Raw genomic sequence first — 72,089 nt, forward strand, 5'->3', positions numbered from 1 at the left:
GGTTGCAGAGAGCCAGCCAGTTCATATGGAATTGAGTCTTACCCAAGCTCCATGTTCTCACCCACAAAGTGGGTATATTACTAATGGGAACTTCGAGGGTTGCTGGTGGTGTTCACCAAGATAATGCGTCCTTAGCAGTTCTTAGCAATGTCCTCTGTACTCAGCAAGTCCTCAATAAATGCCAGCAGTTGCTATGATCTCTGTTTTGAAGGAACTAAGTAAAGAAAGAAAAACACAAGTAAGGATTTTCCCAGAATCTGACTGTTAAAATAATTCATTTATTCATTTAGGCATCAAATATTTATGAGCAAGAGCTGTATACCAGGTTCTATCCTAAGATGCAAGTGCAGAAATAAACAAGGCATGCAAATGTCTTCATGAAATTGAGGAATGAATTGTCCAGTAATAGCAAACTAGGATACAAAGAGGTAGAAAAGTGAAGGAGGTCATTTGTGTGTGTGTGTGTGTGGTGTGTGTGTGTCCCAGGCGAAAGGAAGAGCAGGAGTAAAGGTCCTGAGGTAGGGAGGAATTTGTTACGCCCCAGTAATTCAAAGAAGGCCAGCATGATCAAGCTAACAGATCAAAGGGATGTGGCTTTTGAAAGGTGGGCAGAGGTTAAGCCCTGGGGTGCCTCATTCCAAACCTCTCCTGGCATCCACAGAGTGGAGTGTACTCTTAGTTCCCTGAGCCAGTGCAGCACTCCACCTCTATGGTCATGGAGCCCTCAGGCGAGTGTCAGCTCACAGGTCAGAAGGGGACCAACAATGTTCAGAGATGGGAGTCACTCCATGAATTAAACACCAGAGGTGGGTCTGTAACATCACAGCTAATTAATACTGCATGCTTTGGGGCCAGGGGTGCAGCTCAGTGGTGAAACACAGCCCTGGCCTGAGGCCCTGGGTTCCATCCTCAGCACCAACACCAAACCATCCTGTGTGAATTTTGGATGAGTGGTTGAGTGAATGGATGGAGGACTGGACATGCCCTTGCAGAAGCCTGAAGGGAGCACCATTTGTACATCTGCATGTTCTATTTAAAGAGCAGTAACTGGGCACCATGGGGCTTAGGAAATAGCGATAAATAAGACATACATCATAGTCCCACTTCCCAGAGGTACAGCTATTTTCTGTCATCTGCCTACATTTTTTTTTTACCAGCATAGAATTGAGCCACCCATCAGGCTTTCTACCCTGCATTTTCAGCCTCCCATGCCCACAGTTCTGAGTCTTTTTCTAACACCCGTTCCCCTTCTTGGCCTCCCACCTCCCTCCAGGTCAGTTCTGCAGAATGTCCACCCAGCTCTGTCTGGCTTCTTCCCTGTGGCATCGCTGCATGATTCCGCTCTCCCCTGAGCGATGGACATCAGTCTAGAGGCTGCGTGGAGCCATGGTGAGTCTGGTGGTTGAGAAGGCTGGGGGACTTTAGCTTCTTCCTGCTATTTACTGTTATATCCACTTGTGATTTCAGAAGGGGGAGCCACTCCATGAATTACTGGTGTCTGGTGAGCCCTGTTCAGCTCAAGGGGCCTGCTGTGACTTTGCTGTGACTTCGATGCTGTCCCCACCAAAACTAATGTGAAGACTTCATCTCCGATTCACATGCTGGTGCTGAGGTGGGCACTTTGGGATGTGATTGGTGTTAGCGGAGGTCATGGGTGGGGTCCCTTGATGCCACGTGTGGCTTTCTAAGAGGAGGAACAGAAACCAGAGCTGCCCTCTCTCCTCAATAGGATACAGCACAAGCCCCCTGCCGGATGCTGGCTTTATGCTCTTGATCTTCCAGCCTCCCTAAGTAAATCTCTACTCATTACAAACCACCCGGCCTCAGGTATTTTGTTATAGCAACAGAAGTCAGACTAAGAGAACATCGGTTACCTACTTACATGCTTCCCCTTGAGACAACCAAGTGACACTCACAGAAGTCTATTTTCCTTTCAACCAGACACTTAATAGTTTGAACACCAAATAGTAATCTGGCTTCAGCCAATTATTTACCTGCTGGGCAGTTGAATGCTGGTTTCTTAATCCGACTCCTTCTGCATCATTAGCTGGCATTCTCCAGGGAAGGAGGGCTGTGCCTCCTGTGTGGGACCAGCTGCTGCTGTGAAATGCAGTCAGAATAGCTCCTTAACTTCCTCACCAGTATGACGACCAGAAGGTGATCACACTGCTACCACCAGGGATAGAGTGTTTGCCCCAGATGTCTGCAGGTTCCTGGGTAGACTCTCTATTGGCCTTCCCATGTTGACTTTTTAGGCAAGTGCTCTGTGGAGGAGTTAAATAAGAAGAAAGAGAGGAGTTAAAGGGGCACAGAGTTCATAACATATAATGGTCCTTTAAAATCCTTGCTTCTGGCTGATGAGAAAATGTCCCAGAGACCATCACTTCCCAACTGGAAATCCATGCATAGAGCTTTCTGAGGCCTTGCAGATTCTGTATACTGTGAGTGGCAGGGTTCCTGGGGTGCTTCACCTGCAGATCTATAGCATAATTCAACATTCTAACCAAGCTTCCTCTAAACCCCTGCATGGCCTTCCCAGATCCCCAGTGTCTGGCACCATGCACCATTCCACTGTGGAACTGGCATTTTATATTGCACCTTAAAGAATAAAAACCAAAACTAAGCCATTTGGACAGGGGCAGAGCTCAGTGGTAAAGCACTTGCCTAGCATGTGCAGGTCCTGGGTCTGATCTCACAGAACTGAAAATAAAACAGGCTCTTAAACGCAGATATGCATTTTATAAGGACCCGTTAATTTTTGCTCATATGCGCACATCTAATGCTGCAGAAAGAAGTGAGAACTTGAGTGCCTGCATGTGAATTTCAGGCACCCTTCAGATGAAGATGGTTTCTCTGTGTTCTTATAGACATACATGATTCGCCTACATAGCAGCTTCTGCTTTCCACTTCCCTTCTGAAGCAAGCTCTGGCGTCTTCTCCCTGGAGATACTCAAACTGAGCCTGAGTCTTACATCCATAAACACTTCACCTTACAAAAGAAAATAACAAGTCTACTTCTACTGAGCGTTTGCTACCTGAATCACTTCACAAGCATTTTTGCAGAGTAGATTTTCAAGGAATCCCAAAGGGACCCCAAAGTCATCCTTTGAAAAACTGAGAAGGCAGAGGCGGGGGGCGTCAGGTACTGGCGTGGGCACTGGGGTGTTGGTCCTGGTTGGCCATTTTCTGTGGGTGACTTCCCAGTCTCTCCTTCCTCCTGAGCCCTTCCTTCCTTTAGTCACTCATCAACTACTGTGCACCTACCATGTGCCAGGCCCCCATGGAAGGGGTTCCAGGGAAGAACAAAGCAGAAGTGGGGGTCACACTCTGGAGGGGCCACAGCAGCCAGCTGTCGCTCATTGATCTTCTGGACGGTGGGACTGGATTTTGATCCCTCGGATCAAGGGCCACGGTGGGCAATGAGGGTGGTGCAGACAGAGGAAATGCAGGTGTCAAACCAGTGAGGCTGATGAGTCACAGGCAGGAGGGGGAGTTGAAAGCCTCACAAGGCAGGCACGACCCCCATGCCAGCATCTTCCAGGACCCCTGGGGAGCACCCTCCACCCCACTCTTCCAGGCTCTGTGCCCAGGACGTGGCTCCAGCCACCAGGGAGCCAGCAGACAGAGGGGACTGAGGTTGGTCCCCTAGATTCTTTTCTGCAGGGACATTGCTGTCCCAGGACTCACCAGGGACCTTCCCACACAGCCTATTCCCCAGGCTCTGGCGACTGCTTCCTCCCTTGTCCTTCCAAGCCTGGGATAGAGGTTCTCCAAGCCTCTGTCTTTACAGTTCTGGTCCACCTTTGGCAATGGTTCCTTTATCAAAGTCTCCTAAATGGGCCCATCTGGGTCTGCCCCTTAGAGCATCCAGGCCACAGAGCAGGTGGCCACTTATCTTAAGCATAGCAGGCTTCCTCTGAGATCTCCAGGAACAATGGCAGCATCTGATTTGCATTTTTATAACTTTTTGTGCTGATATAATTTCACCCCAGCAGTGAAGTTGCAATAGGACTGTTAAAGGTTGAGTTATGCCCCTCCCCAAATAGGTATTCAATCCAGTACTTTGAAAGGTGGAAGTACTTTGACCTTTCAAATTGTCCCCTACATATGATGGTTCAGCTTAAGACTTGGATTTTACAATGGTGTGAAAATGATATGCATTTTGCAGAGACCATGCCTTCATTTTTGAACTCAGATGTTTTCCCCAACCAGCAACGTGTTACGATTTGCCCCCTTGATGCTGGGCAGCGGCACTGACCTCCAGCACCTAGTCATGGAGGGAAGTAGCAAATGCTCTCTGGTGGTTTATGTAACAAAGTTAGGGGTGCTTAGTAGATTGGGCATATTCAATGTACTCTCAGTTTAGGTTATTTTCACTATATGCTGGCTTCTTGAGACATAACCCCACCGTGAGGGTTAATCTTGATAATCAGTGTGGTTGGCTTGAGAGAAACCTAGGAGATTAGTAAAGTACACTTCTTGGTATGTCTGGGTTGGTCATGGGGCGTAACACTGGGGACTGTATCTGGTCCCTGGCCTCTTCCTCTTTGGCTCTTCCCCTGCTCTCTGCTTCCCATATGCCACAAGTTGAGCAGCTTTTCTCCACTGTGACCTTCCACCATGATGCTCCTGCCTTGGAGACAGCCAGCCATGGACTGAACTCTCTGAGACTGTGAGCCAAAGATAAACCATTTTGTCCTTTAAGTTCTGGGTATCAGGTATTTTGTCTCAGAAATAGAAAGGTAAGTAATGCACCCATCATAAGTTGAGGAACATCAGTATTTGAAAATAGGTTCTTAACAAAGATAATCAAATTAAATGAAGTCATTTGAATGAACCCTGATCCAACGTGACTGGGGTCCTGATAGAAAGGGGAAATGGGTTGGACTTGGTGGTGCAGGCCTGTAACCCCAGCAAGCTGGGGGGCTGAGGCAGGAGGACCACAAGTTTGAGCCCAGCTTGGAAAACTTAATGGCTTAGTGAGATCGTGTCTCAAAATAAAAATAAAAATAAAATAAAGCCTGGGGATATAGCTCAGAGGGAAGGTCCTGGGTTCAATGTCTATTACTGCAGAGAGAGAGAGACAGAGATGGAGAGAGGCAGAGAGACAGAGAAGGGGATATGGACAGAGAGAGAGAGACGGGCAGTGAGGGAAGGAATGTGAAGTCACACTGGGAGGTCTGTGGCTCCTGGAGTGACACTGACACAGCCCAGGAGCATCTGGGGCCTTCAGATGCTGGAGGGGTGAGGGAAGACCTTCCTTGCAGGTAAGGGCCTTGCACCCCTGCTGGCCCTATGATTTTTGACTCCCAGCCCCCAGAACTGTGATGTAATACATTTCTGTAGTTCTTCATCACTCAGTTTTGGGTTCTCTGAGCAGCTTTTGGGACTGTGAATTTCCAAGATTCACCAATGATAACCATTTTGTCACATTTTTTGATCATTTCCTGCTCAAACTGATCATTAATTAGATGCTATATATCTATTAAGTCCGACTAGGATTTTTCTGGAGCTACTGGATTAGGGTGCAGTGCCGATGCTTCTTCTCTACAGTGGCTGACCGACTGCTCTGGTTTGCCTGGCAGGGCCCTGGCTCTGACACCAAAGCCCCACCCAACTAGGGTGGCTGCTCACCTTGCATTAAATACTTCAGTGTGTCTCACTGAAGTACAAGAGGGGGCTTGGGCACATAACCATTGTTCCGTGGTCCAGAGGGGGAAGCTTGCCCTTCGTGCCATGCACTGGCCCAACCCGACCCACATACCCTGTCCACTTCTACCTGTTGCCCCAATATCATCCCTTGCACCTATTTCCTCACCCATGTCTCCAGCCTAAGCCAAGTCCAAGATCACACATTGCATCTGCTGTCACGTTTCTTGAGTTTCTTCTGAAAATCCAACTGGGTCATCCAGAACAGTTTCTCGGTCTCTGACTCTCTGTCTTTTCTAAGGACCTCAGGAATGGATTACAGGGCACTGCCTAAAACAAGAGCCTGTCTTGATAACAAGTAAACAGATGCAAAATGGAGAAAGTGCAGCTTTGCTCTGGAGCAGACAGCCAACTGATAGCTGTGGACAAAGAGCAGAGTCAGAAAATTAACATTTTGCTGCCACAATGGCGTTAGCAGCTGTCAGCAATGAACGCTAAAACGAGGGAATCAAAGTGCGAGGAAGATGAGGGTAGACAGCTTTAAAATGTTCCTGGTGGGGAGTTGAGGCAGGGCTCAGGCCACAGTGGAGCTTTGACTCCCTTTTGCTGATCTGTGTCAGTAGAAACCAACTCTATGAGGCAGGGGGCTGTTTGCTCACTGCTTTGACCTCAGCACATAGACATGGACATGAGACATAATAGTTGCTCAGTAAACACTTGAGAGTCAAACAAGTGAATAGATGAGAGAGGTGGATTGGAGGCATGAGGACGGCAAAAGGAAAAAGCTCCCCTGGCCCGGATCTCCTTTCCACATGGGTGCATTTTCTTCTGAGCCAGGATCCCCAGCTGACATGACGGTGGGCCTTGGCTCCTTTAAATGTTAACAGTGTAATAAACATGAATCACCAAAAAGTGCTTTTAAAATAAGGTTAATGGAGCTGAGTTTACTTCATTTTGTTGCATAGTTAACTAGATCCAAATAATTGCCAGCTCCACATTTATGGATGCCTGTTTTAAGGCTATCTTTATGTAGCTCTCTGAGATGAGGGCTTTGTTTCTCCTCTCACTTTTACAGACTGACACAGAGCAGGATTGCAATAAGGGCTGGCTGCAGAGGGGTGCCGTCCTGGGGGTGTCCCTGCACCCAGGCCACTGTGCAAGGCACCCCCAGTGGCCACCCCATCCCCAGCTGCACAATCCCTTCCAAATCCCACAAGTGAATTCTATGGCTAAGCCGTGAGCCTGGTCCCAGGATGCTTCAGGGTGAGCAGAAGAATCAGAGGACGCTGACCTGCCAGCATGGCCTCCTCAATCTTATTGTTATCCATTATGAATCAGGGACCAGGCCAGCCCACACCCCCTCCTCGTTCTCGGCAGCAAGCAGAGCTGAGCGCTTATTTGACATTTGCATAAAAAGCCATAAATCACAGAATCTTAAGGCTGCAAGAAAGCTCTCAGGTCAGCTCCAAGCAGGGAACAAGGAGGCCTGAACAGAAACGGAAGCAAGAGACTTAAGGACAGAGACAAGTGGTTGACTGTGTGTCAAGGGCTGCAGAGCCCCCTCTACAGGTTGGGCGTTGTTAATGCCCTGTGAGCTGGCAGAGCCAGGGCTGGGTGCCCAGGCGACATAGGAGGAAGCAGGCATAGGGTCAGGCTGATCCAGGCCCCGCTGGGATTCGCAGCTGGATCCCATGCACCGGGGTGTGACCTGGCAGGGTAGGTCTTTCTCCCCAGCGCCTCCCTTCTCTCTCTGCTTCCTGGCCCCCATGACGTGAGCAATTTCCGATGAGCCAAAATACCCCCCCTCCTTCTTTAAGTTGTGGGCGTTGGGTGTTGTGTCCCAGAGACAGGAAAGTGACCGAGATACTCTCCTTAGCCAGGAGGCTCTGGGCAATGAGAAAATAGGAGGGTGGATATGAAAAGGGCCTGGAGATAAAGAGAAATGAATTACATCCAAGGATACTTAGCACCTGCCGGGGGCCCAGGCGCGCAGAGTCCTGGCTCTGATCTTGGAAATGATTAGAGACAAAGCAAAGCTATCTCGACATGGAGTCGGGCAGAGCTGGTTCAAAGCTTGCCTTCACTGATCAGTGGGGGCCGTGGGCAGGTAGCTCCCCATGTCTTCCACCTTCTTGCTGCAAATGCTCACAGAAGTAAGTCCAGTGTGATATTCAGGACTCAGGCTGTCTGGGTTGGAATCGCTGTGCTGTGGGTGACATGTAGGATTCTGTGCCTGTGATTTGGTGCTGTGGTCACCATCACCTTTGTTGAGGTAGAGTGTGTGTAATCCAGGCTCAGGTCCAGTGCAGAGTGCATAAGGTCTGCTGAGGTGTAATACTCTGGACTGAACAGCCCTCAGTACTTCAGAACATGCCAGGGCATGGGAGCAGGGCCTGAAAGAGCTCATTAAGAGAGGCGTTGGAAGCCAGGGATTCAGCTCAGTGGTTCCAGTGCCTGCCTTGCAAGCATAAGGTCCCAAGTTCGATCCCCAGCACCAAAATATACCAAAAAAAGAGAGAGAGAGAGAGAGAGAGAGGCCTGGGGATGGGCTCCACTCCAGTCTGACTGTTGTCCTTACAGGAAGAGGAAATCAGCACTTGGGAGGCTCCAGGATGCAGGAACACATGGGAAAGGCCCGTGAGGACACAGCAAGATGATCACCAGCCACCAGTAAAGAAGGAGAGGCCTCAGGAGAAACCACAGCTCCTGACACCCTGATGGTGGGCTTCCAGCCTCCAGAACTGTAGAAAACAAACTTCTGTTGTTCAAGCAGTCTAACTGTGATGTTTTGTTATGACAGCCCGAGCAGACTAACACTATATATTACCTTGTGTCATCCCACCCAGACCAGGGTATGCAGTACTTCCAGCCACCCAGAAGTCCCTGCCTGAACGATCTCCATCAGTCTCACCCTTGACATGGAGAGGAAGTCAGTGCTCTGGCCCCTGTCATCTAGTAGCTCTGCCTGGCTTTGAACCTCATGTGCTTAGAATGGGACATCTTGTTCCATCTGCGTCTGACTTTGTTTCCTCAGGCTTATGTTTGACCAATGGATCTTTGCTGTTGTAGGCAATACTCTTTCATTCATTTTTGCTGTATAATATTCCACAGCATTACTTTATGCACTTTCCTGTCGTTACACATTTGAGTTATTTCTAAGTTTCAGTTCTTTGTACTAAAGCTCCTATGAGCCTTCTTGTACACATCTTTAGTGGCCCTGAATGTTCATTTCTCTCAGGTGTGCAATAACCCTTAGTATCCAGGGTGGATTGATTCCTCAGACATCCAGATCAGAGGATGCTAAAGTCCTTTTCACATAAAATATCATGCTGTTTATATAAAACCTACTATACTTCCAGTATACTTTAAATCATCTCTAGATGACCTCTAAGACCTAATACAATACAAATGCTATGGAAATAGTTGTATTGTTTAGGGAATAATGACAATAGAATAGTGTGTAATGCTCAGTACAGACACAACTTTTTAAACTTCATTCAGTGGTGGACGTTTGAATATGTGGGCACAGAACCCGAGACTACAGAGAGCAGAGCAAGTGCTGAGACCGAATTGCTGTGTCCTGGCTGAGATGTGTATTTGCTTCCGCAAATGTGAGGGCCCATGTTTTAGACTCTGCCCAGCTTTCTCCTTTCTGAAACGGCGCCTGCCACTACAACTGCTCATGAGGTTTGGATGTGATTGTCCCTGTGAAGTGGGAAGGAAAAAGCAAGATCCAGCATAATATCTACAGCTGAGTACCATTCATATCAAGTTTTAAAACCTGCGTGAGCAACACGGCATAATGTTTATGGATGCATAACCACATAATAAACATTTAAAACCATCGATTGGCATAATACGCTCTGCACCGAGCCCACGGTGGGAGGCTGGGGAACTGAGTTAGGGCTGGCGAGGGGCTCAGCTCTGTCTGTCCTGTTGGGGAAGAAAAAGCTGGAGGAAATAGACCTTAAGGTTAAGATTCTTCAGGGGCCGGGGATTTAGCTCAGTCGTTCCGCTGCCTGCCTCACAAAATCAAGGACCTGGTACCAAAAAAAAAAAAAGAATAAGTCTTACAAGGTTAAGATTCTTCAAAGCTGGCCTTTCTGATGTTTTCCCCATTCTCATCTATATGTTTGAAACATTTTTCATTAAAACAGATGAAGTATTACTAAATATATAATATCACAAAATATTAATCCTATGTAATGATTTGCATACTGCTAGGATACAGTATGCAAATGAGCACTAGCTCTATTGTTATTTTGAATACCGATTGCCTATTGTAAGCTGGTTGCTTTATTCCTGGGTTCTGGGGTGCTGGGTGATCTCACCTGGGAAACCAGACCCCATACAGCCAGGGTAGACTCAGGCTTCCCCTAGGTCCTGGCTCCCAGCAGGTGGTTGGGAGATGCTGGCTCTTGTCATTTTCTTAGAATGACTGGAAGTCACTAAACATGGTGGCTTTGGCTAAACACATCGATTGTCCGACTGTAACCACACCAGGAAACAAAGAGACCCAGGAAACGCTGGTGTCGCAGGGAGAGCGGAACACTGCTCGCGGCTCCACTGAGAACCCGGCCGGGTGAATTATTCTGTTTCTCCCGACGCCCTCGCGCGCGGGGAACCCACCAGCCAGGCTGCTCCTGACAACGCGCTAGGCTTTAACAAATGGGGCTCCAGCGCTATTTATTTTCCAAACGGGGTTGAATTTCGACTCATTGTGGGAATACAGTTAGGAAAAATAATGACCAGGAAACACATACACACACGACTGCGCACAGCACACACACATTAGCACACACAGAATAAGAAAACAGCAACCAACCCGGGGGCGGGGGGCACTGAAAAGATAAACAAAAGGAGCTCTTTTGTGTCGGGCCACAGGCTGTGTGTGTGTGCACGGGTGCGCGCGTATGTGCGCGTGTGTGTGTGTGTGTGTGTGTGTGTGTGCGCGCGCGCTCGCTCGCTGAAAGGGGAGACTGAGTGGCAAGCCGACAGGAATGCCTTGCTTAGGAGACGAGAGGAGTTCCCTGACTCCAGCCTGAATTCAGTCACCAAGAAGATGCTTCTTTATCTGCGTTGCATGAACTGACTGGGCAGAATCAACGTGGGTTTTATTTTAATGACGTCTTGGGCAAGAGCCAGGGCCCTGAGCCACCGGAACGCGGCGGTAGTACAGTGTCCCTGGCCCGGCGTGGATGCAGGTGGGAGGCCGTCTTCTGGCCCTGGCGACGGGGCGGGGACAGAGTGATTGTGCTGCTGACTGCTCCATCATGGGCTAGGTCTACAGTGATATTAGTGCCCAGGTCTCCAGCAGCTCGGCATCATGCAGAGAGGAATAGCTGCCCATTAGGGCTGGAAGGGGGATGCAGAGGAGCAGGTGGAGGGAGCCCATGCTGTGGCCTCTTTCCTTCCACAGCAAAGGGCATTCGGAGCCTCTTGATTGGAGATGAGATGGTGCTACTTCTAACTGTGTGCTGGTCCCTGCAGAAGCTCACTTTGTACATCTGGGAAATGGGGCCAGGCCGTCTGCCCTGGGCTTAGGGTGACAATGAATCCGGAGCATCAGGCTCGGTGTCTGGCACAAAGCTGCGCATCCGGGCTGGGCCTGAGTTTTAAAGGGGAAAAGGAAGCAGATCCTTTGAAGTTAGGAGTGTGGTAGGGAAGACAAAGCTTGAACTGGCGCCCCCGGAAGGGGCTCCGGATGCGGAGGCTCTGTGAGGAAGGCAGTGGCGGATGTGGGGGAAGGCGCTGTGCTAATCTCCAGACAGGCATCTACCTCATTACGCGAGCTTTAGGTGCGGCACCCTGGGTCATATTTTGTTCTTATAATGATGCTGTTTTCCTCTCTGCTGTCATGTGTTGATTCTGCCAGCCCAGCTTCCAATCTTCCTTCTTTCTGCTAAAGACACACTGATTTTCACACAGGAAAAATGTCCTCGTGTACTCCTAACCAGGTTGTAATTTGACTGCCTGATCAATCCCTGGAACCCAACCTCTGGCTCAGTGATCGACAGAGACAGTGTGTGACGTATGCTGGAAATGACATGCTTGCAGCTTGCAGGACTTCAGCTGTGACTACTCAGTGACAGACGATGGCTAAACAATAAGAAGCTATAGGCATCCTCTTCTGGATACTCTTTGTTACTGTGAGGCAAGGTTCTATGTAAAAATGAAACCAGCATGAATAAATCAGAGTAGAGAAAAGATACAGCCCCAGGAACACTACTTTGAGCACCTAGATCCAGCCACGCCCGAAACTGGTCACTGGCTTTTACGGTACTGTGAACTAATACACCCCCTGTCTCTTGAGCGACATGAATTGTGCTGCCATCACTCGAATCTGAACCGACTCTGATGCATCCCAGTGTGATATCAATGATATATCGCTCAGAGAAGCCAGGAAGCCAGGCTTGTGAGGGGCCACAGAGCTGCGTAGGCAGAGGAGCCAGCATCCACTCAGATGTCCCTGATCTCAGCCACCTGGCCATTCTGCTGCGACACTGGCTTCACAGGGACGCTGGGTTGTTTTCCTGTGTCTGTGTGATTTAGGGTGATAGCAGCAATTAGCCCTGTGGAAGAGAATAGCTGGCGACCTCGCCACCACAGCCATTGCATCCTACAACTCTTCCAGCCCCGCTGGCTCCAAAGGTGGTGGCTGCTGACCATGGCCAGGACCCTAGGCCTGGGGTGATGAATCCTATCTTGTGCTTTCTTGGAATCCTCTTCATCTGCCTCTGCACCCTGGTCTGCCACCTCTAAAGGCCATCTGTCCTGATGCTTAAATGTTTTTCTTTTCATGTTTTTAATGTCATGTTCTTTATAAATAGCCTCCAATTCATAAGCAACTGCAATAATAGTGAGCAGAGTCTCACCCAACTTGGCCTAATGACAATAGCTTATGTAACCATAGTCAAATGGTCAACCCCAGGAGACTGGCTCAATACTAGTAGCTTAAACACAACCTAATTTGGTTTTCACTTGTTTTACATGACTTGTCCTTTTCTTCTTCCTCCCCCCCCCGCCCCGATTTTTGTATGGAGATTGAACCCAGGGCCTTTGCACTGAGCTACATCTTCAGCCCTTTTAGTAAATGTATTTACTACAGTTTGAGAAAGGGTGTCTCTAAATCACAGAATGACCCAGGCTAAGCTCAAAGTTGTAAATCCCTGGCCTCAGCCTCTCTCATTGGTTCTCTGTCCCTGTAACTGCCTCACTTCAGGACTGTTATACAAATGAAGTGCGCACACAAAATCTTTTGAGACTGACTCCTTTTCTCCCAGTGTAATGTCTCTGAGGTCCACCTAAAGTGTTGTGCATATCAACGGTTTGTCCATCTGTGGCTGAGTGATGTCCATTGCAAGACCCTTTGACAGTTTGTTTAGCCATTTCCCTACAAAGGGCACTTGGTTACTTCCCTTTTGGGAGAGTCATGGGTAAAGCTGCGGTGGGCATTCGTGTACAGGTTTTCCTGTGATGATGTAAGAAACTGTCAACCTGTTTCCAAAAGCAGTTTTCTGGAACATCCTCCAGCAGCGGACCGTGGGGCACATGACTTTGTTGGCCACCTTCTCTGCTTGAGGGACACCATGTATGCAGAGTGTTTGGAACTGAAGAAAATACAGTCACACTCCAGTAAGAGTTCTTAAAAACGCGCATGAAATAAGCCCAGAATCTGCATGCAGAGAACACAATGATCTCTAGTTGCAGCTATCTTGTCACAGTGATGAGATTCCTCCCTTTTTATGGCTAAGTAGTATCCCATTATGTACGAGGACCACCTTCTCTTTACCCACATTCATCAGCCTACGGCCATGGCTGACTTCACGTCTCAGCATTGTGACTAAAGCCACAACGAATATGTGGGTGCAGACATCTCTGCTATATACTGATGTCATTTCCTTTGTATACGTACCTCAGGGTGGGATTGTATCAGTCTAAAAAATTTAAAAAAACAAAACAAAACCAAAAAATGCTGCAAGCAAAAAGTCTTGTATTCACAGGCAGCCTTACCGAGCACCGAGCACCATAAGCCCGTGTGGAAAATTTTAGCAAAGTGTAGAGATGGAGCAAGCCCCTCCTGCAGCCTGGGCCTGCTGAGGCCGGAGTTTACTCTCACAGTCTCCTTCCACACCAGCCGCTGCCATTCCCCCTTCCAGACCACTGCCACACTCTGTCCTTCAGCAAGAAGGGGACATGAAGCAGAACCAAACCAAACAAAAGCCCCAATCTACCCAAGGCCTGTCCTACACTTCTGTCTCCAACACGGGGCTCGCAGCCCTCCCAGAGAGACCTGCTTCCCTCTGCTCAGGCCCTGGTCCCAACTGCAGGTTCAGGATCTGTTATCAGCTCCAGGCACCTGGTGCACTGTGGGGCAGGGCGGGGCCTGGCTCACCCCCTACCCTTTCCCTCTCAGCTCCTGCAGGAGGCAGGGCTGGCCCGGGAGGGTTCAGGAGTCTGAGCCTGGCCTCAGAGCCACAGGGGACTGGAGAGAAAGCTCAGACCGGAAGCCTGGAGGCACATGTGCATATCCCATGTCCTCAGAGCCTGTGCAGATGGCGCGGGCTTCCTGGGGTCCCGGCACTCCGGTGATTACCATTTGTATTTTACACCCCCCCCCCACACACATATTATATATAGTACTTATTATATGTATGTGCACTTATTGTATATATTATATATACACTGTGTATAACATATATACTATACAATATGTACATGATATAATTTATCTTAATTATTAATGTAGTTTATATATAATAGATTATCAAATATTTACATATTTATGTGTTCTGTGTTTGCACATGTGTACATTATTGTATGCAATACATACAATATACAATATATTAGATATATAATATATTAAATATGAAAATATTGAATGTATATTAAATAATATATATTAGATATTGTTATTTCATATATTATGAAATATTTACATATTTGATCTATTATATCTTGTCAAATATATGAGCATATCTAGCTATATACATACATGTATGTGATGGATGGATGTACATAGAGTTGGTACCCATGGGAGATTGCCTCAGGACTTCTCGTAGATGACAAAATCTGTGGGTGCTCAAGTGTGTTGTAAAAGTGGCCCAGTATTGGTGTATACCCCATGGGCTGCCTCCTATGCACGTGGAATCATCTCAGAGTTACTTATTTGTACTGAATATAATGCCTACCTGTCATTTCATTTATATGGATTTGGCATAGTTCCCATGATGCAGCCAACTCAAGTTTGAGTTTTTGGGACTTGCTGAAACTTTTTAAAAAATATGTTTGGTCCAGAATTGGCTGAATCCATGAATGTAGAACCCATAGATACAGAAGATCAACTGTGTATCATTCTATCCATCTGTCTGTCTATCATCTATCTCATGATTGGGCTAATTAGTAAAGTTCTAACCTTCAGTGTTTTTCAGTTTTCAAAAGCTCGGCCCAGTCACTGTCCCATGCTGTTCTTACAATGACTCGTAGCCAAGGTTGCTGTCATTTTTCCAGTTTTACAGATGAGAGAAAGGAGGCAAGGACAGAGAGGTGGGCAGACTGGCTGAAATTCATACAGCCAGGAAGGGGCAGAGCCATGGTTCTGACCCAGCATGTCTGGTTCTGGGTTTGTGCAGCTTCCAGTGTCTACTGCACCTCAGTTTCCCCATCTTCACAAAAAGGGACTTGCTTTAGATTCTCTCTATGGCTCCTTCACTTCTTAATTTTTGACAATCTTGTCTCAGGATCACATATTTGTAAAATCTAGCTCGATGAAGGGCCCTGACTCTTGCAGCTAAAAATGAGCAGAGTCAAGAGGCTTTGCCTGAATGGGGGGCAGCAGCCTTGACTTGGTCCGTCACAGGCTGATTGTGGCACCTGGAGGAAAGCTCAGGGATCCAACAGGAGGGGAGAGGAGAAGTGGGACCCCAGTGCAAGGTGCTGATAGTCACTTTATTGATTTGGAGGAAAAATAAGAATTAATAATACAGATCCTAAAAGAAGGGAAGCTCACAAACAAAGCCAGCAGGCAGCACATTGTCTGGAAGGACCACTCCTAATACCTAGCAGAGGTGGCTGCACACACCTCTCTGCCCACAGGTGTCTGCAGTCTGCATGCTTGGCAACCCCTCCGTGACTGACTGTGTTCTGACTTAGGCCCCCAAAGGGATTCTTCTTTCCTGCCCAGAAATGGGCATCCATGTGTTTGTGGTCTCAGAATCTTCCAGTGATCAAATTCTCTGCTGGTTTTTGAGCTTGCACCCTCATGATGGATCATTCATTAGTTTTCAAATGTTTGCTATTGTGATCAACTCAAAACTGAGGTAAGATTTAAATGAAAGACATTGTAGGTGCAGACATGCAATGCAGATGTAGAGGTACATATAGGTATCTATATAGATATTTGTCTCAGTTTTCATTTGATTAACAAAATATCTGAGACTGGGTGATTTATAAAGAATAGAGATTTAGCTGGGCAAGGTGGTGCATACCTATAATCCCAGCACTCCGGGAAGCTGAGGCAGGAGGATCACATGTTCAAGCCCAGTTTAGGCACTTTAGCAACTTAGTGAGACCTTGTCTCAAAATAAAAAATGAAAGATAAAATAAAAAATGTAGTTCAGTACAAAGGCCCGGGGTTCAATGCCCAGTACTGAAAAACATTAGAGGCTTATTTGGGTCACAGTTCTAGAGGCTGGGAAGTCCTTGACCTTGTGCCACATCTGGGGAGGCCTCTGTGGCAGCCTGGCATGGCAGAGGGCGTCACACTACAAGACACTACAAGACAGAGTGAGTGTGCCGGCTCGGGCCTCTCCTTCTCTTCTTACAAAGCCATCATGTCGTCAACGGGCCACCCTCATGCCTCAGCCAGCCTGAGTCACCTTCCAAAGGCCCCCAGTGCCAATGTGTGACCATTAGCGTGTGACTTTGAGGATTCAGTTTTCAACACGTGAACTTTGGGAAAACTCATTCAGACCATTTAAACAATATTTGAAGAGCTGTTTAACCCTGCTTTCAGACATCATTTTATGATGGTTGTTGGCTTTGGGGCCTGTGTGACATGGAGTTAGAGCCTGAGTTTTCTCTCTCTCTGGAGCCAGTGGCACCCTACGTCCTCAGTAATCGTCACCTCCCCTTCTTTCCTACTCCAGCCTCTTTTAGTTGACAATGGAGAGGCAGCTCTCCTTGAATAATTCATTCAAATATTCAAACAAGGACTTCACACCTCCCATGTGCCAGATTCTATGCCAGGCATTTGGGTGGCAGCCATGGAGATGGCAGAGACCTTCCTTCCAAGGGGCTGGCAGGCGAGAGAGGGTGCCCGGGTTATCCACCAGAGCAGCAGGGTCTGAGGGGCTATGAAGCATCCACGCAAAGGCCACAGGCAGGAGGGAGCAAGGGGTACTATTTGGAGTAGATTTGGGCAGGACACAGCCCAGGAGCACTTTCTGGTGGCCAGGTGGCTGTTCTCTTGCAGTGAGTGCAGCCTCTGATTCATTGCCTCTGATTCATCTGAGAATGGGAGTCAGAATGAGGTGTCCAGAGGGCAGGGCTGGGGAGAAGGGTGAAGACACCCTGTCTCTAGGATCTGCAGGTACCTGGGAGGGTGTGGGTTATATGCAGCCTTGTCACTTTACAGGAAGAGGCAAAAATCACTTCTTTGATAGGAACACCTCTTGGTTTTTAAATGTTGCCAAAGGATTTGATATAGAAACTGAAGAAAATAACAACCACCGTCAAAAAAGACCCCAGGCCCCTCCAGCCACCCCTCAAATGCCATTTGTCTACATCAACAGCAACCAGTGGCAAAATTCCACCCCCAGGGTCCCATGTGGTCAGCTCTTCCCTTGACCTCTCCCAGGGACATGTGACCTTAAAAGACACTCTCCAAATATTTAAGCTCCAGAAAAGAGACCCTCTGCCTTCCACGTGGCTGGGTTTATTTTTAAAGCACGGCTTCCTTGTCTGCGTTCAACTGGATGGGTGGAGAAAATAATTAGAATTGATTTCTCCGCACCCACTCAAGAACAGAAAGGGAGACGACATTAGTCTCTATACACAAGAGAAGGGGGGGGAGTGGAAAGAAAGAAACTTCCTTCCAATCTCTGTATAATTCCATGGGTCCTCTTCTCCCTTCTTGGACTGTTTCAGTGGGGTCTTTTGATTACAACATTGGTTTGAAGAGACACTAATTGTAGCCTGCTTACAATGCTTGTAATTATGCGTATTACATTTTGATTCATTTCCATATGTCAACACCACTACGAGATTGGGGGGGGTGGCTAAGAACCGCTTTTATAATCGGTTATTGTCTATGGGAAAAAAAAATCCCTACAGAACATGAGTGAAGTGTTCTTTGTTGAAATTGGAAATAAGATTATACATAAAAGTCGTCCTCTGACATCCAGAAAATGGACAGTTTAAAATAAATTGCTGCTGCTGATCAACAAGATTGCTAGCTCCCCTTTTCCCTTTTACACTAATGAGGGAAATACTTTCCAAGTCTCTAATAGCAATATGTTCAAGGGTGTCATTTCAATAGCTTTCTTCTTAATAAAAGATGACCCCAATATTCCCCTCTTAGCTGAAGACATTGTCCTGTCTTGATGTATTTGTGATTCGAGGCTCCTTGTGGAAAAGAAAAGAGAGACAGGAAAGGGGGGTACGGTGGGGAGAGAGAGAGACAACATATCCTAAGCTTGCACAAAACGGAGTGGCGGGGTAAAAAGCAGAATCAGAGACCCGGGCCATAGAGAGAGGACTCAGAGCCAAATAATAAATAAATAACCCAAACAAAATGATGGGCTCTGAGTGTGGGCTTGTTGACCTCACTTCCTGCTGGAGTCTTCCTGAGCAGAGGCATCTCTCACGCTGGAGATCAAAGGATTTCTACTTCTCGGCCAACATTTCCACAGAGGCCCGAGCAGTTTGTTGCCTGCAGTTCTGGACACTGGAAGATGCCAAAGATTCACTCAGGATGGCAAGTGGGAGGTTTCAGTGTATTGAAGGTACCAGTGCTTCGGAGCAGAAATTGCAAAAATCTTGGCTGGAGGTAGAGATGGAGGGAAAGGGCAGGGGTCTGGGATGTCCCCTCATTGCATACCCCCAGCTCAAAATTGAGGCCCTGTAACTGTAGAAGGTGGCTGCATTTGGAGGCAGGGCCTAGAAAGAGGTGATCCAATTAAATGAGGACTTCAGGTAGGCTCTAAGCTACTCTGACTAGTGTCCTTCTAAAGGACTAGGAAGTATGGGGTCCCTGGGGACTTTAGCCACAGAGGACAGGGCACAAGAGGACACAGGGTGATGGAGGTGGTCTGTATGCCCAAGAGGGAGTCCCTGGGAGAAATCAAATCTGCAGCAGCTTGATCTTGAACTTTCAGCTAGCAGAATAGCAAGACAGTACATTTCTACTATTCATGCAGCCTGGTCCCAGGAGTTTTGCTTTAGTGGCTCTTTGTCTCATTGTGACTTGATGGCTTCAACTGTAAACAGAGAGGATGAGGCCCACTGCATGGGGGGCAGGACTGGTCCTCACAGGCACCAAGGTGGCAGCCTCTGGTTAGGAAGGTGACCTCTGAGTCACTGCAGGTCAACCTGTTCAGTGATAGCGTAACAGAGACTAGGCTCTGTTGGGTCTCCAGCGTCTGCCTGGTGCCTGTGTGGAGTAAGGGCTCCCTCCCTAAAGCCTTCCACCAGGGAAGTGGGTCCTCTTCTTCCTACTCAAGGGGAAAATCACATGTGGCCAACCCGGATTTGAACTCATTTTGGCTTACACTGGCTCCCTGGGGCTTTGATGTGAAAACAACTCAGATCTTCTCACTTGTCACTTGGGAAGACACCGAGGGCAAAATGGGGTAGCTTCTTTCCTGGCCACGCTCTTCGCCTAGAAGGGTGGGTTTGGGTGGCTACCCTTTGACCTCCAAGCAACTTCACAGCAATCAAACATTTTCTCCCCAGCCTGGGATTTGGGATCCAATTCCAACCACAAATTAATTTCCAATGTGCGGTATTCAAGAAAGGTTTGCATTTTGCATAGCCTGGCTGCTATACAACACACATTTGTGGTATGCTTTACACTCTCTGGGGAAACTAACAGGTGTCCTTATGTCTTCACCTCCTGTCTTGTCGCTGTGTGGGTAGCCACTGGGTGCTCATCCTTGGAGTCAGCTGGCTTTGTTATGGAGCCCAGCTGAAGACATATGAGAATAGGCTGTCTTTGCCTTGTGGTGCCGGAGTTTAAAGGAAGAGATGCCTCCAGAAGTGGCCACCAAGCAACAAAACAACAGATGAAAATACCCACTGGCCATACGCTGACCTGGGAGATGATTCCCAGCCATCCTGGCTCCTCTCCTGTGACTCCACCCATGATTAGTGACACTTACTCGTGATGGCAGCTGGCCTTTGCTGTCTTGGAGGCCTGTGACCATGGTATGGAAACCACTCTTGAACTTAGCAGTCAGAGGCCAAGACCGTTGTTTTACAGAGGAAGAGACTGAAGCTCTGTCTTAGTCACTTTTCTATTCCCAGGACAAAACACCCAACATTCACATCTTAAGGGAGGAGAGGTTTGTTTTGGCTCATGGTTCAGAAGGTTCAGTCCCTGTTTGGCAGGCTCACACAAGCAGAAACAGCATGGTGGAAAGGCCCAGGCAGGAAAGTTGCTCACATCATGGCAGCCAAGAAGCAGTCAGGAAGGAAGAGACCCTGGTTCAGGTCACACCCCTGGTGACTTGCCTCTTCTGACCAGGCCCCACCGCCTCACAGCACATTCAGCTGTGAACTGTATAGTGTAGTGTCCAGTGATCCAAGTACCTTCCAAACACATGAAGCTCTGGGGAACACCCCACATCTAAACCACAATGTCTCATAGACTCCAAGCAACGTGTGGAAAGTCATACAGGAGCAGGGTGAAGCAGAGGCAGGATTGGAACACAGGGCTTTGTGACCCAAAACCCATGGTCCTACCTGGGTTTCCTAGGATGCTCATGCAAATCCTGCCTGGCCGAGGTGCTTCCTGCCTGCTCTTTTATTCGCAGTCAGCCTGGACCCTTCCACAAGCTTCCCAGGCATCTCGGGCTGATTCTAGGACCTTATTTTGCTGCCACTGCCCTTGTGGTCAAGATGTGGGCAGGACATCCCTGGTCTGTGGGGTCCTTGTCACCTCCAGATCTGGATGAGGACTTTGGCAGCAGCTTTTTCTCTGTTTTGCTTTTGCTTTTTGTTTTTTTTGCCTTTGCATTATCTCCATGTCTTTTTCAAAGGGTGTTCCTTCATGGTTCACTTTGCCTGAAACACTGGTGAAGTGGGAATTGAGTTGAGTACAGCAGTGCCATGGCTTGGTAAAGTTGTGTTCCCCAGAGGTCCACATGCCAGAAGTTTGGTCCCAGTGTGGTGCTGATGAGGTGCTGGGACCATTATGATGGGGGAGCTGGCAGAAGGTGATCCAGTCCTGGGCCCTGCCTGGGGAGGAGATGTCTGCTGTCTGGTGAGACAAGGTTAGTTCCCTGAAGGGTGGGCTGTGTAAAGCGAGCCTGGGACTTATTTCTTACCACGCTCAAACATAGGACCACCATGTGCTCCCAACTGCCCCAGGCTCTCACCAGAGCCCAGAGGATGCCATCCCATGCCCTTTGTTGGGGTTTAGATCTGAAATGTCCCTCAAGAAGCCATGTGTCAGAGGTGGGACTTTGGAAAAGGGATTGAGCCACAAGAGCTCGAATGTCATTGGCGGACAGATCCATTGCTGAGATCAGAATTTAATGGCATTGTTGGGAGGTGATGGAAATTTAGGAGGTGGGGCCCAGTGGAAGGGGGTGGGCCATGGGCTGTGACCTTAGGACCATTCCTCTCTGGCTTTTGCTCTCTCTACTTGCCTGGTGCCTCAAGGTGAGTCGCCTTCCTCTGCCATACTGTTCTGCAATGATGTGCTTTGGAACCCTCCAATCATGAAACAAAAACAAAAAGCATAAGCCAAAATAAACACTTCTAAGTTATTTTTCTCAGGTATTTGGTCACAATACTGAAAAGCTGACTAACACACTCTTGGCCCTCCAGGACTGTGAGCTAAAGAAATAAACCTCCTTTATAAAGTATTCACTCTCTGGCATTTTGTTACAGCAACAGAAAATAGATGAAGACACCTGGCCTCTGCCTCCCCCAGGCATTGAGAGGAGGAAGAGTAGTCCTGCCTACATGCTAGGCTACACACGCACAGGTTCCACCTGTCTTGTTCATCCCTGGCTCTCCTTGCCCTCCATGGTTCTTGACGCACCATCATCACCCAGTCAAGAGTAGATCAGCTCCTGTGATTTCCAGTCTCTACCTATGCCAGGCCCTGGGTTGATACTTGGGATCCAGCAACAAGCAGAAAAGACAGCAATTGCTGCCTTCCTGAAATGGACTGTAAGGAAAGGTGGGAATGAGGGGCGAGAGGGAGGGAAAGGAAAGATGGGGGTCTACTAGTCACTTTCATCACCGAGTCAAAATGCTTGGCACCAACAAATTAAAGGACGAGAGGTTTATTTTGGTTCATGTTTCAGTCCATGGGCAGCTGGTTTCAGGGCAGAAGCAGCACGACAGAAGTGCCTGGTGGAAGGAAACTGATAGCAGCCAGAGAGCAGAGAGAGAAAGGAGAAGGTGAGAACACGAATGCGTCCTTCCAGGTCTCACCCCAGAGGCCCAGCTCCAGCTGGGCCCATGGCCTCGCAGTGGATTGGCTCCTGAATAACCTGTGGATGAATCCATGAGCTGACCACCTTCCAGACACGTGAGACTTCTGCAGGACATTGTAGATCTAAACCATAATGGGAAAGAAAGGAAGGAGAGAGGGAGGGCGAGGAGGCTGGGGAAGGAGAAGGAGGGAGATTCATGCTTAGAAATATTACAAGACTTCCAGAATTCAAGAGATTCCGGAGATCAATTGCCTCATTCGTTCTTCAGTAATTTTTCTTTTCTATTACTTTATTGTACTGATTTTTCTTACAAGACTGAGGCCATGTGATGTGTTTAGTGATTTTTTAAAATGAGAGGTTTGGGAGCTTGACAAGGTAGGAACTATGGCCTGGTCCAACTTGTTCACTTTACTGACAGGGAAATTGAGGCCCAGAGAGATGAGTTAGCGTCCCAAGGTCACCATGGAGGAGGTACAGAGTGGAAGAAGGGATCCTGGGCCGCCTTTTCTCTCCCGCAACTGTAGACCCTCAGGGAGGGCCCCTGCAGCAGTGTTGTATGGGCACTCAAGGCCTGAGGCCACCCCTGCCCCAGCCCACCTGGGGCCTGAGCCAGGGCTCTGGAGGATCAGACTCAGGCCCTGGTGCCCACTTCATGCATGGGCTGTGAGGCCATTTACTTTCTGCCTGGGCCAATCAAGGGAGAATCAGCCCCAAGGTCGGCCCCCAGCAGTGGGTGCTGGCATCAGGATATGACTTGCCACAGTCTGATCTTGAATAGGCAATTTTGAGAGTTTCCAAGGATGGCACCATGTTCACAGAATGACTACAACTGCCACCCAGAAATGAGCCCTTTCTCCTCCCTGTCTCTGCCCTTGTCCTTTTTTTCTGAAGCTCAGCCTCTCCTGGAGAGAAGCCACTTGCACTCAAGCCCAAGGGTGAAGTCCAAGACTCATTTGTTGGCAGATACTTGCCACATGCACACTGCAAAAGAGGCTGTCTTCTAGGTAGCATAGATAGCTATAGTAGTAAACAACAGAGGCAAAGATCTTGGGCCTGGCTGAGTGGACACCATATCTATCACTGTTCTTTAAGTAAGTAATATGTATGGTATACCAGAGAGCACTACCAGCTAAGAATCAAATAAAGCCCAGTTCAGAGGGTGGAGAGGAACAGGAGAGTTTGGGGACATAGTCAGGAAAGTCCTCTCTGATGAGAAGGTGTTTGGGTAGCATCCAGAGAAGAGGGAGGGAGGGGGCCATAAGGATATTTCCAGTGTGTTCTAGGCAGAGGAAATGGATTCAAAAAACAACCACCCCAAAGTAGAAGGGCACATGGACCATGAGGAGCACAGCCAGAAAGCTGGGGGGCTGGAAGAGAAGGAGCAGAGGCCAGAGTGATGGGGAGATGAGGAGATCTGGCATTGGACAAGGGAAGTGATCCCCAAGTCACACAGCTTGGAAGCTCATCCTCTTTGAGTCACTCCTCAGTAGTGCACCAAAGGTAGTTCTCAGATACATTGAAGGGAAATGAGAAGGAGCAAGAGTCAGAGGCATGAAAAGAGGAAGGGAAGGGAGGAGATGAGAGAATGAAGATGGATGCGTGGATAATGGCTATATGGATGGAGGGATGGAAGGATGCATGGATGGATGAGCAGATGGGCACATGGATGGATGGATGGAAGAAGGAAGGAAGATGGATAATGGACACATGGGTGGGTGAGTGGATGGGTGGATGAATAGAAGACAGATGGGTAGACGATTGATAGAAGGAAGGAAGAAAAAAGGGAAGGAAGGATGGAAGGGAGAGAAGAAGGAAGGAAGGGAAGGATTCTGCATGTATTTAACCTCCATGATTTCTGAGCCATGTCTGCACCCCCACCCCCAGTGTCAGAGGCTGCAATCGCCCCGGCCCACCCCTTTCTGCATCCCTCCTTGTTGCTGGGATCACTGAGCCCTCCCCCAGAAAGCTAATTCTGCCCTCTAATTACAGCACTTGAAGAAGTAGGAGAGTGGCTCATTCTTCAGAAATAAATCAATCCCAGTTAAAAGGCCACCCTGTTGGTTTCTGTAATGATGCTCTTTAGGAAATTGGGTGCCACTCCTTCTGCTAACAGACACCCCATCCGTCATCATGGACCAAGTCACATCGCATTATGTTGCCAAATATGATGTAGCGCCATCAGGATGATATATCAAATTGGAGATTGGTGGGGAAATGGATTTTAACAGAGATCTCCCTTGAAGAAATACAGAAAGGCAAGAGAGTGGTACAGTTCAGAGTCTTCATCACAGAGATGGGTTCTACAGGAACCCCAAGACCAGGAAAATCACAGCCAAAAGAAAGGGATGGAAAAACCCTAAAAATATTCCCTCCATTGAGACATTCAATAGCCATGTGAAAGTTTTGTTATTCCCATTTTATGGAAAGGAAACTGAGGCTTAGAGGGGTTCGGTGGCTTCCCCAAGGCCACACAGCTACTAAGAAGCAGAACCAGGATTTGAAGTTTGATCTTCTCCTGCTGAACCATGTGCTCCAGGGCCTGAGGATGGACAGCACCAGATTCCTGTTTAGATGTGAACATCACACTTGACTTTCTAAAACTTCCCTGAAACTTGGGGCTGCACAGGTAACTTAAGCCTGCTCCACAGGGGTAGCCTTGTGTTCCTGATGTCTCCTAGGGCTGCAGATCAGCCTCATCTGAGCTGTGCTGCTTGAGGGAGGCCGGTGGCTGGGCTTCACCTGTGGCTGTTATGTCTTCAAGAGCTGGGTAGGGATCTGACGTGAGGCCAAGGTCGGGGCTCAGGGTAAGCAGGTTCTCCCCCCTGTTGTGGCCCCAGAAGGGCCCCCAGCTCTGCTCAGGACAGGACTTGGGAAGGTGACAGTGGTTGCCAATCTGAGGGCCCTGCTCTCCCTGCTGACCCCAGCTCTCCTCTCCTGGCTGGCTTCTTCTTCAAAGTCACACGATCTCTTTTTTCCTGGCTGATCCTATCTGGAGAAATGGGCATGTGAATTTCAGTCCCTCCAGGATGACCTGAACACCTACTCTGCCTAGGGCAGTGGTGGTGAACCTATGCCACAGCAGGCTTTGTATCATTGAAATCTAAAAGTTCTCCATCTCTGGTCTGGGGGAATTAGGCCTGGCATCTGCCCTACAAGGGCACAGGGGTGAACACTGATAGACAGATGTAGTTTGCTTTCATTCTCTGTAAACTCTAATACCTCAAATACAGAATGCAGCTCCAATCTGAGTGGGGTTCCAACAATTGGCACCTCTGATCATTGCTAGGATGTGAAATGACCAACCACAGATGCAAGAAGAAGGTGAGAGTTATTACAGAGAGGGGAGATTCAAGTTGGGTTTCGAGCTATATGTAAGAGTTTGGTGACAGGAGAACCTACTAGAGGTAAAGGCATTCCTGGAAAAGAAGTTAATAGGAAGAAAGGCAGGGAGTAGTGGCAAACTTGGCGAATAATGTAATTTAGGAAGTGGGTGCTCTGGTTTGCTGAGAGGCAATAGAGGAGGAATGAGAGATACATTAGAAAGCTTTCTTACAATTATACCCTTTGGCAATTCTGAAGTCAGAGTCCAAGTTCCTTTGCTAAAAACATTGTATTTCCCAAATTTGAAGCTAATTGATTAGAATACGTGAGCATGTGGGATCTTAATAATTATTTTCCTCTTTTCTTCCCTCCTTTCTTTCAAATGAAAAGAGATGGACTCCCTACTTTAAAGGACATAAAAAGGTCCTGGGCACTTGTGGAAGTACAGGTCCCCATGCCTGGGGTGTTCTCAGCCCACACCAGGGAAACCACACTCCCTGCAGACCTTGAGCAAGGTCCTAGGAGAGAGGAAATATTCTTTATGTGGAAGCGGGGAAGCGGCCCCCCCAGGGATTCCATGCCACTCACAGACATTTCCCGAAAGGTGTGCAGCCGTTTCAAGTCTAGCAGCGTCAGGGGAGGGGGTGGGGCTGGGGGGCTCTTGATTTCACAGCAAGAACTTGCGAAATCACAACGGTACCCTTTGCTGTGGAGCCACGGCAACATCTTATTAAAAAAAGATCAGTGGGGCCCTCCGAATTGATCATAAACTATTTCTGTCAATGTCACATGCAAGCGTGTGGAGAGGAGTTCGGAGGCACATCTGCTAAATTGGAAGGTTTTGGGGTTTGAGAACAAACAAATAATAAATAAATGAATATGTAATACAATGGAGAGAGAGGGGGAAATTTCCCTTCGAGTTGGGAAACAAGAAATCCTAGGAGGAGGGGAAATGATGTATCCATGTTGAGTGAGCTCCGTGTCAAACTTGCAGGGTCTGCTCACCAAGAGATGAATGAATGAAAGAATGAATGATGTGTTTCAAGAACAATCCAAAGGCAGGAGTGCCTAGACTGGGGGCTTGGAAAGAACCCTGGTTTGGGCTCCTTGTGGTGGGTTTCAGCAGTGGGAACTGCTCGTTGCTGAAATGAGTTACCACCCCAGGCAGCCTGGACTCTCCCAAGAAGAGATAGAGGCTCTCTTCTCTATCTACTCATAGAGAAGAGAGAAGGCATAGACTCAAGAGATTTCCTGTGGGCACATTGGAAAGGTTTGGCAAAGCATTCATTCATTCATTCTACAGGTGGACCAAGTAGGACTCTGAGAGGCAGAGGTTCAGCCGAGGTTGCACTCTGCTAGCAATGGGATGGGGCTGGGGACCAGGCCCCCAGACTCCTAATGCAGTAGATCATTTTCTGCTTCATGCAACAAGGATCCAATGCAGCAAAAGGTTCCAGATCAGGTGTCAAGGACTCTTTGGGACCAGCGGAGCTGATAGCAGGCAGAGCATCTTGTGCTACCTTAGGTGAACTAGGATGTTTGTGGAGCCTGATCTCATGTGTTTTGGTGGCTGAAAAATACAGAGCAAGGGCCTGTGCAATGAGCAGGATGGGCCTAAGAGGACACATGCACCTGCAGGCCTGGCTGTGTGCCCAGGCTCTGGGGCCAGCGGAGGGAAGATCAGACTGCCCTGCTTCTGTGTTTTTCCCACCCCGCCATCAGCAGCCCACTCCTGTGCCAGTGTGACTTTGCCCGCTTCTTGTCACCGCAAAGGCTCACCAGTGCTCCAGGGCCCTCTCACTTGTCCCTGGAGAGCAGGCGTCTCCTGCTCGTCTCACTGCTGGAGAGCCTATTCACACACGGATAAGGCGGTTTCCACACCATCCATAATCCAACCCTGCATGCCTGGCCCACCTTGGATTGGTGTGCATCTCTGGCAAATTCCAGTGTCTATTGTGCCAGGTATTCTCAGCATGGAGCAGGAATCTGGATGGGAGAGGTGCTCCTTACAGGCACTCTGTACTTGTCGGATGAATAACATTCACAGTGTTATCTATGGGATCAATAGGATTGCAAGCTGGGCGCTCTCTCTCTCTCTCTCTCTCTCTCTCTCTCTCTCTCTCTCTCTCTCTCTCTCATTGAGATCTCATGAGCTTCCTAGAAGCTCCTTGCCTTAACCACAGTTGTCAGGTCAGCAGAGCAGGCTTCTGCCCCAGGGGCCATCTAGCCATGGGGTGGGGTAGTTAGGGATAGAACAGAGAGCGCTGCAGAGCTCACACAGTCACCCAGCATTTTCTAATGCAGTGTTCCTATCACCTACCAAGTATGCTCCTTGGGATGGGGCTCAGCAGTTGCAGAGCTCAGGCTGCAGCTCTCCTTTCCAGAGAGGGCTGAAGAGGAGTATTACCACTGGAGGAAACTGAGGCACAGAGCAATTGTAAGGTGCAGCATCACATATGGAAGAAGGGATGGAGCTGGAAGTCAGCTTCTGTCTGTCTGATTCCAACCTGAGCTCCCTGGGCCTGGACCAAGTTCTGCAATGGGTTCTGCCTGCTGACCCTGGCCCACCCCATGGAAGAGGTGGCTTTGTGTGGAGTCGCAGGTGCAGTAGTCACAAGGAGCCCTTCAACTGCTCTCCCCACAGCAGTCTCAGAATCCTCACGATGACATTTCCAAAGCTTCAGCTCTTCCCCATACCTTCAGTACCCTCACCTCTAGAATCTAGGACTTGCTCACCCATGGGGACTTTTGCTCCACCTATTTGACAAGGGCTTCTATCCTCTCCCTGTCCTATAAGATCCTGCCCAGCCTGGTGTGCAGCCTCCCCAGCATCACCTCAAGCCATAGTCACACTTGTGTGCCAAACTGTGGTCACTTCTCTTGGTAGTTCTCACAGAAATGACACTTTTAGCCACTTGACCTTCACCTGAGGATCCCACTGCTGGTTAGGCTCCTCCTTCTCTCTTCATCCACCTACCTCCTCTGACCCTCTGGATCCTGTCACAAACACCACTTCCCACCCAAGTCAGGTCAGCTCCTTGAGGCTACAAACTCTCATCATGCTATATTCCTCTTCTCTGTGTCATTTGTATTCATTATCACTTTATATGTGTTTATGTGGTTATCTGATGAATCTGCCTCCTCTGCTGCACTGGAAGTATTTTAAGTACAGAGACCAGTATAACAACTGACACACAGTAGGAGCTCAATAAGCATGTGTTTAGGCATGGGGGGTGGGTGAGTTGTTGAGTGGGTGAATGGATAGATGGGTGGTTGGGGGGGATGAGTGGTGGGTGGGTTAATAGATGGATGAATAGGTGGTGAATGGATGGATGGGTGGGCGGGTGTATATAAATAGGTGGGTAAGTGGGTAGGTAGATGGATGGATACGTGGATGGATTTGTGGGTGGGTGGATGGATGGATGGATAAGTGGATGAGTAGTTTGGTGGGTGGGTGGGTAGGTGGGTAAATGCATGGTTGGATGGATAAATGGTAAGTTGGTGGGGTAGGTGAATGGATGGTTGGTGGGTGAATGGGTTAATGGGTGGACAGGTAGATAAGTGGACAGATGGATGGATGAGTGAGTGGATGGATAAGTGGATAGATGTGTGAGTGCATGGATGGATGGGTGGGTGGGTGGATAGGTGGAAAGGTGGTGGATGGATTGGTGGTTAAATGGATGGATGATGGATGAATGGTTAGGGGGTGGATGGATGGGTGGATTTTTGGATGGATGGATTGATGGATGGATGGATGGATGGATGGTTAGGTGGGTGGATGGATGCATGGATAGCTGGATGGCCTTTAGGGTTGGTGGATGGACCAACCTTAGGGGTGAATGGATGGTAAATGATGTTATTTTCCTATACTTTCGAATGCAAAGTGAGGCATACATTTCTCCTGACAGTTTCTCCTCTTTAAAAACACATCAAATAGCCTTATATGTGTCTTGCATTGGTCCAGACTGAGCTGTTCACAGCATTTCACCTGCGATTATTCAGCACTCTGAGGCATTAAGAGGAACTTCTAGTGTAAGGAGAAGATAGCAAGTTCCTTATCAGTATCAGTGGCTTCACTGCCTCACTCCCTTCCCCAGCACCAGTCAACCATGGTATGTTGAATTGTTTTTCTCAACTCTTGACTCCCTGTAGTGGGACGACATGTTCACATGTTTGTAGTGCTCTCTCCCTCCCTCCCCCACCTCTTTAGTTTGGGTTTGACCATGTGATTTGCGTTGGCTCATGAGAGACTAGCACAGGGGACCATGGCCTTAACCAGAAGTAGCTGCTTCTCCACAGAAGGTCAGAGCTACGTGGAGCAGACCTGGAGCTCAGCAAAGTCAAGGTCGGCCTAGATCCCCTCCACAGACATTCAGATGCATGAGTGTGAAGCCACCGCTTGATGCTTGCCACTGACATGTCTGTGGTTGTGATGCAGTATCATTGTGGTCTTCTGGACTAATACACCAACCATGTGACCTCTAACACATGATTTGAGCTTCCCATGCCTCAGTGTTCTCACTAGTTAAAATAAAGAATAATACTATTCTATAGTATCAACAGCCTTTCAGAGATGTTGTGAGAATAAACTGTGGTAACAAGTAGAGTTTGAACAGTGCCTGACACATAAATGTCCAGTGGCTTTGGGTAAGCTAATATCATTGTTATCACGGTCATCCTCAGGGACTCTCTAAGTTGCTCACGTGAAGCAGGAATTGGAGGCAGATGTCAATCGTAATCAAAGTCTGATAATATTCCAGTTAGGAGATGAACTTTCTTCATGTTTGCAAATAATCTTTGTATTTTCTGAGCTCTTACCTTATGGCTGGCTCTGATCTAAAGACTTCACAAGTTTGCATTTCGCTGAATCCTCGGAAGGCGGCTGTGAAGCTGACACAACCGTGAACCCCACCGATCAGGAGGCTGAGGTGCAGAGAACTCATTTCCCTAGCTCGAAAATGATGAGCTGGCTTAGAATTCCATGGAAACTCCAGGCTCCAGGCCTCTAAACCCCAGGGTTCACAGCTAAGGACTTGAAGACAGGGAAACTGAGGCTCAGAGAGGATAGATGCCTGGCCTAAGGCTACACAGCAGGGAGACAGCCCACTCAGTTTCCCCAGATATTGTCAGCTCTGTGAAGCGAAGACAGTCTCAGAGATGGCTCAGGGACAGAGGGAGGATCTTTGTTCTTCAGCCTGATGTCTGAGTGCCCAAGAATGTCTTCTTGGGATTGGCTTTCAAAAAGAACTTCCCCTGACACCAGAGAGGTGGTGTGCGCCAAGGCTGGCTAGGCATACGTTCCTGGATGAGTGGCTGGAAAATGTACAAATGCACAACTAATTCCCCTGCCGAGCTGGGCGACGTGCAGCTGCAGAGTCCTGCGGAGCTGGGCGGTGTGACTCACCCCCTCCACAAAGCTGGCCTGCTCATTTTGGGTGGGGACCAGGAGCACACAGGGTGAATTGGGTGTTTATGCCTACCAAAGGCTGCCTCCATGTGCCACCAGACGGCCTCCATCACCACCCCTGTCTTCTCTCTAGCTGAGGACTCAGAAATGTGACTGGAGGGGTCTTGGAAGGAAGAATGGCAGATCAGACGGAGAAAAGCCCAGACAGAGGGCCCACTGTGTGCCAATCCCGGACTGAGCCTTTCTGCGTGCTACAAACTCTTGTCCTCCAAAGGAGCTCACCAGCAGCTCCCACAGCCCCCTGGAGCCGGGGTCTGTCCTGGACCTAGTGAGTCAGCAAGCTCATTTTACACTCCCAGGTAACTCTCATACACATCAGCTCTTTAAAAACTTCTGATGCTGGACCCCATTTTATACAGGGAAACTGAGGCTCAGAGCAACAAGACTTGCCAAGGGTCTCCCATAAGGACACGGCTACACTGCCATCCCCATGTGTATCTAGCTGACCCCAGAAGCTGTGACCTTTGGGTCACATCACAAACAACATGCTCAGAGTTCTGTGGTTTTAAGACCATGGTTAGAGTGGAGAGAGAAATTGGAAACACTTTTTCAGTGGCAGCTGTGTGAGTCTTAGCTTGGCCACAAACTTGCTAACACATCTCTCTAAGGACTCAGTTTCCCTATTCTTGAAACAGGGGCAGGAAGTCATCCAAACACATGCTGTCTGCCATCATTTTGAGCTGGAAAATTCTGATTCCAGGATTCTGAAGGCTGTGCCTGTCCCATCTCCGCAGGGGTTGGACTACACTCAACCTCCAACCTCCAACCTCCAACTTCCAACCTCCAACCTCCAGGAGTGGTTCAGGAGCTTCACTCGACCCCAGTCAAACAGAACCACCCAGCTGCCTCAAACAGCACGCAAAATCGCAGGCAACAGGGCAGAAAACCCAATTATTCTCAGCTGTTACACTGCTTAATTTAATATTTCCAATGAGTTCCTTGAGCCTGCTCCTCCAGAATGAAATGCATATTTGGGCTCTGTCACAAAGCATTACGTTTTGTCAAGGCAATCCATTTGGCTGCGGTAATTTCTAAGTGCACACTGGCCCCCTGTACGGTCCGGGGCTTTTACAGTGTATTCTGGGAAGAGAAGCCAGGAGCTGGGCACTGCAATGACAGGCAGGGTGGGGATGGCAGAGTGACAGGACCTGATGTGGCATCTCTCTTTCTGAAACTCCAGGAAGAAAGAGCTCTGGGTAGGACCAATAGATGCCTGGGCCCCGCTTGCCTGCAGAGTGCGGAGTTGGAGTCTGGGGAGGCATTTTGCTGGTCCCAGAGGATTCTGTTTCTAAACTTCTTCAAAAGATTGCAGAAATCATCATTCTTACTTGTTGAAGAAAAAAATTAAAATGGAGATAATGAAAAATATACCTACAAACTTGCCTATAGGTAAAGATAAATGTTGTTAAAATTTTGTTATTACAAGTTGAGTATCCTTTATCCAAGATGCATGTTTAGGATCTGGGATTGTTTGGGGATTTTGGAATAGTTGCATCTATCTATCTATCTATCTATCTATCTATCTATCTATCTATCTATCATCTATCCATCTATCTGGAGAGATATCTTAGAAATGGGACCCAAGTCTAAACATAATTCATTTATGTTTCCTAAACACATAGCCTGAAGATAATTTTACATAGAATTTGGGGTGCACCTGTGTTTCACTGTAACCCCGGACATGCAGTGTGTAATGGAATTTTTCACATGTTACATCATGTTAGTGCTCAAGAAGTTTCAGATTGTGGAGCACTTTGGGGACTTGCATTCTCAATCTAGGGGTGCTCAAACTGTACATTATTTAAAAGAGGCTCATAAACACACACATATATGCACACACATAAATGGGATTTCACTGCACATATTATTTTAAATTTTGCTTTGAAATAACTTCAGACCCACAAAAAAAAGTTGCAAGAAACTTACAGGGAGTTACTAAGTGTCTTCCACCCAGCTTTCCCCTAAAATAACATCTTACATATCAATGATACTTTATCACAACCAGGGAATTGGCATTCTGAGTCTAATTGTGTATCTATCTTTTCCACTCAATACTTCTTGACTAAAAGTATGGACAGTGGGTTCAGATTTTAGTGGTTTATTTCAAGTTCTTTCTCTTTCTGTCTGTGGGATCTTGGCCAAAAGACTGGTTTCTCTTTTGTAAAATGGACTGGTAAGTGTAGTACCCACCTCATGGCAGCTCAGGAAAATTAAATAATATAATGTGCTATACATTACCCACATCAAGTACTTGGAAAATGATATCAATAATTTATCCTCATTAATTTATTTTTGTATTATCCCTTCAAATTCTACAGGCCCAAATTTTAGCTATTACAAACTGTGCTGCTATGAACATGGGTGCACATATCTCACTGTGGAATGATTCTTTTAATTCTTTGGGAAAGATCCCCAGCAGGGGAATAGCTGGGTCAAATGGGACTTCCAGTCCCAGTTCTTTGAGGCATCTCCATACTGATTTCCACAGTGCTTGCACCAGTCTACACTCCCTCCAGCAGTGGAGCAGGGTTCCTCTTTCCCCACAGCCCTGCCAGCCTTTGTTATTGGTTGATTTCACGACAGCAGCCATTCTTTCTGGGGTGAGGTGGAATCACAGCATTGTTTTCATTTGTATCTCTCGAATGACCAGTGATGTTGAACATTTTTTCATATGTTTATTTACTATTTCTACTTCTTTGTCTGAGAAATGTCTGTTCATTTCAGATACCTGTTTTCAGATTGGGTCTTTAAATTTGGGAGGTCTGATCTTTTTAAGTTCTTTATAGATTTGAAATAGTAGGCCTTTGTCTGAGGAGCAGCAGGTGAAGATTTTTTCCCACATTGTGGGTTGTCTCAGCCCAAATGCCCATCAACTGGAGACTGGATAAAGAAAATATGGGGTTTTTTTATAAAATAGAGTACTACTCAGCCATAAAAAATGAGAAATTAGAGACATTTATGGCTAAATGTATGCATGTTGAGGCGATACTCTGAAGTGAAATAAATAGGACACACGTGAATAAATACTGAATAGTTTCTCTGGTGTGAGAAACTGAAAGTGTAAATAAGGACTAAAAGGTATAATAGATAAGGTGAAATAGGAAGAAAAGGGGCAAAGGGGAAGAGAAAGTGGAAGGGGTAGGGGAAAGGAAAGAAGGGAATGGAATTAATATGAGAAAATGGAAAAATGGAAACAAAATCTTTGTAAATAGGGAGGGATGGAGGGGTTGAAGGGAGGGTAGGGAAAGGGGGAAAAATAAGAACCAAGAGAAACTATGTAAAGGTGCAAATTTCCAATGATGAATGTCATTATATTGTATACCTAAAATGTACCAATGATTAGAATGAATAATCGATAATGTAAACTAGGAAGAAAAGGTCCCAAGGGGTAGGGGTAGTGGGAGGGGCAGGGGAAAGGAAAGAAGGGAAAGGAAAAATGCTGAGAAATGGAAAAAATGGAAACAAAGTCTTTGTAAATAGGGAAGGGTGGAGGGTGTGAAGGGAGGGCTAGGAATGGGGAAAAAATAAGAACCAAGATGCATCATGTAAACGTACAATGCCCAGTGAGAAATGTAATTGTGCTGTATACCTACAATGTACCAAGAAAAGAATTAAAAAAAAAAAATTCTATGGGTCCAAGGAGGAGCCCAAAAGGAAGGGGTTCCTGATGGGAAAGGACTGAGAGGCAGGTCTCCTGTTTCTCCAATACCCTGTAACCAAGGCAACTAGTTCACTTTTTAAAAATCTACTTGATATATTTGGATATTATACAAAAAATTAGTTTGAAGAAAAGTGGGAATTCCAGAGTTCTTTAAAGTGGAAAAGTCCAAGGGTTTTGAAAAGATGTTTTCCTGATCTCACATGTATGTCTGTATCAGATTCCATTTTGTGGAAGTCTCGTTCTTTACTTAGGCAATCCCCTTTGGTTGGACATGCAGGTTGTTACTAATCCAACCATTCTAAGAAAAACATAATTGAGCATCTATTCCTGGGTACTTGTCCACATATTTCCTTACAATAAATTCTTATAAGTAGACTTTTCAGTAAATCAAAGAGGGCTGATCAGTCACAGTGCTGGGAACATCTCTCACGGATCCATCCCATAGAGCCTTCTGTTCACATGCTTTAAGCTTCACTCTCCCACGGTGCTGAATCCCCCAGAGCTGAGCATGGTGGGAATCCTTTTACCCATTTTACTAATGAGAAAACTGATGTTCCAAGAAGTACAGTGGCTTCTTTCAGGTCATAAGGAACTGGAGCAGTGGTTCTATTGCAGATAGCTAAGTTAGTTAAAAATTATTATAAGGCAGTTAGACAAAGCTGGGCCCTCACCATAGGACAAAAAAAAACAACCAAAAAGTGATTGAGGCAAGTGCAAGGTCCTGAGTTTGATCCTTGGTACCAATATATATATATATATATATATATATATATATATATATATATATATATATATATATATATATAACCTGGGTGTCTGTACTTGTAATCTTATCGGTTGCTCATGGTTTTGCCCCACTTCATGCTGATCTTGTGATTTTCCATTGGGTCTTATAGTTTTGTCCTACTTTGTATCCACCTCACCTCATGGCTTTGCCCTGTAAAACACCTTTTAAAAGCTGGGTGGGCGGGCAACGCATTTTCCAGTTGCCCTTCTGTCTCTCTTAGGCAGAAGCTTTCTTTCTCTCAACAAACTTTTCCTACTCTTAACCTCTGTTGTTCCTAGAATTTATTCTTCGATTTTAGAGAACATGAACTGGTGTTTTTGGATATCTAGCAGGTTTGGGAGTTACATCCGTTCTCCCTATGTCAGCTCTGCCTGTTGTACCCAGGTGCTTTCCGTGAGGTCTCAGCCTATTTCCTTCCCCATCTCCCTCACTCTCAGATAGACAGGCTCGATTCATGAGCCAGTCTGTAGGTTAGCTTTGAGTAATCTCTCGGTGCCTTGATTTCCAAATATGGAAAATGGGAAATACATAAGAGAGCAGGTATTTCAGGAATATGTAAATGTACATGAAAGCAAGCTTTTTTTTTTTTTTTTTTTTTTACCTACAGGACTTTTCGTAGCTTTCATTTCAATCATGGTATTATGAGTCTGTAAGAAGATGATTTGCTGGGCTCTTAGTTGTTTCCAGGGAATCTCACCAAAAGGCATCTCGTGGGCTGTCATTGCCTGGGATTAATTGGAAGGATACTTTACCTAGGCAGCAAGGTGCCTCTCCTGACATCGCCATCCCGATTGTCCCTAAATTCTTAGTGTATGCCTGGCTCTGAACTGGGCACTTTATAAATATAGCATATTGTTTAGTCCTTTCAATCATCTTTGAAAGAGCAAGTGACTGTCTTGGAGGGAAAAAACTGTGAAGGTGAAGAAGTAAGGGGTGGATATAAGTCCGGGGCCCAGCAGGGGACAAACGGCACATTCACAGGGTCTGGAGAGCTTTAAAGAGTGGCAAATGACCTCCGAGGATGAGAATAACCCTAGGGCTGGGCCTAAGAGGGCAAGGCCAGAGGAAGTAGTGTTGGGGGTGGCTGTTTGGCAGGGGCTGGGCCTTAGGTGAAGGAACCCAGCCAGCCCTGAGTCCAACAAAGAGGAAGCCAGTATTGAATACTCCACTTTTTCCCTCTCCGCTTCCCTTCTCCGCCGGCATCTCCCAGGGCTGGACCTGCCTGGAGGCTGGAGGCTCAGGCCGCTTGATGCAGCACAGCCTCCCTGGGCTGAGGGCAGAAAGCGGAGGGTGAGTGTGATTGTGGAGAGGAAAGCCTGGGCAGGACGTGTGCGATTGAATGAGAGCAGGGGTGAGTGGTGAAGAAAAGCAGCTGTCTCCCATGGTCCAGCCCCCCCAAAGCCAGCCTTCCCTCCCCACCCCGAACCCCACCCAGGCCCCAGGCCGAGGGTCAGACCCTCCTTAGCTTCCCTCATTATCCCATCAGCTTGGGGCTGTCATTAGCCCCCAGCACTGAACAAAGGGCCCTCGCCCAGGCGGCCACATCCACAGGGCTAATTAATTGGATTAATGGCAGAGCAGCCCACACTGGGTCTGGCTCGGATAATTTCAATGAACGCTCAACACCAATCCCCAAAGTCATTGGAATATGGATGAGGCAAATTGAGTTAAAATTGAGGAGATTGCTGCATTCATTAGCCCACCCACCCTCTGAAGTCGCTGGTTAATATGCAAACTATTAATATGCAAATCAGTGCAAAATGCAAAAAAAAATGTGTGAGTCAACCCCTCCCCCCTTCTTTTGGAAACTCAAGGGCAGCTGCTGCCTGGGAAAGGAAGAGGCGAGCTTGGGCACCGGTCTTCCAGGCAGGGGAAGGTCCTGGGAGCTTTCGTGTCAGGAATTAATTAAACACAGCAGCAGGGGCCCAGCACACCTTTATCAGGTGGCACACACATGTGAGAACCTGTGACTAGGCAAGGTGGGGACATCAGATGCCAGGGAAGAGCAGTGTCCTCCTGTGGCAGGTCCCTGACAGCGTGGGAAGTCTGGGCTTTTGCTAAGGGGTGTGTGTGTGTGAGTGTATATTTCACACATCCATATAAGCAATACTTGCTCATTATAGAAAGATTAGAAAACAGGTTGCATACAGTCTTAGTTATGTAGGGTTAGAAACACATCAGAAGCCGAAGGGAAGTCACTTTATCTAAAAAGTCACTTCAAAGGAGATATCTTCTTTTAGCAATATGTTCACAGGGTAAATATTTTATTCGTTTTAAATTAGTTGATGTTTCAATCAGTGATTGTCACATACATGGTTCAAAATCCTTAAGAGGACGCGAGAAGGGATGAAAGGAAAGGAGGAGAGAAGGAAGGCAGGCAGGAAGGAGGGAGGGAAGGAAAGGAAGGAAAGAAAGAGTCTTAGTTTGCCTCTGTCCTTTGTGTGACCTGGTCACACAGTCCCCTTCCCTAGAGGCAGCAAAGCTACGGGCTCTTAAGAACTCCTCCCTATGCCTACAATCCCTTGTATTCTGGGAGGCTGAGGCAGGAGGATTGCAACTTTAAGTCCAGCATGGGCAACTTAGCAAAACCCTGTCTCAAAATAAATAAAAAGGGCTGGGAATGTAGCTCAGTGTGAAGGCCCTGGGTTCGATCCTCAGTACTGGGGAAAAAATGACCTCTCCCCTAAATGCCATGTGTATGCATTTCCTTCCCTTCCCACCAGACATGACCGAGCACACCATCTGTTCTGCATCTTTCTTTGCTCACTGCAGGACACACCTGGGCAATGATTTCAGATATGCCCCTGAAGACCTTCCTCATTTCTATCCACAGACTCATTCTTCATTCTGGAAACACACAGCAGGCCACTGTGCTGTCACCAGCGCCCTGCTTATTTGGCTACTTCAGCCCACATAGCAGTGGAAGCCATTGTACACAGGACTCTGGAACTCATGGCAGAGATTCTGCCACTTGGATGCCCGGGGAAGAGTCCCAAACCAGTGGCAGGTACAGGTGCATCTGGGATCCCCTTGATGGCTGTTCTGGGAGAACCAGGCACTAAAGTCGCCTTCCAGGAAACATCAGTGCCTGCATGTCCACTGCCACCAGCAGAGCAGATTTTTAAATCTTTGCCAGAGCAAACTTTTAAATCTTTGCCAGCTCCATAGGTGAAAAGTGGGGTCTCCCTGGGGTTTAATTTGCATTCCTCTTCTCAAAAATGAAGCAGAGCATCTTATTCCCACACAGTTCAGAGCTATTTGTATTTTCTTTCTATGAACTGTTAGTTCCTTTGGCTATTTTTCTATTAAGTTGGTTTTTATTTCTTATTGATCAGTAAGTAGAGCTCTTTAAGGATGCAGAAATTAGCCTTTTTGTCTCTGATAGGAAATGCTAATGCTAATGCTAGTGCTTTTCCTAGCTTTCTGCTTGTCTGGACTTGGGTGATGGGCAAAACAGTTTAGTATCCTATTTTCGCCTAAAGCATCCGTTTCTTCACTAAACTCGTGGTGCCTATGCAAGGCTCTGTGTTTGAATTTAGCTGCTTGCCCTGGACACCACTTCTGTTCTGTGTTTCTTGAAGAAGGCTGTCATGAAGCTTCATGACTCATGACCAGGGTCTCACTTGATTTCTTTTCAGCAGGGCAAGAATTGAAAACATATAGAAAGCCACCTGAATGTGGAATTCTTCTCAATCTTTTATGATTCTCCCTAATCTTTTCCAGTTTCTTGCTTGTGTATAATGCATACTTAAACATACACTTAGATTGCATCCTAATTAGTTGGCTCTTTCAGCCAACATAGCAAACAAAACAATTGTACATAGGATGTTTTGACTGTGCAAGAGATTATCTATCTATCTATCTATCATCTATCTAATACATTTTTAAAAATTGTTTTGTTTTGTGGCACTGGGGATGGAAACCAGGGCCTCATGCATGCTGCCTGAGAGCTCTACCACTGAGCCACACCATCAGCCTCCTACTTGAATTTTTTAAAGTCATTCACCTTTACTTTGTCTTTCCAAGAATCCAACTTAATTTTCATGGAAACCACAATTTTCCTTGCATATTCCTGAGTCACTGGTTTCCCTAAAGTTTAACTGAATGATCTAATTGTGCTGACAGCTGGAACAAGCCAGATTGGGAAGAAATGCCCCAGTCTCACTGGTTCCCTTTGCTAGTGGAGGGAGATGTGCTGAGGTGAAGAGCAGACCCTGGGCTGGGAGGCCTTCTTGGGCCCTGAGGGAACAGAGAACATCAGTTAACCCTGCTGGGACTGCTACAGGGAGGTCAGTTGAGACCTGCTGGATCAGTGGTAAAGACTGTGCGTGTGGAGGAGCTGACTGCTCTCAGGTCCCACAAGTGCCAGCTTTTCCGACAACTCATTCATTACTCACTTGCTAATTGCTAGGGACCACTCTCAGGCCTTCTTAGCCTGGCCTCGGTTTGGCTCAGCATCCCCATTTTATACAGGAGAAAGCTGTGGTCCAGAGAGGAGGAGGAGGTACGCTCTGCTCCCCACCACCATGGAGAGGAGAGAAGTCCTTTCCTTTCGCGTGTTGGGTGGGTGAGGAAAGGGGCGGCAGAGAAACAGCCACCCTCGACCCCTCATTTGAAGTGCAGTCACATCGTGAACACGTGATCTTTTTTTTTAAGAAATGAAATTAGGTGTGGGCAGATAAAGACAAATATTTATATTACGTGTGAGGATATAAAGAATGACAATTACCGGGTCCTCTATCTCCACAGCACAGTTGAAGAAGAACTAGCGTCATGGTCTTGGACACTGTCCTGGGCCCTACAGGTCTCATTCCTGCTTTCCCTTCCTGGGTAGCCACATCCCAAGCTGAGTTTTTGCTTTGGGATTGAACTCAGGGCCTCTGCGTGCCCGGCAAGCACTTCCTCATGGAACCCTGCCCAAAGTCCCTCTGAGCCTAGTATTTATCAGCCCTCACTTTTCCTTACAATTTTACTATATATATTTGTAAGCTAGGACAGCATGTCATTGGCTTTTGTGTAGTTTTGAGCTTTCAGTGAAAGGAATCATACCGGCATGTTTTGGAGGGAGACTCTCTCTCAGTACTGGGAGACGTTTATATTGCTTTTAAATTTTTTTATTTTAATTTTGAGACAAGAGTCTCACTAAATCACTAAGATGTTCAGGCTGGGCTTGAACTTGTGATTCTCCTGCCTCAGCCTCCCAGAGCACTGGTCTTTTTCTCTTAGTACAATGCAGTGGCACCGTTCCATGTTGTGTTAGTTACTTTTCTCTCCTTGCAGAGACAAAATACCCAGCACCCAAAGTTAAAGGGGAAAGGGTTCATTTAGCTCAGAGTTTATAGAGGTTTCAGTCCATAATCAGCTGGCTCCAAGGCTGAGCAGCACATGGAAGCAGGGCATTGCAGAGGAGAAACAGTTGGTGGGACCACATGTTAGCAAAAGCAACAAGGTAAACTTAGCAGCATCTTTCTGCCTCTTTTATCTCATCCAGACTACCAGGAATAGTGTGGTGCCAAACCAATCAGTGTACAGGTTCAGTAATCACTCACCTTTCATCCCACCATCACACCCTAGATTCAGCCACCTCTGAAAAAGCCAACTATGACCACTTGAGGCTTTGAGGGGACATCTAGACCCAAACCCTAACACACATCAACTCTGTCTCTAACCATCGTGAGAATACGAGGGCCCTGTCCATCCTGACACTCACATACTTGGGGACAACTGTCTGAACGCTCACTTTCCCTTTGCCCCCTAGTCTGAGATGGGATTTGTTGAGGCCATTATGGGGATATAACTGCATGGGATGCCCTCATACTCTTTCCAGCACATGGTATGTGGGCAAAAGGTACCCAAGGGAGCCAGCCCTCCAAGCAGAAATGTGAAGGTGACAAGTACCCAATCTCAAGTCAGCCAGCTCTGCTCTAGGCCCTCTGTGGCTCCCCTTGGCCTTGGCCAGTCACCCCAACTCCAGGATACACATCACATCTACTTCTGGAGCCTAACTCCAGTCTGGGCATGGAGCAGAGATCCAAGATATTGAGTGAAAGAGGGAGAAATAGAGGGAAAGCAGGAGGTAATGAGCCACCTCTCTTCCTTCTCTTATCCCCCATGTGCACAATCCTGGTCCTTCCTTTATACCAAACTCTACCTTGCAATGCTTAGAAATAGGATCTTCCAGTGGCTACTTAGCATCCTGTGCTCCTAAGACTTAATCTCAGGTGCTGCAGAATCTCCAAATGCTAATGATGGTGCATGACCCATGGCCATCTCCAGCACAAGCACTTTGCTGGGGAAGAGCTTGAGAGTTTCTCATAGAGTCATTTCACGGATATTGTCGAGACACCTGCTGTACAACAGACTCAACTCTAGGTTCAGCTCAGAAACAGCTGAGGAGGAGCAGAAAAACGTGTACTGCATGGTATGTTACAGGCTCTGTTGTCGTCTGTATTCTGCAGAGGGGTAAACTGAGGCATAGGAAGATTACAGAGCTTGCTCAAAGGTTGCACAGGACTAGTGTGTATGAAGGCCCTCTTGTGGGTGGAGCTATTTAATTTCATCCCTGTCCGAAGCCTTTCAGTAAGCCTGGAGCTTGCTGCTTCTGTTTTTTATACTATGGGGACAAGAAGCTAAGTGACATCTTCCTAATCACACAGCTACTTAGCGGCAGAAAGGGTTCTGTTGTTTGGAAGGCAATGGACAATTGTCAGAGGCCAGGGGCATGGGAAATGGGCAGGACAAAGATGCTGTCCTCCATTAAGAGAGCTTGAGGTGGGCCAATAGCCAGGCAAACAAGAAATAGAATTAACTACGGTCCTGTAGATTGTGCAACAGGAGCAGGAAGCTGCAGAGGATGCCCCAGGCCACTGGGCACACGGAAGGCCTAGAAGAAAGAGAAGAGAAGGGTACCTAGCAGTCAGAGGGCAGGACTGGGCCAAACCTAAGGGCGGGTCAGAGCCTTGTCCTAGAAAACACAGACACCCTTGTGGGGCGAGGCTTCAGGAAAGCTCCGGCTGTGCTGAGCTCAGAGCTGCATTCACTGGGCACCTGCTGAGTGCGGCACCCTGCAGCAGGCTTTCTGAGTGGCTACACTGGCCTTCACCTGAGCCTCCCAGGCAGGAGCTCCTCTGTGGCCACAGCAATAAGGCAGCAGTTCATTAAACCCCGCACCGCTCTGAAAGGAGTACTGCTGTCCTTCCCATTTCACAGAGGAGGAAGTGGGAGAAATGGATAGCTCAGGCCACACAGTCACCAGGGCTGTGTACAGGATGAGCTGGCCCTCAGTTTCCCTCACCTGAGCCCTGGCCAGGTGAGTCTCCCCAAGACACGTTTCTAGGCAACTTCCGGGATGCGCCAGATGCACCTCGTCCTCAGCACAACCTGAACTTCCACAGCAGTAGACTTGGCCCAAGAAGTTCTCAGACTCCTCCTGATACCCGGGGGTGGGACTGACGCTGAGTCCACAGAGGCCTGGACCTCTTCATACGTGGGTGACATCTTGATCCCCATTCGGTTTCACCTCCAGATTAAAGAGACGGGAGGTACTGAGTGTTAGGGGTGGCTTCCTCATTCCTGTCTGTGCCAGTTGGTGTGGCCACTTCTGACTTAGCTTGCTGCGCTACAAGTTTCCTCTCAGCTGTGGAGAGGTCTCAGCGCCCTCAGGCTGCAGGGGCTGATCCCCAGCAGCTGGCAGGCAGGGCTAAAGGTCCATTCCGGACCATCCTGGGCTGGGTGCCAGGGCCGGCTCTGGCAGGAAGATGAGAACTGGCATCTCTGGAGCACCTGCTTCATGGCAGGCACAGCCCCACGAGGCCCCTTTGCTCTCAGCATCCTCTCCCAATAAGCCATGAGGGAGAGTGGTTCACTCAGTTTTCCACTTGGTAGATCGGGCACTCAGCAGATGCTTAATCCATGCCTTGCTCCAGGTAGAGCCCAAAGGGGCGCTCAAGTTCCTGCCCTCAAGGGGCCCCCAATCCAGTGTGGAAACAGACACTGATGGCCAAGGGTACCACATGCAAACACACGCAAAACAGTGACCTGGAAATTGCAGGAGCTGCATCCTCCTGCTCCCCAGGTGTAATTATAGTTCTGAGATATTCTCAAACATAAGCATTGGGCCTGGGGGATGAAGCCCACCCTCCTAGGGCAGGTCAGCTGATCTCTACCCAGAACCTTCTCATCTCAACCCCCACACTCCTCCCTCAGCTGCAGAGACACTGGCAGACATGCTTCTCTCCGCACCTTCACTATGGTGAGCACCCTCCAGCACCAGAGGTGCACCCACTGGACACTTGTGTCCCCTTCCCAGTCCAAGCACAAATACAGGGCCGGCAAAGAGCAGGTGGTCAGAGAATACTTGGAGGAGGGAAGGAAGGATGGCTAGGTGGGCAAGCGGTGGATGGAGGGATGGGTGGATGACAGAAGTATGGTTGGGCAGGCAAATGGTTGGACAGAGGACAAATGGATGAGGTTGGATTAATTAATAGATAATTAGGTCAATAGATTATGGATGGATGGAGGGAAGGTGGATGGACGGATAGATGGATGGGTGGGTGGATGGATGCTATGTTTTTACTTGTTTCCTTGTCTACTCCAGCCTTACAAATCAATGAATTTCGGTTCAGTAATTCTAAGGAAGTTTATAATGGGTTGAAAATAACAGCCTAAGCTCTTAGGTCCATTAACTTTGAGCTGCCTTGCATCTACCCAGCCCCCCTTCCCTGCTTGGGAATGCACATGGTCATCGTGAATGCTCTGGTAAGCCCTGCGTAGGCTTAGCATTGTACAACCAGAGGTCACCACGTGTGGTCAGAGACAGGTCTGACTTTCCCTAAGCAGCACTTCACACAGCCTGGACCCAGCCCTCTCCATGCCACTTTGTAGGTGAAAGTACAAAGCAACTTCAAGAACTTTTAACTTGGCACTTCCTTGCTTGAGGATCTTTTCTGATGGAAAAGTCTGTGTGTGTGTGTGTGTGTGTGTGTGTGTGTGTGTATGCAACATGTTTCTGCATGTGCGTGTATGCAGAATACATTGTCTATGTGTGTGTCTGTGCATGTCAGTGTATGCATCTCTATATATGCAAGAGTGCATGTGTGTGTCTTGTGTGTCTCTTATGTATCCGTGTGTTATATGTGCACCTATGTGTCTGCATGTGCATGAGAGTACGTGTGTTTTATATGTGTCTTTGTGTGTATTCGTGCGCGTGTGTATAGGTGTGTCTATATTAATCAGCTTTCCACCTTTGTGCTGGACACCAGAGAGGACGGACTCACACAGAGGACAGGATTACCTTGGCTCTCGGTTCCAGTCCAGTCAGGCAGACCCATCGCTGTGCGACACTGGTGGGGTCACAGTTGGCAGTGTGGAGAGCACCAGGTGGGACAGACTGCTCATCTCATGGCCAGCAAGCAAAAGGAGAAGAGGGGTCAGGGTCCTGCAATTCTCTCCAAGGTCATGACCTCAGTGACCTAATGACCTCCCACCAGCCCCTGCCTTGTAAAGGTCCCCACCTCCCAATGGCACCACACTGGGGGGTAAGCCTTAAACACATGGACTGCTGAGAGATATTCTGCATCCAAGCCATAGCAGCGCTTCTGTGTGTGTCTCTGGGCGTATGTACCCATATCAGTGTGTGTCTGTGTGTGTGAAAGGAGTTGTGTCATGCACACTGATTGCTGGAGGTGGCCCTTGCTCTGGGGCTGTGGTGGCTCAACCCCTGTGGCCTCTGCTTGTCATCTAGAAAGATAAGATGGGAGTGCTCCCCTCCACATGCAGCCTGCACCCTGTGACTCTGCTGCTTCCTGAGAGGCACCTTACGTCCACCTAGCTTCCCTATCTCCCCATCTGTCTCAGATATTCCAACAGGAGAGTGTCTTCCATGTGCTCAGCTGTCGGGACACCCTGATGCTGTGATTTCCCTTTGAAGAAGTCAGTTCCCAGCGCCGGCTGCTCTGCCCCCTGCTTGGTGCCGGGAGCAGACCGATCCACCACTGCACACGGACTTCAGCCATGTGCACCTTCTGCTCCAGGCCCTGCTCCGTGCATCATCAGGAGTCCAGGCTGGTGGCTGAGCTGGCAAAATTTTCCACTCTGACTGCTCCCAAAGCTAATAGCTGGAATGTTAGGGTAACTGTCGCCTGGTGCCAGAGAGGCGTGGAGCACCTGAAGATGGTGTCTGCGTGGAGATGGGGAGCCCAGAACCCCAGAAGACACTTGGGAAAATCATTACTACCCACCCGCACCCTGAAAGTGGTACCTCTCAATTCCAGTGACTTCAATAGAGTATTAAACAGGATGACGGGATCCAAAGCCTAGCACCTAAACTCCTGTCCCCAGGTCTCCAGGTCCCTTGGCGGGCCTCTCCCCTGCATGGGGACAGCAGCAGAAACAATGCCTAACATACACATTTGGCATATAGCACATGCTCAGTAAATACCATCAAATACACTGTTGGTTGAAATGGAAGTTGCCCTGCTATTTTACACCTCCTGACGGGGCAGGGGACTGAATAAAATGTGACATTTCATTCATTCATTAGAAGATGAAAGTTGAAACAAATGCATTAGTGTCAACTACTGGGGTCCCTATTAAATAAGAGAATGAATGAATGTGTGGTGGGGCTGGGGCCTTTCTTGTTCTACATTTTGTATTTACAGATTATGCTGCTGCCACTGGCTTTGAAATCTTGGGGAAATCAGTTTTCTCCCTGGGACCTCAGTTTCCACACCAGTCAGATGGGGTTCACCATCCTCCCTGGCCACCCCACAGGGCTCCCTTTGAAATCAAATAGGATCAGGGAAGCTACCGTCTCCACAAGCTCCAAAGATGTTGAAACAGGAAGCCAGGAGGGTCAGGCAGAAAGGGGCATCCTTGCTTCACTGCCAGTGACTTTGCTGTGTGACCTGATAAGTTGCTTGGTCTCGCTCCACACCTCCTGCAGAGACAGTGAGGAGATGTTGCAGGGCCACTGAAAATGTTAGTTAACACGAGGCTGAAAGGGGCTTAAAAGAGTGCCTGGCACACGGCAAACTGGCACTCAGATTCTGGTTGCCTATTCGCTTTAAGAGTGGTAAGAAACAAGCCTTGGTGACCTTCTTTGTTTTCTTAAAGTATGATTGTATCCTCAGGGCCTTAGAGATGCTAGTTTTCTTAGTGAGCAGGGGGATGAAGGAAGGAAGGCGGGGAGGTAGTCAGGCAGGATGGAAGGAAAGAAGGAAGGAAGGATGGATCTATACATGTACAGCTGAAGCTGAGCTCCACAATCAGGAATTTTTTAAACAAATTAGAGGACAATAAGAGCAGATCACTTTGGAAATCATATAGACAGCCCATCCCCACCTCAGAGGAGGAAACCGAGGCTCTGAGAGGTCCAGGAAGTTACCCAAGGCTATAGCACACATGAGCAGACTCTGGCTCAAGCTCCCGACCACCATCCTCAACGTTTCTCCCTCAGCCTCATATGCTAGGCCAATGCCCAGTTGCTCTCTGACTCTGGTGGTCCAGGGCCAACTTCCCAGGCTGTGCACCGAACATTTTCTCCTACACAATCACTTTAGAAGGGAAGCCCAGGAGGAATAACTCCCACTGCCACCGAGGCCCCAGCCCCAGCCCCATTATTATTCCTCTTGGTGTAATAAATACATTTTAAGAGAAACAGATGCCAGAACAGTTGGACAGGAAGGGTCCATGCATGTGAAGCGGAATCTGGTTTGTGAAAATCTGTCTATTTGCCAGACGGTGGGCAATATGGTGCAGCCAGCCAGGTCTGGCCCAGCTGCCAGGTGGGCTGCTCCGGCCTCCCCGCTGTGCCTGCTGCTCCTTCTGGACTGTGGTCCTCCAGTGCTCAAAGGGGGCCAGTTATGCTGCTGAATGGGGCTTGGGGTACAGTGATAGCTCTCTAGTAACAGCCACTGTGGCAGGATGAGGACCTTGTCTTGGAAGCCACAGAGATGGTGACAGCATGACAAGATGGGGGAGGTGTCTACCAACTCAGCCCTGGCCACTGCCTGCCAGTGGCTTTTCTCTGCCCAGTGTTCTTGGCACCTCCAGCAGCTCCCCTGACACCTGAGCCTGTGGTACTGTGGCAGCAAAGGGTCTTCTGGCTGCCATTCCTGCCTGGTGAGAACCTGCTCTCTGCATCACTGCCCTGATGAAAGAAAGAGAAATATTGGCTGAATTGCAAAAGGGATCTTGGCTGCTGCTGGTGCAGTCTCTGCCTTCAAAGAGGCAGAAATGCCTGGAGCTGACTTTCATTTCAGAATGGACATTTCCACCTCTGCTCCCAATCGTCTCCTGGGCCTGCGCTCACAGTCCCACCGAGGTTGGTGGAAGATGTGGCCCGTGGCCAGGGGCAGGGAAGCAGAACTTGCAGTATATTGCCTGGCTTTTTGTCCTTGCAGAAATACAGCCAGAGAGAAGAGCTTGACCCCATTTTGCAGATGGAAAAGTAGAGACTGGCCATGATTTGGAATTATCCACCAAAGGCCCATGTGACCAAAGGCTTGTGGTACTATTGAAAGGTGGTGGAACTCTTAAAAGGTGGGGCCAGTGGAAGGAAGTGAGGTCACCGTGGGGATGCTCTAGAAGAGGATACTGGGGCCCTGGCCCCTTCTGTCTGTCTCTCTTTGCTCTATGGTCCCCATGAGATGAGTGGCTTCCTCTGTCACATGCCCCCTCCATGATGTGCATCCTCATTACAAGGGCCCCAAATCTCCAAATCTGTGAACCAAATTAAACTTTTCCTCCTTATAAGTTGACTCTCTCAGGTATTTTATCATAGTAACAGAAAGCTAACACAGGCTCCAGGAGAGAGGTGGCTCTCCTGAGGCCACACAGCTCAGAGGGGATAATGTTGGAGGTGGGGACACACAGGGATGCCTGATTCAGGCTTTTTTCCTCTTCCCACCAAACCAGCTGCCTTCCTAAGAGCAGAGGATTCTTCTCTTGCCTCCCAAACACTGGCCTTGCTTTCTCTATGGTGAGAGCAAAGTGACACTGAGACCCATTCTTTCTTTCTCTCCCTGATATTTGCCCCATTCTCTGAGCTGACAGACAGAAAGTGATTTTCCATGTGACAGACTTCCTTGGCATTAAAACTGATTCTTTTCAGGGCTGGGAATTTAGCTCAGTAGTTCCAGTGCCTGCCTCACAAGCACAAGGTCCTGAGTTCAATCCCTGGTACCAAAAAAAAAAAAATCGATTCTTTTCTACTGTACCCATTAGGTTAAAAAGAAGGAAGAGGAAGAGGAAGAGGAGGAGGAGGAGCAGGAGAGGAGAAGGACAAATCTTGGAGATTCAAGAATTTTGCATCCAAATAATATTTCTCCAAAGGTACCAAGAAGTATTATGGAAATATTGCAAATGGTTGTGTGACCTAATTATGAGTTTTGTTCTTGTGGTAGGTAGCGGAGGTAGCCTTTTCTAAAGCAGTAACAATAATTGCCTTACCACTTAGCATTTGATGAGAACCAAAGCTATCTGAGGACCTGCATTCCTCCCTGTACCCCTATGAAATGGCTGTTGGCATTATGAAATCCTAGTAACAACAAGGGATGTATGTTTGTGTCATTCTCCAAGGTCACAGAATTAAGAAGTGGAGGGGCTGAGGTTTAGCCTCAGGTCTCCTGACTGCGCCAGATATCCTGTGTACTTCACTGACATCCTTCACTGACATACACTGTATGTACACTCCCCCTCTGTCAGCTTGGTGAGGCAGGAAAACCAAGAACAATATTCCCAGACTCTCTTGCAGCTAGAGTCCAGGACGTAGCTTCCTCCTGCTAGTAGGGGATGTTAATGGAACTTTAGGAAGCTGACTCAAAGCCACACCTCTGATAGCTACTGCTAACTCACTATATACTGCAGCAGGAAATATGTTTCACTCTGCTACATCCTGGGGCCCTAGAAGGAGCTGTGTTAGATGTTGGGGAGCTTTCTGCAACTGGAATAATTCCAGCAGGATCTGCACAGGTACATCTGTTCTGCATTTTCTGGAAACCTTTCCAGGGGTCTCAATCTGGAACTTGCTCCTTCTGCTTTGCCAGTGGTTTTATAGGCATTTGCTTCCCTTTATTAAATCCCTTCCTGCTTAAAATACCTAGGCTGGATTTTGTTTCTGGCACGGGGCCTGGGCTGAGGCACTGGGTGACATATCGTGAAACCATTCCAATTTCTGAGTCTCAGTTTCCACAGCTGTACAGTGTACCTCACAGGTAGGCTACAATGGGAGAATGGAAGCAAATGGGCTTTCCATGTATAAATGTACTGTGGAAATCATGGCCCAAGCAGAATGTAGTATCCCTAACAGCAGCATGAGCCATGGTTTCCCAGTAACTGGCCCATACCCACCCTTTAGTTTCAAATCTGTTACAGAATCTGGTACCTAAGCAGCTTGCCAAGGTCATGGCCAGCAGCTGGAGTCTAGAGTGTAGGATGCCTGGGCTGATTCAAGTCAGCCCCTGAGCTTCCTAAGCTGTGGCTCATCACCTGTGCCAACTTTCCTGGGGTCCTCACTGCAATAGTGCAGTAGGAAGCTGCTGATGTGGCCACAGCATCCTCGGCCTTCCATCTTATGGGGCATCATAGGATTTGCCAGAAGCAAGTTCCACCTTCCCTTTGCTTGGGATGTTATAGCCTCTAGAAGTCAATAGTGTTGCGTAGAGACCTCTGAGATTTTATTAAGCAGGTCAAGGGGCACTACTGTTAGAAGAGAAGTGGGGTTCTGCAAAGATTGGTCAAGAATTCCTGTGCAGAGACTGATTTGAGGGGGAACTGAAAGGATGTGGAACCGTATGGATTCTGCCATCCAATCAACTTTTTATTGACCACCTGCTATTTCAGGAATGAGAGAAGTGAAAAGACATGCAAGCATGAAGTGATTAGCACCAGTGGGACTGTGGTAGCCGAGGAGAGGTGTATGACCTGGCCAGAAACAATCAGGGAAGTCTGCTCAGAAGAGGTGACCGTTAAGCTAAGATCTAAAGACTTGTAGAAAAGTTTAAGGCAAAAAGAGGATGGTAGAATGATGGTAGAGAGAGATGCTTCCAGAAGGAGGATTCTGAGCAAAGAAAGACTCAGTGAACTAATACTGATGCATCATTATCAACCTAAGTCAATAGTTTACCTTAGGGTTCACTCTTGGTGTTGGACCTCCTATGGGTTTGTTATGTGCTTCAGTGTGGGTTTTGACCAATGTACAGCAATGTGCATCCACCATGAAATACCACACAGAATAACTTCACCACCTTAAAACTCCCCTGTGTTCCCAGAGTGCTTTGAAAATAAGGATTTCCAGCTCCACTTCAGCCCTATGAAACTGGGATCTTTAAGGCAGGACCTAGAGTCTGCATTTCAATACTTGCTCCACCCGACACCATTACAGGTGGAATTTAGGCTAAGAAATACCCATGATTGGTGTGCAAAAGCTTCTGGATAAACCATAGCTAAGGTCTCTTCTGAAATTGTGGGATGCACTGCCTTAGACTGGAAATCCACTCTCAGTTGACTTTAAGGAAAGCGAAGCAGGTTCACAGGACCCCAAGGACTCCCATGAGCAAATGGTGCTGAGAAAGATCCTCCTCCCCAGTAAGGCAGGACTTGGCTCTGGGGCACCTCATATTCCTCCGGGGACATGCAGCAAAACCTTTCCAGGGGAATTGTGGGGTGTGACTTTGAAGTGTGGGAAGGAAATAGAGGAAAAGGGCTAAAATTATAGTCATCCTTTATGCATTAATGTTCATGTCTCTGATCAAGTCCAAAGCAGGGAGAAAATGCAGCTGGGGTTAGGGATGGAAGATTCTCATTCATCTGGTGTAAGCTCCAGAGAGGCCAGCATGGTTTTGTTATTTGTCTCTGTATCTGCAATATCAGCTGGAGGATGGCCTAGTGAGTGTGTGTTAAATGAATGAGTGATTGATTAAGTGAATCAATGAATGAACAATTTAAATAGTGAACAGGAATCTGCTACTGTGCTTGGCACATAGTCAGTGCTCAACCTAATGATCTATTGCCATTGTCTGACTATCGCCACTGCCAGCCATTCGGGTTATTAATCTTGCTTTACCTGAAACATTGTGAAATATTGGACCAATCTCTTTTCCTTTGTCAACCTCAGTTTCCCTGTCTATAAAATAAGGATTTGTTCAGCTCAGGTGTTTTATGAAATGGATGAGAATTTGGCTCCAGTCAAAAAAAAAAAATCTTTCCACATCATGAAATTCTGCTACACTTCTACAAAATTAAACAGACTGACAATACCAAATGTTGACAAAGATGTGGAGCAACTGGAACTTTTGTGTATTGCTGGTGGGAAAATGCTATTGTACTCTTGAAAATGTCTGATGTAGCTTCTGATAAAACCCAGCACAGCCCTACCTTAAGACCCAGAAATTAAAAACTTATGGATTTACCAAGACACATGAAGGGATATGCTCAAGATGATTCATATCGAAATGTTCATAGCAGCTCTATTTATAGTAGTCCTGAATTGGAAAGCACCCTATGGTCATTAACCAGAGAAAGAGTAAATGAGTTGTGGTGTATCCTGGAATCTTACATGGTACTGAAAAAGATCAACTATTGTACATGCTGGGCTAGTCTCCAAACCTTTCTGTTAAATGAAAGAAGTCAGACCCCAAAGCATGCAGGTTGTATGATTCCACTTGTAGGAAGTCCTAGAAGGGTTGGGGATGTAGCTCAGAAGGCTGGGGTACAGCATTTGCCTAACATGCACAAAGCCCTGGGATCCATCCACAGTACCACCAACAAAGTTCTACAGTCCTAGAGCAAGCAAAACTAATAACAAGATCAGAGCACTGCTCGCCGCTGGGAAAAGAGACAAGGATGGACCAAGAGGGATCTCTCAAGGACAATGAGGAACTTGGTTTGCACAAGGACCTGTCTGACAAAGCTTGGTGCATACTTGTAAACCCTTAAGATCGACACGTTTTGATATATTCATATGCTTTTTCATAGAAGCTTATGGGTGAATATTGATACTGCACTGCTGAAATGTTTGCTTGAAAAAATTAAGATGCATTAGTGGATAGGTAGAGGGAGGAGACAAGATAAAGAAGGTGTGTAAATGCTAACTGAGAGGCAGAGAATGTACTGATGTTTACTAGAAACTTTCACCTCATCTGTGCTTGATGTTTTAAAATTTTACAATGAAATTTTGATGAAGAAGGAGGATTGGGGAAATAACTAGATTTCATACAAATTTCATCAGCTGCAACCCCTCTCCCCATTTGATTCTTTTAGACCAGTGAAAAATGAATTAACCTTAGACATTTCAAGGGCACATATAGATTCATCTTTTGCATATAAATATATATCACAATTATATGTGTGTGAGTGTATGTGTGCCTGTGTGTGTGTGTATACAGTAGTACCTCAGTTCACAGACTTGATTCATTCTGTGATTCTGGTTGCAAACCGAGTTGGATGAGAACCAAATCACATTCAGTGGTTAGGTTCAATGTTGACTTTATGAGGAAATTTGATTTAGTTCTTATCCAGTTCCAGAATTGTGGAGTGAATTGAGTTCGTGAACATATATATATATATATATATATATATATATATATATATATATATATATATATATTAAGAGAGAGAGATCAACAAAAAATGTATACAATGTATATATACTTCAGGAAAATAAAAAATAGCATGATGTTTTTTCAACAGACGGTGTTGCCATCATATAGGGGACCCTGGAGGTTGTTGTATATTACCAAAAACCCACTACACTGCCAGTCCTTAGAGAAGAAATTGAAAATGCATGTGCAGCAATATCAGTGACCAAGGTTACCCAAGCAGCAGTTCGCTGTACTAATAAATGTCTGGAAGCTCATGGGCACCACTCTGAGCACCTCTGTAGAGGCCAACGGTAACTTGTATTAATCTCATGATATCCCAATACATTTAGTATTAAAATATTTATAGAAGTTTTTCTTTTCCTGAAGTGTGTATACATTTTTGGATATATATATATATTTATATCTAATATATGTCATATATATATATTCCTGAACTGAATATCTATCTATCTATCTATCTATCTATCTATCTATCTATCTATATTTCTGAACTCTCTAAAAGGATAATTGATGACTGAGAAAGTAATTCCTTGTTCTTATGCGTCATTACTTAATATTGTTATTGGAACCAATAACAATAAAACAAACGACCAAGGTGACAAGTACGCATTACATTTAGCAAAGCCAGACCAAACTGTACTAGATGTTGTTCTTCACAGTTGCTTTGTCTTGATGTTCAAAATAACCCATTGGAAACTGCTTCACAGACTTCACTCTGAACTCAGAGGTGTTTAAAAATTGACTCAGGTTCACAGAGCCTTTGAAATGGTCTCTAGTGATAATTATTTTTCTCTTCAAGCAAACGTGCCTACCTTCCCCATCCTAAAATAAAAGCCTTTGTAGTGTAGATACAGCCATCCTCTTAAGTGCAGGATTGGGATAAGGCCCTGTGATGAGCACAGGCCAATCAGAGGCTTCCCTGGGATTTTCTAAGATGGGGATCATGCAAGCACATCTGGATCTTTCTTCAGATCTCGTGCTCTAAGTGACTGGGCTTGGGGATGCCAGAAGTCATGCTTAGAACCCTCTGTCCCAGGACCTCCATGTGGACCACGCCATTCCAACTCACAGCAGCCCTGTGCGTGAGACCTTTCCTACCTTATCTGATGGTTAAGGAAACCGAAGCCAGAAGGATTCATCAGAGTCCCTGAAAAAACACCAAATAGCGGGAAGGTTCAAAACCAGGGCTAGGCACTACCTGCGTTGCCTGGAAGATTCCCTGCAGGCTCGGGTCAGCCTGGAGCCACCTACACCCCCTCTGACCCTGGACAGCACGGGTCAGAACTCTACACACTCCCAGCCCCAAGCCCAAGCTTATGCTGGTGAGAGATGGCTTGACCCCAGTCCCTGGTATGTCCTGGTGGCAGGCTTGTAAAGGAGCCACCTCACTTGGTTTTCACACTCAGATTTCCTTCCTGTATAAACAACCAGCCAAGCTCAAGAACTAGGCATGAAATAGGACATGGTGGCGCATACCTGTAATCCCAACACTTTGGAAGGCTGAGGCAAGTGAATGGCAAGTTCCAGCCCTAGTGACTCAGCAAGATCCTGTCTTAAAATGAAAAATAAAAAAGGGCTGGGGATACAGCTCAGTGCAAAGGTCCTGGGTTCAACTCTCAGTAAGACACACACACACCCAGAAGAACTGGGCGTGGCTATGGGGCAGTAAAGGAATACAACTATTGCCCAGTGCTGGGCCCTTGTTCCTACAATGGCTTCTCAGGTGTCAGTTGATCCCAGTGAACTAAGGGCAAGAGACCTGTCACCAGCTTTGGCCTGCAGGCTGGACTCCGAGGTCCTAATCCAGGGTGAATAAACCAGTGTATCTCATTTAAGCCACAGAGATGGATAACAGGAGACCCACTTTACAGACGAGATTTTTTTTAACTTGCCTTTCTGAATGTTACTCTGTAAGATCCAGGACAGAGCTCTTTATGTTTTGGCTCTGGTTGTAGCTGGATGTCCCCTAGAGCCTTATGTATTGGATAATGGGGCCGTCACAGTAGCTTGCTGCTAGGAGGTGGGGTCTGGTCACAGAGGTGGCCATCGGGGGTGTGGCCTAGAAGGGTTTACCTTCCTTCCAGGCTCCTCCCTTGACAGCTCTCTGCTTCCTGGATACTACAGCAGGAGCTGCTCTCCTTGACCCAGACCTTTCAACCATTCTGCAGACCACACAAGCACTGGAACTTCTAAAACATGAGCCAAAATAAACCTCTTTGTTAGGTTGTGAGTGTCAGGTATTGTGTCCCTATGACAAAAAAGCAACCCAGACAGTTACTGGCTCATGTACTTGCCGCAACAGCCCTGCGAACTGCCTATCATTCCTCAAACTGAGGTTTGCAGAGAGAACTGACTCCACGAGGTGGCAGAGTCAGGACTTGAACCCATGACTCTAGACCCCATAGATGTGAAGTCACACTTGCCTTTTGAACATGCAGCTCTACTTCCAGTTCAGATCAAAGATGGATTGTGCCTGAAGCCTGTGTGACACATGGACATGAAAGTGCTTCTGTTATTGATCCATTAAGATCCTGGTTAGCAAGATGAGAGAGGGGTTTGTGCTGTGCTGCATCAGAATGAAGAGAGATGGAGTCATTAAGTCTCTCTCCACCCAAGCGCTCCCCTCGCTTGTACCCTTTAAAAAGTCCATCTCCGAGCCCGTGGGCATGGGTGTGGGGTGAAGGGCACCATCAGCAGCTGACATGTGGCCATTTGCCCACATGTGGTGCTAATAGCATCAGAGTTTGAGGAGAGAGAGGTGGCAGGGAGGGTTAAACCGCCACAGATTCCGCCAAAGCTGCTGACGTTCCGCCCACTGAGGCCTCTGTGCAGAAAACGCCAGATCAGATTAGAGGCTCCACTTGCCACATTATCCTGTCTTGAGTCCACTAACACTCATTAAGCTCTGAAAATCCCTTTTATGGTGTTGGGGACACCTCTGGGGGACTCTGCTGCATAAATATTATTCCACCATTAAATCCTGCCACCAGGCCACAAGCAACAAGTGGGACTCACCAGGGCTCCACGGAAGGGAGCCCTCTGGCCTGTGCCAGAGCCCTGGCGAGGGTGACCGAGGGACTCTACCAATCACTGGGGAGTGAGATTGCCCCTTCTGCTCCCAAAGGCCCCGGCCACTTGGGCTGTGCCACCGAATGGCCAAATGGCCACTGGGGCAGAGATTTGGGCGGGAATCAAACCTGCTGTTGGAAGCTACTTGGAGCAAAGGCTGCCTTGGACAGCTGGCCTGCCCGCTGTATGCACCTGTCCTGCTCGGGCTGTGCGGCCACACCCTTCTCAGCTGAGCCTGGTTCTGGTGCCTGCCCTGGGTCCCTCCAGCCTCAGCAGTGGATGTAGATTCTCGCGAGAAGTGACTTTGTTCCAGCTGGAAGCATCTTTGCCTCAGCTGTCTTTCCAATTGCCTGCCTGCCTAGGCCCTTTCTATTTCATTTATTTTGTGGTATTGGGGACTGAAGTCAGGGCTTTTGCACTGAGCTACAATCCCAGCCCTTTTGATTTATTTGTGTGTGTGTTTGTTGTGTTGTATTGAGATGTAGGATAGGATCTTGCTTGCCTAGGCTGGCTTCAAACTTGTGATCCTCCTGTCTCAGCCTCCCAGTGTGCTGGGATTATAGGCATTTGTCACCATGCCCAGCTCAGGCCCTGTGTGTACTCTCTTGTGCATGGGCTGGATCAGGACCCATGAGCTCTAGGGATGGATGACCCATTTGATTAGCAGATCTTGTGGCTGCTGCCACTGCCAGCTAGAGTAGATGCCACTGCCTTTTGCATTTCTTTTTCTGTTTTTTTTTTTTCATTCATTTAATTGGTATTTTTCAGCTGATTTGTAGGTTGCACATCCAGGATGTTGTGATGGGGGATGAAGGACTTAAATATGGAAACTTGAGTCACAGTGCCTGGCCCAGGTGCAGCCACAGTTCTCTGAATGCCCTACCATGTGCCAAGTGCTAACTACACTGGGGCTCAGCAGAGAGTAGGACAGACAGCCAACCTGTCCCTGCCTGCTGGAGGCCATGGTCTAGTGCTCAGACCCTGAAAACCCAGCATTCTGGGACATGACTAGCAGCTATGATGGCTTGGCTCCAGCAGGTCCATGCACATACTAGGTGGTCAGTAAGTGGGGAGTGGAACTGCATGCACAGCTCAGCACTGGGCTTGGCATACGGAAATCACTCCATTAGTGCTACCTGCATCTTTCATTCTCTCCTCAGAAAGTCTAAAGTCAAGCTCACTTCTGCAGCTGTGTGGCTTTGAGAAAATCTCTTTCCCACACTGGGCCTCAGTTCCACATCTACAAAATGAAGTTTCTCACACTATCTGCTGTAAGGAACTGCTGAAAGGACTTGTTGATCCACACACAGGCTTGTCAGGTGCATAGTTACTGAGCACCGATGTGTGCCTGGCACTGAGGATTTCATGCTTTCTACAGAGACCATGTAACCTGCTCAGGAGTTCACAGGTCAGTACGCAGGGCCTGTGTTGGTGGTGTGACAGGGTAAATCAAGGACCCTGTGGGAAAAGTCACAAGGAAAGGCCCCTAACACAGCCTGGCTAGGGGACAGGGTGACCAGCAGTGTCCTCCTAGAACAGGGGTTAGCAAACTCTCTGCCCACAGGGAAGCCCACTGCCCATTTCACCCAGCTCTTGAGCTAACCGCATTTTCACACTTTTAAATGGTTAAATAAAGTTTAAAAATGTTTTATGTCATATGAAAATTATATGACATCCAAATCTCAGTGTCCATAAGTAAAGCTGATGGAAGCGCATCCAGGACTATTCTCTTATGCATGGTCAGTGGCTGCACCTCCACAGCAGAGACCGCACATGTGTCTGTGGTACCCAGGTCTTCATTACCTGGCTCTGTAGAGAGTGAGTCCACAGATCTCTCCTGAGCAGGCGCTGCCTGAGAGGAGAGCGGGAGGATGGGCAAAACTGGTCAGCAGGCTGGACGGAGGGATGAGAACAGGTTTGCCCCCAGGTCAGAGAGGGCCCTGGCATCTCCAAGAATGATGCAGGTGCCCTGTGGGAGCTGTGAAGCACCCTGCCCCAGGAATGAGTGTGCAGAACAGCACAGGGCAAGTCCACCGGCAACCTAACTGGAGAAAGCACAAGGCCCGATTCATGAGGACACAAGAGCTCACTTACTGAGGACCTATTTGGTCCACTGCTGTTTCCCTAGCCAGGCCACATTCAGTCTTCCAAATGGACCTAAGAGATGGGAATCAGGAACTCACTTCACAAGTTAGGAGGTGGGAGCTCAGAAAGGTGAAGACACCCAACCAAGGTCACACAGCAAAGCTTAAACCAGAATTCTAGATCCTCCCAACCCACAGGCAGAACGCCAGGCATTTCCACCCATAGCTTGCCATGCTATAAAGCTTTGTGTTGTTGAGAAGCAAGAATATATTTGAAAAGAAAGTGGGCCATAATCCAAAGTTGGATTTTTGTAGCCACTCCCCACCCTCCAGCATCCTGGATGCTATATCCAATTCCCTCTCCCATATTCTCACAGGCTCCTCTGAAATCCAGCCATACCACTGGGAAGGAGAAAGAGAAAAATGAAAACAACAAAAAAATTCCAAGCTTCCCAGAAAGAGCCAGCAGGAGCGAACTCCATTGGGGTGGCAGAGAGGGGTGGCCTGATGTAGACATGTGGAGTTGCCAGGCCTTGCCCGGCAGCCACCGGCTGTGCACAGAATAAACACTCCGGATGGATGCATGGCCAGGAAGACACCTCGGGGCTCACCCAGCCAACACTGGGTGGCGGACCTGCCAGCTGCCGGGAAGCAGCTGGAGTGGAGGGCTTGTGCACATCCTCAGGGTGCTGGTGAGGGAGCTGGGGCTCAGGAGGCGGAAGCTGCTGGCACTTCCTGTCTGTGCCTCCTGGGCATGAGTCTCAGTCTCCACCCGCACCTGGAGGTAGCAGTGCCTCTCTTCGGGGACCACTGGGCACAGGACGCTGCCAGGCACTGCTCAGTGCCTGGCAAGGAAAGTCAGTGGCAGGAGTAGGGATGCTTCCTAGGTTGAGTTGATAGCCTCAGCCACCACCAGCCCTTCCAGCATGGCACAGGTCTAGGGGTGCATTGTATCCATGGCCACATCCTTGCAGGTGGGCAGCCCTGTCTGGTGATTGATGGATGTGGGGTACAAAGTCCTGGATGGCTCATGGAGTGCATCGCACTCTGCCTTATCCCTCCAGCCACTGGCCCCTCTTCCTTTCCCTGGGTGACACTCCATGACTCTTCTAGTTCATAAATGTCATGCATATTAAACTCTGTCTCACTCTGCTTCCTGAGCACCCAGCTTGGTGCTATTTGCTTGAGAAACATAGGGCATAGTAGGGCTCCAGTACTTGCCAAGAAGCAAAGGAGTCAATCGATGTGCCCAGATTCCTCTTGATTTCAAAGACAAAGCACAAAGTAAACAAGCAACGCCTGTGTCTTTCCAAAGCAAGTAGATGACAGGATGTGTGCTCTGATCTATTACTCTCAGGTCCTGAAGCTCAGCTGCTTATCAGATGTGTAGAGACCGCTAAAGAGATTATTATTCCCACTTGACAGATGGGAGGACTGAGGCCAAGAAAAATAAAGTGGTGAATCTATAATTAGACAGAGTTCTCCTTGTGATCATGTGTGGTTTGCTCAGAAAACCTTGAGTGCTGGGCTCTGGGTGGCTGCAGGCTGCTCAGAGCATAGGAAGAAGACACTCATGAGACAGCAATGACAACAACAGGATGTTTGAAAAGGGTGGTGACTGACAAGTGGAGGGCCTGACTAGGAAAGATAAAGTGGGACCCAAGGCAGCTGGGAGGTTCCCAGGGCAAGACTGGAACCGAACCCGATTCTTCCAGCTCTGAAGGGTCAGTTGCTAACAAAGCTCTTTTTTCAGAGAAGAAAATCAGGCTGTCCCTTGTTACCCCCACTTCTCTCTCCCCACCTCTGTGTGTAGGAACCAACCCCAAGACCGCTAATGTCCCCACTAAGGAACCCGAATCCCTTCCCAGAGTTTCTGCTCCTCTGGCCAATCCAAGGCTCAGTGAGCACAGAGCACAGCTGCCTCCAAAGCCAGATGACCAAGTTTGGAAGATACTATGCATCCTCTCTTCTCTCTACACCTCTCCCAGCAAGCAGTCAGCCTCACTCCCTTTCCAGGAAGCAGCCAAGCCACTCTTCCCTTGTTCTCCTTATCTCCTGTAGGCCAGCATCCTCCTGGGCCGCAGCTCCTTCCTGCTGGCCAGCCCCTACCCCATCTTTTCCTGGCAACACCAAGGCGCTTTCCCAGCGTGGGCAGAAGAGGGCTGGGACAGTCACAGCTCAGTGGTGGCTCTTGTATTCCTGGGGAAAAAACAGTCCCAGGGAGAGCTGAGAAGGGACCATCAGAGAGGCAGGTGTGCCATGGCGAATGCAGCAGAAATGGTGGCACCACCTTCACAGCCACAACCCTGGTGAGACAGCTCTCCTGACACAGCCTGCACCTTCGCTCAGTGCTCCCCACCAGCAGCCCATGCCAGTGCCATGTCATGCAGCACCCCCGGCCCCATTCTGTCTGGAATGCACTTCCCTGGCTGGTGATAGCTACCACCCTCTCACTCTTCCCTGATCCAAGGGCACCTTCTCTGGGCAGCACCCTGAACAGCCCCAGGCCAGGCGCCCCTCCCACAGACTTCCCACCTTGGGTAGCAGAATTATCACTGTAGGGTCTCCTGTCTCCTCCCCTCAGCAGTTTTGGAGTCATTTGGAAGCCGAGGCCTTCAGGTATCACTCTCCCTGCAGCCACCAGAATTCAGCTCAGACCCCACACATAGTAGGTGCTTTGACTCCACCAGGGCATTGTCATCTCTTGGCTTCATTGTTCACATAGGTCCCAAACAGTGCCTGGGACAGTCTTCAGCCTCCCTGAACTCAGATCTCTGTTGCCTAGCAACCCTCCTGGAGGAAAGATCCTGGGAAAGATTCTCATTGGTCCAGGATGGATCATGTGCTCAGAGCAATCACATGAGCTGGGGAATGGATGGCTTTGATTGGCCAGGTCTGCATCAGGTGTGGCTTTTATAGCCGGAGGTGGGATCAGCCACATCAGAACCACCAGGGGAAATGAGAGGGAGGAGTTCTGTTCCTACACAATGGGGAGGAGGCCTGGGAGACACTCATCTCCACCATGAGCTGGGAAGCCCAATTTTGGAAAGATTGTTTTTTTGACCAAGCTAATGGGATGTTTTAGGGTAGCTGGTGATCTCCTCCAGATGGACAGATTCTGAAGTTATTCAGATAAGTGTCTTCACTGAGTTATGAAGTCAGCACATATTATGTTTCATATTTCCTTTGTTCTTTTTATGTTTAAAGTGCTGGCAATCAAACTCCCCAATTGATACATCTAGACAAGTCTTATACCACCGAGCTATACCCCCAGCCCCAGCAACAAATATTTCAGCATGAGGCTGAAGAGGCAGACAGAGACAGAATGGGAAAGGCCTGGGATGACACAAAAGATTTAATCTTGCAGCTCAGCAAGCCACAGTTCTGAGCTGGCTGGCTGTTTTGTAAATCAAGCTTAAGGGTGAACAACCACACGTACATCATGGCTGTTCCCTCTATGTCTGCAAGGTTGCAGGGTTTGGCCACAAAGCCAAAAATGTTTAAAATCTGGCCCTTCACAGTGAATGTTTGCCCATCTCTGTGGTAGAGAACTGGAACTTCTGTGCACGGCAGCGCCATTTTCCATGCTGTGCTTTAGAAAGAGGAATTCTGTACTCTGAGAACCACAAGGAGCTAGGAGACAGATAGTGTAGGCATCTGTGAGGTCCACTGGATGGTGCTTGGGTCTAGCAGTGATCTCTGTCACCCTGGTCCAACCACAGGGCATTCAGAAGCAGCCCTGAGACAGGGGACAGAGGTCCCATGTGAAGAATGTATTTGGAAGCTGATGTCCAAAAGTATCACAGGGCAGTGAAAGGGTCATTGTGAGTAGCTCTCCACTGTGGGCCCCTACACCTCAGCACTGAGAGCCAACAGCAAGGCACATTACACACTTCTGTGGGAATAGGGAGCTGGGGACTTGTCACCTGCTCCACCGCGCCTTGGTCCAACACTGGTCCCACGTGATGAGGAGCCCCCGACCCCAGCACCCTCCACCTTGTGGAGTGACCAGACTCACAACCAGAGGAAAGTAGGTGCCACCAAGTGTGCTCTGTGCCCCGCCCCCCACAGGACAACACACCTGGCCACAGATGTCCTTTGCCTTCTGATGGCATTGTCTTAGGAATTCCTGAGAACGGATAGGGTGTCAGTTCACCTGCCTGGGTCAAAAAAAGATGCTCAGGGAAAATCTATAATCTGACAGTAGATCCAGTCCTGGACTAGCAGGTATGGGCACTGAGGCCAGAGGAGGGAAGTTTCCCCGTGTCCCACTGGCCATATTGGCTTCATGGCTCCAGTTCCACTGCCTTCCAAATCCACCCTGGAGGGCCACCAAGAAACTAAGAAACAGGGACCCTTCACCTCTCTGGGCCTCAGTTTCTCTATACGTAATGTAGAACAGCTCTAGGATCCTAAGAGCTCTGACAAGCTGAGATTTCTTGCTCCATCGCAGACAGGTCCAGGCCTGATTGACAGGTGTTCCTGTTGCCCCAGGCTTTGTCACTCAGGCCCCTGGGGGCCCAGCCAGTGTGCCCTTTTCCTGGAAATGTAGTTCTCGAGGTGTTTTCTGGGCATCTTCTTCTCCAGCATTTTTGCTTTCCTTCATGCACTAAAATGAACCCAGGGGAGTGGAATTTCTCCAGGTCTGCATGTGCATCAGTGTCTGCCTGGTTGTTGGTCACATGCAGATTCTGGGACCGCTCCTAAAGACCCTTAAGGTAGGAGGGCCAGGCACCTGCATTTCAGACAGCTTGCCTGGGCCTGCCAAGGCTGCTCACTTGGGAACCCTGCTGGTTTGACGTGGTGCACAGGCCCTGAGCGCAGGCTGGGATCTCTGACTTGGTGTATGGCTTTGGGATATCAGCTTCGCTCTCTGACCTCTGCTTCTCTATTACAGAGGGCTTCACAGCAGGATGAGACTTAAACCAGAGGCTGCCTATGAAGGTGCCGGCAAGTCCCAGCCACCATGCCAGCCCTACTTCAGGGCTGCATCCTGCTGGCCAGCTCAGAGTACACAAGATGTCACAGCTGTTTATTTTTTCAAAATCAATTTAATTTCCATTTGCAGCCCTCATCCCAGTGAGTTGGAAGAAAACATTACACTGGACATACAGATATTCTGAAAGCCATCCCCATACCCTCAGGGCAGGGCCAGGGCTGAGCTCTTAGCTTTGAACCAGTCTCCAGGAAACCATGACCCTGCTCAGCTGCCTGGCCTGTATCCACTCCCAGATGTCAACAACAGAGCTGGTGACCTGCCTGCATGAGACAGGGAGAAGGAAACAATGGAAGCCTACCAGGGAAGAAACACACATACACACCCCGGAACCAACAACTTAGATTCAAAACATTATCCAGACACATCCCCCCACTTCTCCATCCCACACATCTTGTTCTACCTCTCCTTACCTGGTGGGCACTGCCAAAGGTTCATCTTAAAATAAGGGAAAATCAGGGCCAGGGGTTTAGCTCAGTGGTTTCACTGCCTGCTGCACAAGCACAAAGACCCGAGTTCAATCCCCGGTACCAAAAAATAAATAAATAAATAAAGGGCTGGGGATTTAGCTCAGTGGTTTCATTGCCTGCAGCGCAAGCACAAGGACCCAAGTTCCATCCTCGGTACCCAAAAAAAACCACCACCACCACCACCACAGCAAAATAAATAAATAAATAAAAAGAAGGGAAAATCACAACCTTTTCACAATTACAAAATGAACACATCAAGGATTTTATTAAATGCATTAATTAATGAGGGAACCAGAAAGATGGGAGACCCAGTTCAAAAGAGAATTCAAACAGCACAAGCAGACACAGGCAGAGAGAAATGCTGGATTAATTTACAAGTAGATGCAAAACTGGTCAATAAGTCGAGGACAATAATCAATTGCATTCCGCCGGACAAAATTAATTTGCATCGCTGTGGCATGAATCATTTGTATTGCTATCCAGATTTTTTTTTTAACCTCCAGAGTTATGAAATGGCTGAAAGACAATGAAAGGCATAGATAACCTAAAGAGCTGGGCTCAACACAACAGTCAACAAGCTTTTTAAAATTTTTTGATTTGTTTTTTGTGTCAACATCTTGACCATTTTTCCTAACAGTACAATGCTGCCACCACCATTCCAGAAAAGAGGTAAAGGGTTGTTTTGTGTGTCCTGAGTCTCAGTTTCTAAATCTGCAAAAAGGGCAGAAGGACCCTTGACCTCGAAGGGACATGGGGCCTAGCTGTGACAACCACAGGGGGCAGCAAGGCATGAGAATGTCCCAAACCTCCATCCTGCCTGTGCCTTTCCATCATTGGTTCCATCACTGGCCTGCTGAAAAAGAGTTCATTTTCCCATTGCTTCGACTTTGATTTAATAATGCCCACGAAATCAGAGGATGATGCGCTGGTTCTGTTTTTTTCTCCAATAATATGAAAATAGACATATAGCCACTGAGATCAGAAAAATAAGTTCATCCTCCTGCCAACTAATCCAGTGCTCTGTGGGAAGCTCTGGTTTTAGAAGATAGTGAGAAGAAATCAAACGATAGGCTATCCACCCGTACATACACACACTTTACACACACACACACACACACACACACACACACTAAACCACTGACTTCCGCTGAAAATCTTTACAATTTGCAAACCCGAAATAAGAGTGAAAGCAGCTGAAACCTGATCGAAGGCAATGCTTCAAGCCGCAGAGCCAAGAGTGAGCGAAGAGGCAGCTCCCCGGGTTCCAGTGGACCCCTTCCCGGCCCCACAGCCCCTGCTGCCTTCCCTCGGATCCCCCTCTCCCCTTGGAGGCCCAGACCTCAGCCCCGTCCTGTCCTGTGATTCATCCTGCAGGAATGTGGGAGTTCTCCAATTGCTCTGGCTAAAGCCTTTTAATTCCCCTCGGTGATGAATGGGCAAGGCCCCAAAGTGAAACGTCCAGGCTCTGGGCCCAGCGCCGTCCTGTCCTCCCTCTCCTCCTCGGTGTAATTATTTCTGTACAGAACATGTCAAGTGCCCTGCTTCCCAGGAACTCGTTTCGCATGCAAACATTTGGTGATTAAGCGAGGCTTACTTAATTAAGCACTTTGTAATGACTCTTAAACCTAAGCACAGTGGATTAGGAGATGCTGCGTGCTGGGATGGGAAAGGAACATTGGACGGGGCGTGGGGGGAGGCACGGTGAGGGCCGCAGCCTGGGCAGAGCGGGCACTGGGGACCCTGCAGTGCTCCCTCCTAGTGGACTGATTTCCAGTACAGGTGTCAAACCCAGAGTGGAAGTGACAGGGCTTGTGGGGCTGGTGGGTGACAGGCTTTGAGCAGGGACGGGGATTGTTATGCAAAGTGGGGAGAACCAAGCTTGGGCTGCTGCCACTGGAAGCAATAATAACAATCATGTCCACCGCCACCACCAATGCCTTCACCATGGCCACCATCCAGCAGCAGGCGTCCTGGCCCTTCATGCCCCAGGGCTCTGCTGAATTCTGCTATTGCCTTGACCTTTAGTAACAGCCTTTTTCTCACTGTCTTTCTAACTTGATGGCTCCTCACTCAAGGCTCACTTTCTCCATCTGAACAATGGGCCCTTTACTTTTCCCATCTGTCTAATGGGCCGTTTGAGCTCCAAGACACCATGTGGTCCTTCAGGGTCTTTGGAGACTAGAGAATTGTCTTTGCTTTGGGGGCCACCCAGATGGCAGTGCCACATCAGAGGCTGTGGCTGTCAGGTGCAATTTCACAAAAGATTTTAGAGCCCAGCTCTGCACAGCTCCCAACAAGAGCTGGGAGAACTGCAGCTCTGATCTTTGCATGCTGTGTGACCTATGTCAAGTGCTTGCCCTCTCTGAGTTATCGGCCTCCCACCTCTCAAACAAGGTAAGCCCTCCCTCTGCTTCCAGGGCTTCTGTGAGCAAATCCTACAAGTTCATAGGGACAGAGGCTCTTTCAAAACCACCTGCCCAGTGACGGAAGCCACTGTTTCATAAACTTGAACCTTCAAAATACTGCCAGGTATCTGCGTGCCTGCTGGGTTTCCCTTATTTCTGCTATGGCCCAGGAAGAGTGATCACGTGGTAACCCAGTGGTCACCGTGTGACCCAGGGCTTCTCAGTGATGGCTGTCTAGAGGGCTGGGATCTGCTTTCACTTTCTAAGAGTGGCAGCAGGGAAGGCCTCACCTCCTCAGGTGGTGAGGAGAGCACAGCGGGCCCAGGGGAACGTTCTCTGGCCACGAGGTGGGCAGGAAATGGGCAGCAGAGACTTTTCTCCACCCGATGCCAGCAGTAGCTGTAACAGTTCCTTATTTAATGGTGAGTTGGAAACCCTGGTTCATGCGAAGCAGACACCTTGTGCTCTGCGTGATTAAAATCTGTGGTCAGTCAGATCTGTCTCAACTGAGGCCCACGATTCTGAGCTAACCAGCAAAGCTTGGCCTTTGCCCATGCCCTTTGAACAACAGCCCTCTCTCAAAAGTCAGCCTCTGCTTTGCAGTTATGATCTAGAAAACAGGCCACTGGTACTCTCCTACCCAAAGTCTGTCCTTCCACCCAGAGCACCAGGCCCCTACTGCATTTGAAAATACCAGTGTGCTAGCTAAAATATTTCATTCTCTGCCTCTGCCTCCCTTAGACATAGGGTTTCCCAATGCAACATAAGCAGAGGGCACTAGGTTGGATTCCCAAATGGTTTTGGTATACTTGAGAAAGTCTTCCTTATATTTTCTTCTCGCAAGGAGTACAGATGCAAAGCTGGAGCCACTGCAGCTCTATGGTGATCATAAGACACCTTGAACTAGGTGGTCATGTATTAAGGATCTTAGAAAAGATTAGGCATTCCCTGATTACCTTGACACAGGGACAAATAAAAACCTCAATTCACTTAAATCACTGTTCTTGTGTCTCTAATTAGCTGTCATTCCTAAGGGACACAAAGTTTACATGGAGAAGCAGATCTAGGATGTCATCTTTCCATAATAACCTGGCATGGTGTCTTAGATTCAAACAAACAGCACCCTCTGTCACCTCCAATTCATGATGATAATTTAAATGTTATGGGATTGTAGTTCTGTTCTAATTATAAAGAGAAGGGGCTCTCGACACAAAATATGAGGAGTTCATGGGTTGATTTACCTTGGTATAGTTCTAAAGGGAATTTAAAAATTCATGCATTTAGGTAAACATTAGGGGATCTCTTCATTTTCACTCCCTCAGAGGAACCCACGTACTACCTGAGTTTAAGAAAAGCTGGACCAGGGACGCGGACCAGGCTGTGGCCAGGTCTGGGCTCCAGCCCCCTGCTCTATCTGGCGCTGAGCTGGGGAATTCCCATGAGCAGGTGAGAAGTGCTCTGAGCTGGGGGGGGCCCAGGGTTTGGCTTGAGGGGAGGGTGGAGAACAAAAGCAGCGCTTTCTTGAGTTTTGAAAGACTTTTCCTCCCACAACAAGCCCCAGCAGCATTTGTCTTCTCCATTTCCTGGCCCTGAGTGAGGCCGGAAGGCTGGCCTGCAATGCGGTTCTGTGAGTTTTGATAGCGTCCCCTGCAAGCACTGGTGCAGGAAAGCTAAGGCGGGAGGGTCCCCTGCCTGATGAGATTTCCATCTCGAGCCAGGTAGAGAAAGCTGCAGAGCAAAGCTCTCATCCATCTTGGGCCAGCACTCCTGCTTTGGCTAGGCCTCCCCCGCCTGCCCACGCTGCTGGTGGCCTCACTCTGCTCTTCTGTACATTGGAGCCCAGGCCCAGCAGAAATGTGATGCCGCACCTGTTGTTGGACGCAATACAATTACCTGTGTTCACACAGGAAGTTTCTAAGTCAGATGAGGATGGCAGTGGAGTTAACTCGATACCTCAATTTCTTTTCCTTCCAAAGGAATATTTATTTTAACCTTTGGGCCACAAAGGGCATCTCAGGCTAGAGTTATCAGGGCACATTTAGAGGAACCAGGGCAGACTTGGAGAGGTGGGTGCTTGAACACGGGCCGAGGCTTTCAGGAGCTGGGAGGTAGAAGCCATGAGAAACTGGATCCCCAACAAATCCCTCCAGGGAACTCCAAAGAGAGGGGACTGTGTGTTCTGGAGGAGCTCAGTGGCATGGGGTCCTCCTTGCTGTTCCCTCACCGCCCTTCAACCGCATCCTTGGTGTGATCCAAGATGGCGGGTGGGCTGAGTATGAACGGTGTTTGCGCAAAGTCCTATCTTTTCTGCCTCGGAATCTCTGCTCAAACAGCTACCAGGGACAGTCCTGAGCAAGGAAGCCCAACCTCAGTTTCCTCCTCTGTAAGAGGGAATAACAGCTGAATTTGCCCAGAGGAACATTGGGAAGTTACGTAAGGCCCGCATGCCAAGCTCCATTAGTGTGGTTCTTGGTGGAGAATGTGACATCGTGATCATTGTTATGGTTACCAGGATCCATGTTGTGAGCCATTGTTACAGTTACTAGGTTTCCTGGCATTGAAGTTTGGACCCAATTCTAGAGTTTTCACACTTTACTGTTAAATTGCACCTGATAGTTTCAGCTCATACTGTAATCATCTGGTTCCTGCCTCTGTCACCCTTCCTGAACCTAGCCACCTACCAGCCATTTAGACCTTGGTCATGAGTGCTTTAGGTCTTGCCCCAGTCATCAAAGAAACCAATTAGAAGTTCATGGATGAGGCAGAGCCTGGAGACCTTCTGCTGGAGTGACGATATTTCCACAAAGATGAAGGCATCGGTGATGAAGAAAGGGGTTTGCTGAAAACGAGTTGGCCTCCCATGCCAGGCAAAGGTGGGGCACTTTGGACACCCCAATCCCGGGAGAGGCTCAAGTGAGGCTGACTTTCCTCCTCTCTGTCCTACTGAGCTCTGGGCTGTGTCCTGAGCATTGTGTGCACTTCATCTCACTTAATCCTCCCAGGGAGCTTCCAGATGACTTCTGTTGTTATCCCCATTTTAGGGCTAAGAAACTGAGGCTCATGGAACCCAAAGTCACACAGGAAGTGGGGAGGTAGAATCTGAACACAGTTCTGGTAACTGGAAGTTATGTACCTAAGACTCAAAATGCATCTTACTCAGGCTTTTATCTGATGCTGGCTGCCCTCTGGTGCACTTTGGGAGTCCTAGAACTGGGGGCTCGAAGGAAGGCTTCTTGCAGGGCTTCTAGAATCACCTGAAACCACTCCCCAGGGCTGTCTCCCTGTGAGATGGCTGCCTTAGGAAGCACGGTCTGCCCCAGCTGAGAGGCTCCCAGCTTCAATCACAAGCTGCTTATGGGGATGAAATGATGCTCCCCTCCTGGGACCAGATCTGCAATTTGTTTTGGCTGCGTTCAGAGCCAAGCTCAGTGATAAGGAGTGACTCAGAGCATCAGAGAAGGAAGGAGAGGCTTTGAAGGCCAGACTGGAAGTCCTGGCTCCAGCCAGATGTGTCTGTCCAGGACCCTTACCCCTGTCTTTGCTGAAGGGGAGGAACTGAGACAGCCAGTGACCTAATCTAGGGGAACCTTTCACATCAGCCACCAGTGGGTACCTATATAAATTTATTTGCACTCATTTTCCCTCTCTTCTGTTTACTCATTTATTCCACCACTGTTATTGACCCTTACTATGTGCAGGGCACTGAGGTCCTACTCAGGGCAGCAGGGACCAGTGGCTGTGTCCCTGCCCTGGGAATGTGTCTGGGCCATCTGACCAGCCCCAGGTGACTGGCAATTCCAACAAGCAAGGCCTTAGTGAAAGTACCTGTAGCCCTACTGGCAAGGAGCTGTCTAGCATGATTACAGGGTGAATTTTAATGACCTGGGAAAATTCTTATGAGAAAACGTTAAGTGAAAGAGCAGGCAGCAAAATTTCTCATGAAACATAATTCCAATTTTATTATAAAAAATATATATACATGAATAAGGAAAAAGACTGTAAGGAAATACATAAAAGTGTCAACAGTGGTTATTGCTGAGTTGTAGGAATTAAATATTCTTTTTCTTTACCTTAATGCAAGGTTCAGGTTCTCAACCACAAGTAGATATTTATTTCATTTTAGAGGTTTATATACCTTTTAATTATCAAGGTTATTTATGCTCATTGGAAAACTGGAAAGTTCCTAACTCCTTTCTCCAAACCCTATTATTTAGAAGATATGAATCCTTCAGCTCTCAAAGGCAAAGATCATTTTTCTTTCAGTGCAGATTTGGATTCTGCTTGTGATTTTAGTCTGTTTCTTAACTAAAGACATATATACATAGCATTGGCTCTCCCTAGCCACAGATTTTGTATCTGCTAATCTAACCAACTTCAGATCGAAAATACTCAGAAAAAAATATTGCATCTGTGTGTAGTATGGCCAGACCTTTATCTTGTCATTACTCCCTAAACAATATGTTACAACTACAATTTATGTAGCATTTACAGTGCATTTGGCTTTGTAAATGATCTAGAGATGGCTTGAACATACAGAAAGATGTGCTCAGATTGAGTGCAGGTACTATGCCATTTCATACAAAGGATGTAGCATCCACAGGTCTTGGTATCCATAGGGCTCCCCAAATTCATGCTATGTGGAGAACCAGGAATGGTTTAACTTTCCACTAAGAATGCATTTTTGTTATCTTTCCCTAACAGGGCATGTAGGTGAACCTCTGCTCCCACTCACTGCTGAAAGGTATTGTAAATTATGGCATAAGCATAGTTTACTCCACCAACACCCCCACAGAGGGATCCCTATGCAAATGGCTTGCACACCTGTGCACACATTTTAGAGCACAGAATTCCACAAGCAGGCTTCCTGGTTGGGTCCGTGGGTATGGGATATTTTTAATCTGTCACTCAATTGTTACTAAAATAGTAACTACCAAGCTTGGGTGAGTAGAAAAGCAGTGCTAAAAACTCATAGCAGTACCTCTTGGTCCCACTTTACAGATGGGGAAACTAAGGCTTAGGGCTCCTCTTGAGTGAGTGCCATGGTTAAGTCTAGAAGTGGAGACCCATTCCCATGGGGGCTCTTTTCTGCCCCCCCAAGTCCCTCCCCTATACTCTCCTGGGCGGGAATCTGGAAGCCTCTCCAAGTGCCTCCCTGGCCAACCTGCCTCTGCCCACAGCCCAGTGATTGACTGCACTTCCAATGTGGGGCCTTGTGGGTGGGATTATTGGCCTTTAATTAAATCGAAAAAAAAGGAGACTGAGTTTTATGGGGACCAGGAGGCCACGGAAGGGAGGAAATCAAACGCAGAACCGGCAGGAACGACTCCTGGAGGGGGAGCAGCTGCAGGTGGGAGTGTGGGGCCGCAGCATTTATGGGTCGAAGGAGGGAAAGAAGCTGGAGCTCTGCGTTTAAGGTCAGCGCCTCCCTGTGCACCCTGTTCTCAGTCCCCCGCTCAACCCAAAGAAGCATTCCCGCCGGTGCCCAGCAGCACCAGCCCCCGGCACAGCTGGCTGAGATGTGACAATGCTCTGGGTGGCTCTCGTGTCTTGGGCCTGGTTTCCTCTCCAGGAGCCAGGTCCAAGGAGGGATCATGGGTCACTCCTAAGCATGCCCATGCCCAGAACAGCCCCCCTGAAAGGGCAGGACGGGGAAACTCCCCACAGGACAGGAGCCCATCCCACCGGAATCTGGGGCTCTGGCATCCACACCTGGTCTCTGCCCTCCAACGTCCACCAGCCTCGCTCCGCACTGCGTGTCTGTCCACACCTGTAGAATGAGTGGCTTGAAGGCTAGGCTCAGAAGTTGTAGATTATTTATTTCTGCTTCCCAGGCTGGAGCTCGGTGCCTGGCACCTCCCTGGGCCTCAGGGAACTTTGAATAGATGCCTGTTCATGGAAGATAAATATTCATGG

This window comes from Heterocephalus glaber, unplaced genomic scaffold (assembly GCF_053883595.1).
Source record: "Heterocephalus glaber isolate CG9 unplaced genomic scaffold, H.glaber_assembly_v1.0 deba00001687, whole genome shotgun sequence".
NCBI lineage: Eukaryota > Metazoa > Chordata > Mammalia > Rodentia > Bathyergidae > Heterocephalus > Heterocephalus glaber.